We start from the raw sequence: 72,089 nt of genomic DNA on the forward strand, positions 1-72,089 counted from the left end.
TTCAAAATGTGGCTGTGAGTGCATTCATTTATCAGTGATATTGGGACTGTCTTTATAGACCACCTTCGTGATTTTTGGTCTGTAATGCCAATGTTTGAGTGACATATTCATGGCCAGTGACATCACGTTATATGACCCAATTACTTATCCAAGTTAAAACAAAGGTCAAAATTAATAACAAGATTTTCCATGTTGCTATGTTTTTTATTTGTTTTTTTTTTAAATACTGATCATTCTATGCACGGGATGACATTTATACACAAGATAAGAGGTATAGGAATGTTTGGAAATGCTGTTCTGTGATTGGCTGATTTCACACGTGTGGTTTATAATAATTGGGATAGCCTCTTTTTCTGGATATTTTTCCTTCTTGAGGCATCCCGATAAAGCGACGCAGACTGTATTAAATTAAGGTACATTTAAACCTACTTCCCTTTGGGGTAAAATGTCTTTGTCTATGTGTAATAAAACACTGCTCACATTGCAAGTGGTGTTCTGACTGATATGCAATCACAGAGTTTGTAAAATAGTCTAGGGAGCATTGTTACAGAATGCCCATCGCATCATCCTTGAAATTCAAATAGTCTAATAAAAGGCACAATAAAAACTATATTGTAGATTCATCTGGCTGTGGCTGATTTGCAATGTAAACGGTTTTTAAACGCAAAAAAGACACCAGGAAGAAATAATTGATGCACGGCCCTCCTGGTTTTAGAGGCAGCTAGAGGTGATGAATTGGATTCACTGGGCCCACTCTGGGTCTGGCTCTTCAGTCCTCAGCTCTCCCGCAGGGACAGTGTGTTTCAAATCAATACTCATTCATTACTAAAGTAAGCATGAGGCTCTGTCAAAACTCAGTAAATAGCTCTTATGCTTTTATACTGCAATGCCATAAACATTCAATGACACATTTCATATTCATGAACATTGTGACCATCAACATCATGAACTTTGCTTATGAACACATTATGCATTATTAATAGCTGCTCATGAAATCTCTTCTTCTTCGTAGATATTATTAATGTACATATTCATTATAATATATAATAACAAGTAAAAAATACTTTTCTGGGGTCATTCTGGGGGAACTAGTAGGCCCCAGAAATTATAGTGACAACTGCAGTTTTCAGTTGAATACATATATACCTAGGGCTTTTGATTTTTTGAGTTTTCCTCCAACTTTTCTGCTCTCCTTTAAAAATTCAATAGATACCTGTTAAGCCATTTATGTATTTCAATCACAACTGAGAAATGTGTTAATAGTAAAATTTATTTAATTTACAATGAAACAACTAAATGGGATAATTTCAAAGCAGATGCGACTCCTCTTTAGTCATGTAAATGCAGTCACGCAGAACAATTGTAATAAAGTGTGTCCAGCATAAAATAAAGAATAGTCGTTTATTAAAATGTTGTGATCCAGTTTGTACATTCTGCTTCTGTTTGTTAATCAAAAATTCAGGCTTGGCCAATTAAAAAGCCAATATAAATATATGAAATATTGCTTATTTAATAAATGCCACTAGATGTCAGCATAGTCTAAGTTCTTTAATGATGGTTCAGCCTCCAAACAAAATGAGAATCAGACAACTCAAGGGTAAAGAAACTATTAAATATAGTTAAATGCTTTCTAGCATAACACATTATACATTATTTATAAGTAATAATAATAATAATAATAATAATAATAATAATAATAATAATAAATAATAATCAAACTGTACTCAATAAAGCTGTAGAGATGGCATGCCCAGTCTTATTGCTGTAACTAACTAAAAGAAGCATTACATTGCCATAAAAGATCATTTGGTGAGGGTTAACACATCCAAAGTAGCCCATTAAACACCTTAACTATATAACTCATAAAAAAGACCACATACCCTATTTCACCTTCCTTGCAAAATGCAAAACTTACTACACGAAGACATACACAGGAGACACAAGACCTCAAAGTGATCAAGTACCAGGAGATAGAGTCATGTACTTTCTTTTTAATTCCTGTTCGAGAAAATACCTTCCTAGTTCCTGTGCCTAATCTGTACAGGACAAACTGTAAAAGAACCAAAGAAAAATGTGGTTTATTTTAACAATTTAAACAGATTTTAATACTGCCGCCATATCATTTATAAAGCTGATTTTTTAAAAATTTGACCTCTTTTCATTGGGTTTTTATTGTACATTATGTATGAGCTATTTAGATCTACTGCAGTTTTGATCATTACAGTAGGCTCCATGGTCTGCATTGTACCTCACTGAAGACTGGGGGCACTGTTTGGAAAGTGATGGTACTCATCAACACCAGAGACTAGGACTGTAGCGTTAAAGGTGCGAGGACGATCTGGGTCCTGTAAGAAAGAAAAAAAAAAAAAAAGGTTTTCAAACTGCTTTTAAAAAGATTGTGAATGTAGTGGGATTATTCATTGCCTTTTACATATGGATTTGAATCTTGTGTATTATTATTATTATTATTATGTATTTATTAGCCAGAGAGGGGAGAGCCGCCTTCCCGAGAGCCAGAGAGTGAGGAGGGGCGTCTAGGGAATGGGGCCCGGGCCGTACCTACATATAAAGAATTACAGTACAATTAGAAGCAAGATACAAAATACTATGACTTCAGTCCTAATAAGAGCAAATACAAAACACAGTATGATTTGATACCGGGGCAGTTCAAGAGCAGGTAACAGCGTTGATAGTTACATGAGGGCTAGATACGAGTGCAAATGAAATACAAAATACTACAGATTGGGTGAAGTGCGGAATTACATACAGTAAAATAGGGAACAGATAAGTGCAAGTTATAGGCAGACTGCTATATTGTCCAGAAGGGAAGAGTTGAGTTTCACAGGTGTTGTCTGAAAAGGTGTTTCTTAAGGAGGCGCCGGAAGGTGGTCAGGGACTGGGCAGTTCTGACATCCATAGGAAGGTCGTTCCACCACTGTGGGACGAGGGTGGAAAAGGAGCGGGCTCTGGAGGCAGGGGAGCGAAATGGAGGTACAGACAGTCTTTTAGTGCAGGCGGAACGGAGAGGTCAGGTGGGGGTGTAGGGAGAGATGAAGGTCTGGAGGTAGCTGGGTGCAGTCTGGTCAAGGCATCGGTAGGCGAGTACAAGAGTCTTGAACTGGATAAGAGCAGTGATCGGGAGCCGGTGGAGTGAACAGAGCAGTGGAGTAGTATGGGAAAAGTGAGGCAGAGAGAACACCAGACGAGCAGCAGAGTTCTGGATGAGTGGGTGGGTGGGTGGGTGAGTTGGAGAGTACCAGGGCCTGGACGAGGAGTTGCTTGGAGTAGTTAGTGAGGAAGGGTCGTATTCTTCGCATGTTGCTCAGGAAGAATCGGCAGGTGCGTGCGAGAGTGGAGATGTACCGGGAGTAGGAGAGACAGGGGCCCAGGGTTACTCCAAAGTTCTTGGCTGAGGAGGAGGGAGAGAGCATGGTAGAGATAGAGATATCAGATGTTGAAGATGAGGAGGGAAAGAAAAGGAGGTTAGATTTAGAGAGTTTGAGTTTGAGGTGATGCAAGTGCATCCAGGAGGAGATAGCAGACAGACAGGTAGAGATACAGTAGAGAATGGTGAGGTCAGAGGATGAGAAGGGGAGGAAAAGTTTGCGGATATCAGATTTTAGAGGAGAAGAAAGAGGCAAAGTCGTCAGAGGAGATAGAGGAGAGAGGAGGAGAGGGAGGAGAAGGTAGAAAATAGTTTCCAGGGGTTGTTAGTGGAGGATTATTTAATAGATTTGAAATAGGAGTGTTTAGCAGAGGAAAGAGTAGAGCAGAAGGAGGAGAAGAGGTAGCGGTAGAGGTCTAGGGCAGCAGGGAGCTTGGTTCTCTTCTATTTCTTTTCAGCTGAGCGCAGTTTGGTTCTTGCTGAGTGGAGCACAGAGGAGAGCCAGGGTTGGGGAAGGGAGGGGTGGGCAGGTTGGGAGGTGAGGGGAGGTGGAGGTAGCAGAGTACAGCGAGTTGGGAGAAGGAGTTGGTAGGAGGGAGATGAGAGAGAGCGGTGGAGGCAAGGACAGAGCGGTGGAGAGAGCGGAGGTTACAGTGGGAGGTGACAGTGGGGGTAGGTGGAGTAGGGAGAGGGGAGAGACAAAGAAAAATAGATGAAATAGTGATCAGAGAGGTCCAGAGGGGTGACAGTGAGGGTGGAGGGGCAGCACACCCTGGAGAAGCTGAGGTACAGTTGACGGCCAGCTTTGTGGGTAGGATTGGATGGAGAGAGAGAAACGTTGAAGGAGTGAAGGAGAGGAAGGAATCTGGCAGATTGGATGGGGTTGGAGAGATGGATATTAAAATCACCTAACAGAAAAGTTGGGATAGCTAGAGAGGGGAGGGAGGAGAGGAGATAGTCAAGTTCATCGGTAAAGTGAGTGAGAGGTCCAGGGGGACAGTACAGTGCAATTAGCAGAAGGTGGCAGGGAGAGGTTAGTTGGACAGCATGAAATTCAAAGGTGTTAACAGAGAGTGAGGATATATCAAAATGGATATGAAAAAGTAAGAAGGGAGAGAGAAGACCATTCCCACCTCCCCGTCCAATGAGATGCAGAGTATGGGACAGGACGTAGAGAGAGGACAGGTCAGCAGGAGTTACAGTGTTATCAGGAGAGAGACAGGTTTCAGTGAAAGCAAGGAAATTGAGAGAGGTGGAAGGAAAGGCAGAGATTAAATCTGCTTTGTTAGTAGAGGAGTGACAGTTCCTGAAGGCACCAGAGAGAGCGCGGGAACTAGATGGATAAAAACTATCTGCCTCTGACTCTGGTTACCTGTAGAGCGGTGTGGTGGTCTCACCCTTTTATTCTTTCATTAGTCCACATTGTAAAACCCAAGTTTGTTCATGAAGCCCATGCAGGACCTAAGGTATTCAGCACCGATGTAAGCGTGCAAGGTCATTTTGTTTCTTCCACAAATGTAGTAGTCCAAGCTAATGTGGCCTGTGAACTGCGATCTAACTGCACAGTATTGTATTTGCTCAGGTAAAAGGTTAGTTGATGCTATGAACATTCAGCTGCGATACCATAGAAATTAGGTCCATGCACTTATTTAGGGCTAGTGTGTTTGTATGTAGGACTATTTCAGAAAATTATATATATATATATATATATATATATACACACACACACACACACACACACACACACACACACACACATTCCCTAAATTAAACTAAAGCAGGGGAAACCAACATAAACAGCCTCACATGACTTAAATTAAGGAATTAAGGAAATCAATTTTGCTGACATATAATCTATGCGTTAACCGATTAAAAATGCGTTAACCTGTGCGTTAACCGATTAAAAATTAAGAACCACTCAATGATTGCAAAATTGCAAGGCAACAGAAAAGTTAAATTTACAGAACATGGAGCTTAAATATGTTTTACAATAAAATAAGTATGGAACAAGTATCACTAGATATGTCTCATCTTCAAGATATCTTAGTGCCACCCAACTTTTTAAACTCTACTTTCATAGCCTTGGGTCCACCTTCCGTCTCCCCTCTCAAAAGTGATGTGCTTACCTGAACAGGATAAGCAGAGGTTGGCACATAGCGGATAACGAACCCACAGCGCCTCCGAGTGGACAGGTTGGGCTCACTGGCATGGACTGTCAGACCATCGTGGATCTAGGGTATAGGGGATTAGTGTGAGCAGAGCGCCCTCTTGTGCCGACAGGAGCCATGGCAATGCTTAGAATTTCTTGTGAATGTAACTATTTTTTATTGAGTATCCAACACTTATAACATTTAAAAAATACATAAAAAAAAAAAAAGTTTAATAATCTTGAATGGTGGAGTTTGGGACATTATTTAGTGTATATGATCTCCTGTTTCAACATAGAACACTTTGAAATTTCTGAAAGATGTCCTTTTATGGTTGTGACAGCCCTTTTTGAAAGTGAAGGCCAAAATTACAAAGCATACATGTGTATTTGTTGTTCCTGAGACGTTAAGCTTTCTTTTGATACCACATGCATAAATATATACGAAAACTCAAATATTCAAAAGCACAACAACACTCTTCAAGTACAATTTCACTGAGCCAGCCCACTTCTCAGGGGTTATTGGGTACATAGAGGTTACTTACAGACATTTGTCCTGCCTGTAGAGGGCACTCCACAGCCTCACTCGTGTTGAGGAGGTGTTCTGGGATCTCCTGATTGGCTGTCAGCATGTTCCCTGGGTTGGATGAGGTGATGTGGGGGAGAAGACCTTGATGGTGACTTCCTAAAAGATATTATGGAATTAAGTTTCATTTAAAGGCATTGAAATTGCTTAAAATGAACACCAGTTTGTGTACCATTACAGTTGATCGGTTAGACTGCAGTTTAAGATTCAGTCATAAAATCTAAAAACATGCCATTCAAAATGTTGATGAAAAATATGTTTATTTTAATTTGTTAACCAGGAATTTAAAGACCCCGGCAGCTATAGAGATAAATAAATATAAGGAATGTTTAAATGTGAAATAGCAGCAAGATACATCTAAATAAGTAGCAATATACAATAAATGCAAGAAGGTGAGAGTTGCAGTACCTGGGATGACCTGCAGGACTCCATTCTCTTGGTCTACGTCGTCCAGGGCCAGCCACACCGAAGCCACTGAACCCCCCTCAAAACCCCAGTACCTGCCGTTCAAAATCACACTCAGGGTCAGTGATGATTTAAGCATCATCTCCACAACCACAAGACTCCCCCCCCAGCATCATTGCATTAACGAGCCCCCTTGAGGTCCAGTGCTTGTGTAATTAGTGCAGTCACTGAGTTTGTACTAAATTATCAACCTCTTATTTTCTTGTTTTACCTTTAAAAAGTATTAGATTAAGTCTAATGCCAGACAAACTTGCACTGTGAACTGTGATAAAAAAGACAAGATCAACACAATGAAAAAAAAAAGCTGTATAGTCTTACACAGGGACTTTTGTTTATGGAGACATTTAAGCAAAGGTGCAATAAACAGGATTGCTATAAAGAAACCCCTTAATGCTTTGTGGCCATAACTTTTAAAGTGAATTTGGAAAGAAGTTTGTGAAGGGAAGGGAAGTGGTTGCATTTGCCTTTATACATAATGTACAAAATCTCCCTCTGGTGGGCATGAAAAAACATTGTAGGCCAATTATTACTATACTTAATAAACTTCATTCCACGTTACTTTAAAAAATGATGGCCATAAAATAACCTTGTAGAGTATATATGTGTTTAAAATGAGGCATTTGCACCATAATAAATTTTATTAATATTTTTCTACACTACTGACCTGATGTCCTGGTGCCAGGCAACAAAAGGAAGCCCGTGATTATGCTGACCTCCACAGGGGGCGCTCTGATATTGCAATTCCCCACAGAGAGTGCTGCTGTTCTGTTTTTTTCCACAGGCAGCTGAGGGGCTCTTCTGTTTGGTCGGGTATTTGCATATGAAGCGTGAATCAAGGAGGATGACGTTGGGTCCCAGGATCCCCTTGATTAGCTCCAGCACCTTGGGATGGGTGGCCAGAGACATCACCCAGCGGTACTTTAAGTGCACGTTATGGAGACTGTACTGGGTATACTCCAACCCTACAGTGGACAGAGTAGGTAATAGAGGAGAGGACAGGCACTCAGCAGTGCATTGATACAAGCCATGGCAAATTAAGATCTATTCAAATTGTACAACAAAACAAACTAGGCATATACTCACCGAACTCCCTCTCCAGTCTACTGAAGCCCTCTGTAGCTCTCTCTAGCTCTTCGGTGTCTAGCACTGGCACTCCTGTTACGAAGCCACGGTCGCAGTAGGTGGCACACAGTTCAGTCAGGGAGGTGCGCATGGTTGAGTTGAATTGGAGGTACTTACAGTTCCAACCTCACTCCCTTGTTTCCCTCAAAGCTCGCTCTGTGTCCTTAGTTTACTCTTTGTTGTCTCAACTCACTCTCAGCACTTCCAGCTCACTCACCGAGCTCACTCTGTGCATGTCCAGCAACTTAGGAATTACTCTAACCTTGCTCACACTTCTCATTCATGCACACAGCTTATACTGTGCAATTTCAGTTCTCTCTGCTCACTTCAGAACAGATTCCCCTATCCTCAGAATACCACTCACATCGGCTTTATCTGATATCACCTTTTTCCCCAACAGCACACCCGCCACACTTTGTACACTCACACTTTGCAGGATTTCTGCTCACTCTTTAAGCCCTTAAAGTTCACTTGTCTAAATCTCCATTACTTATCTAAACTGGCTTTAAAAAAAAAAAAACTCCCTCTGTGCTCACTTAGTTTACGCAATACAATTTTAGTTTACAATCCAAGCCCTCTGTTCCCTCATTCACCATGCTCAGTTTTTTTTTTTTTTTTTTTTTGGTTAAATCTCAGATCACCCCACTCAATTTACTTTCTAGATCCCCTTGTGCACTACAGCTCTAGTGCAGTATATTACAATCACACTTAGCTCACCCTTTCACTTGTAGTGCACTCCATAAACTGGCCTATTCTCCACCCTCACAACTGTTGCTGTGCAACTGACAGCTCACTTCAGCTCTCTCCTCAAAGTCAGTCCCAGCAGATCCAGGGCTACTTTTTAAAGCCTGCTAGATTCTTTTCTGAATAAAGACCTGTTCAAGCAAATAAATACAGGGTGGAATTTCCTCTCCAGACTCTCTAAGCTCTCCTTGTTTGCCTTTTATTATTAACCCAAATGTACTTGCGACTGTTTACAAAGCCATAGGAATTTACAAGTACAGCCTGGCCACTTCAAACTAAACAACATCTTGTTAGAATAACTACTTCTGAATTGCTTTCATCCACAGGGACTTTATAAACAGTTAACACCAAAATAATATTTTCTTGATATCTTGCCCCAGTGGCAGATTGTTTATGTGCAAAACAAGACATTAAGAATCACATCTTGAAATATTACCTGTCATCTGGCAAGATATACACTGTACATAATAAGGCTGTAATATCCATTAAGTGTTTTATAAAAAATGAAAAGCCCAAACTGTCTGCTTAGTATTCAGTGGGGAATTGCCTCACATAGACACACTGGATATATTATTACATTGAAATCTGAATGGGGAGCCTAATTTAAAACAAGTAAAGGAATATAATTGCAGAACTTCAACATTACTTTTGAAACTCTCCCCACCATTAAGCATATCACAATCCATCCAATAATTTTAGTCAGTTTCAAATCAAATGTTACACTCAGACAGTTTTTTGTCATTCAGATTGATGTATTTGCACTATTTTGGAATTCCTGTTTTAAGCCAATAAAAACGTAAACTGTGAGGCAATAGAAAATAAAACAGCTGTTCCAAAATGGGCTATTTGATAGAAAACTATTCGGAATTCAAGTAAATTAACCATACAAACATCAAAAGTGCTGCCTTTAGCATCATTTAGAATTTTAGGATTGATTAAATAAATAAACAAACAAACAAACAAACAAACAAACAAACAAACAAACAAACACTATGTGAACATAATTTAGATCTTTTAATTATGTTATCAAATGATGCTGCAAAAGTCAACCGGAAGCCAAACTAGCAGTACAGTATTTCATAATAGCAGTGCATTATTTCATAATAGGGTTACAGTATTTCAGTATTTAGATTTTGAAATGTCACATTTTTCAATTTTTGTTAGTTTTTCGTTAAGTATACGGAAAACTACAAAGCCGTATGTAATTCATTATGATAACGAAACATTATTCCGCAGGTCTGTGACAGGGTCTTCCTCGAGTCACGCGTGTGGGTCGCCGCTGTTCAAGCATACAGAGAGACAGAGGTGGTGTTGAAACGCCGGCACAGGCGCGCAGGATTTATTAACAAAAACAGAAAACGAAAGTAAAATAAAGGCGGTCATGTGACGTTACCAGCGATGGTAACGCACAGAGGACAAATACAGCGAACTGTACAAAAAGTGCAAAATAAAACACAATACCCCAAACTATAACTCAAAAGGTGCCGTGAAAACGGCAGGCCTTGCAGCAGCCCCGATCACAGCGATCGCCATGCTGACGCTCCGTTGAGACACGCCCACCTGCCTGCTGGAACAGCTGATTGCTTTCAGCTGCTGCTACACGCAGACGTGTAATCGTCCCCAGCGGAGCGCCACAGCAGCTAAACAATTAAATCAATATTAACAATTAACACAAAAACATACAATAAACTACATATTTCATTGTGCAAGGCTTACGCTTTGCCACAAGGTCTTATTCGACTTTACAAAGCAAAATATGTTAATTCTGTAGAGGGATGCAAAACTTTTGGCTCTAACTGTAGATTATTACTTGTCATGTGCCTGGCTTCATTGTGTATCTTGAAACACTCAGCATGAGTATTTAAAATAAGAATTGTAAAGATGAGGTTGGTTTTGTAAAGTGCTTTGGGATTATTGCATATATTGTAGTTTATAAACTACAGCTGGGGAGCAATGGATGCCCAGGATATTTTGAAATTGAAATGTCTAATGTAATAAAAACAAATAAGAATGTCTATAATAGGGAATGAGGCTTACCGGAATATGTTGCCACATAGTAAATGTATTATGTATAAACTTCTTTAGTAAAGAGAGATAGATACCAGGCAGACTGACAATTGAGTTGTCCTGCTGACAAGTGTGTACAAACATACTGATGATTACAGTACTCTGCACCCCCCCCCCCCCCCCCCCCCCCCCTCAAAAAAAAAAAAAAAAAAAAGCTTGTATTGCCTTATTTAGTTCAAAAGCTTTTGTAATTACAAAGTACAGATATACTCATAGCTTACAAGTGGAGAACAAAAATTACAGTCAGGCTGACCTAACATTTCGTTTGGGATGTACATTGCTAATGCTGTCAGAATTTGTAATACAAATAATATTAACAATAGTTATAATTATAAAAATATCTCCTTTCAAATATGACAATAAGAAAACTCTTCCACTCCCACACAGAATATTTACACTCACTACAGAAGGCATCACATTTATAATGAAACACACAAGCTTGTTACTCACTGTCAGTTTTAACAGTGCCAGTAATTAAAATAATTAGTACAGCTGGCTGATTAATTGCCTAAAGTTCCAGAGAAATAAGATCCTGTGTTTTCTGTAAAACACTGGATTACATGGAAATTGACCAGTGCGTTTATCCACTAACTGTCCTCAGACAGCATAACTAATAACTCACAGAATATAACATAACCAAATACACTGCCCCCCAAATAGTATTGGATGAATACAGGCAGAACAAGACTGTGGTTCGGGAATTTGTTTCACAACAATTAGCCAGACTCCTAAGTGCAGTTGAAGCCCAAATATTATAAGAACATAAGAAAGTTTACAAACGAGAGGAGGCCATTCGGCCCATCTTGCTCGTTTGGTTGTTAGTAGCTTATTGATCCCAGAATCTCATCAAGCAGCTACTTGAAGGATCCCAGGGTGTCAGCTTCAACAACATTACTGGGGAGTTGATTCCAGACCCTCACAATTCTCTGTGTAAAAAAGTGCCTCCTATTTTCTGTTCTGAATGCCCCTTTGTCTAATCTCCATTTGTGACCCCTGGTCCTTGTTTCTTTTTTCAGGTTGAAAAAGTCCCTTGGGTCGACATTGACAATACCTTTTAGAATTTTGAATGCTTGAATTAGGTCGCCGCATAGTCTTCTTTGTTCAAGACTGAACAGATTCAATTCTTTTAGCCTGTCTGCATATGACATGCCTTTTAAGCCCGGAATAATTCTGGTCGCTCTTCTTTGCACTCTTTCTAGAGCAACAATATCTTTTTTATAGCGAGGTGACCAGAATTGAACACAATATTCAAGATGAGGTCTTACTAGTGCATTGTACAGTTTTAACATTACTTCCCTTGATTTAAATTCAACACATTTCACAATGTATCCGAGCATCTTGTTTTGTTGCCTTTTTTATAGCTTCTACATATTGTCTATTGTCTGAGTCAACAAAAACTCCTAGGTCTTTTTCCATTATCCATTCACAACCAATGCAACATTGCTACGACTTCATTTTACCCTTAAATTGATTTTTGTAATGGAGACTGCGGTTTTGCCATTTTGGAGACTGCCATAACAGGTATATATATTATATATATATATATATATATATATATATATATATATATATATATATATATATATATATATATATATATATATATAAAAGCCTTAACTAGCACATAAGGCAGAATCGAGTTAGCTTTTTAAAATAAAACAATGTCTCACTCAGAATAAAGATATTTGTCACAAGTACACACAGGATCCTTTCAGAACTCATCCGTAAGAAAGGACCTTCAAAGATTACAGTTCCCTTTCCATATTCCATTTTGAGCATGAAAACTGAAAAAGCATGCATGCCAATTTCTATTGATGTCCAACAATCTCAGTATCAGTATCTCCTCCTGGGTGCTGGCTCTGGTTAGTGGTAGTCGACAGAGAAAGGGGAGGCCTGCACCTCTGCAGCCTGGTGTTGGTGTGGCCGCTGCGCTCGGGGGCACTCGCTGACCTTGTTCCCGTGCCGCTCACAGTGCTTGGCACAGCCGCTGCTGCGGGCTGAGCCCTGCCTCCCCCCGGGCGAGCGCTCATGCACGTTGTTGCACCGGTGGACCAGGACAGGGTCAGTCGGGCCTGCCTTCTTTAACAGGAGCCTCTGCAAGACTTGTTTATCAGAGCGCTCCTTTCGGAAATCATCTTCATACACTTTCAGCTGCGGGAACAGGCAGGCACCAGGGGGTTAGTCATTTACACAAAGTTACCGATGTGCAGACAGGGTAGGAAAACAGATCCTATACAAAATATATTGATAAATGTGACTTTCATATCTTTAAACACTAAACCGGGAACTTGGTTCATTTCATGTTTTGCAGACATAGAGAAATACATTTTTGTTAAAACATTTTGTGCCTTGGGATCACTTATGTAAGGGTACGTTTCCTTATTATTACAGCCGGTTTCACAGACCCTGATTAGCACTACATGGAATAACTTACATAAGAGAGACAGGTAAAAATAATAGCAAAACTAGATATGCAGGGTGATAATAAAGTAACTTGGTCACAAAATCCCAGTATATGCTAGCACATCACATGGGTTGTAATGCATGCAGACACTAGAACAGTTCAATGCAGGGAACAGCACTGTCTCTAGCAATTACCAATGGGAGATTGCTACTGCAGCATTCCTTCCATTTCACTAGAAGTCTTCCACTAGGGCAACACGCTGTTCCATGATAAGCATGGTGACTGTCAGCAGCTGGGTTACCAGAATGTCCTCATCAAATTGAAATTAGATTTAAACTGCAGGGAGCTTGCCTAGTTAAACATTTCTATTTAATGTCATAGATGAAATCTGGCATGCCTGATGTCTGGTTCCAACACCACATGTTTTTTAAATGCACAGAGAAATCGCTTTCTTTCTTACAGACTCCACGTTGGGCTCTGACTGACCTGCTCTTGTTGCAGCGCCATCTGCTGGCGCAACTCCTCTTCCTTCCGCCGCAGCTTGCTGTTCTCATTCTTCATGCGCTCTCTGTGCTTGTGTTCTGTCTTGTAGTCAGCTTCGTAGATCTGTGTCTGCAAACAGAAAAAAACAGTCACAGGCTGCTGATAGGAGCCACCCAAAAGTGTTATTTACAAGCAGGTCCTCCTTCAACATGGGAGATATAGAGGGGTCTATTCATAAAGGGAGAACGCCTGTTGAAATGAGAAAACAGGAGCACAAGATCGGATTCCGTCCACAGCCGCCTATTTAACGACAGTTGCTATTCATAAGAGAGAATTCAGATGTGTCGTTAAGCCCCAACGATTTTCGTTGAATTGAGAGAAAGGTTAACGATTACCTCATTAGCATAACATTTTCATCGGTCCTGAGCGTCAGCCTGCTATTCATAAGAGTGAACGACAGCAAAATGCTGCTGACAACTAGGAGTTATTGAACACTTTCTGCAGTCAAGTCTAAACTAACTACTTTTTTTATTACCACACTTGCTCTGTTATATCGTTTGACATACCTGTGATTAACACTGCCTGTTTTAAAAATAAATAAATAAAATCTTTAGCTTTATATGAAGGAAAATGTGTAATATAAATATATACTCACACAAGAACATATTCTCTGCATTAATCATTTTGAAACAGCGCTGTGAAGCGGAGAGCAAGTCATTTTACTATTATTATTATTTTTATTTCTTTGCTGTGCTCCGCGGCTGACAGCGGTCCATTTCTTTATATTTCTTTTCCCTGTGTTCACAATAAACAGTTTGGATGGATACTGCCTGTGTGAACCTGTTTATTTTCATGGAGCATCACAATATACAGTATAGCAGTGCTGCAGATGCTGTCGGTGGGAAATTTGGGCTTGCTTGGTATTACAAAAAAACACTGATAAAGCCTCAGCGTGAGGCTTGATCAGTGTTAGAAAGGGTCTTTTTTTTTTGCGCACCATATATATATATATATATATATATATATATATATATATATATATATATATATATATATATATATATATATATATATATATATATATATATATATATTGGTCTGGCTGGCAGTTAAGAATGGAAATCATATATGTGCGTATGGAAATGTGTAATGTGTTTACCAGTGTTGCCCGTGACTGGCAGCTGCAGACTTGGGTTTCGGTAGTAATGACGGTGAATTCCATTTTTCTTTTTGCAACAGCTACACACCGCCCAGGGAACATTAATAATGCTGATGATGTCATTAAAAAGAGGCGTATCTGTGTTCTTGAGCGACTGTATAACCATTCATAATGTGCTTTGCGACAGTCGCCCATATTCTCTATATTCTCATATTTTATGAACAGCAATATGGATGAATTTCATTAGTTTAAATATAGTAATACATTTGTTTTATTACGGCAGTCGGCAAGTGCTTTTATGAATAGAGCCCATACAGTCCACTCCATCATCATTCAGAGTACTGTAGTTATTCCAAGAATGAGGATACCTGATATATACTTTTTTTTTTGCATTAAAAAACTAACAAAAAAAAAAAAACTAGTAAATTAAATTTTCTTCAAAAAGAAACCACGAATGAAGAAAATAAATGAAATTACACAATGTGCTTGAAGAAACTAAAATGGTGTTGTACTGTAGGACACACTGACCCCGTTTTACAGCTGGCATTTAATTAGTTTCAGTTTTAGTACACTGCATGAAGAAGGTGGCAATCTACTTTAATGCAGGGAGAGAGAACTTTATTATTCAGCTTAAAGAATTATTTGACAACCAGGACTTGTAACACTGTTCTAGGCTACTTGCTTTCAACCGTATAAAACTCTCAAAACTGTTCTGAAGCCCATTCATTTCAAGGTTATTAACTTTTAAAACCGCACAATTTATAACTGCAAGGCTGCCTTGCTGGATTTTCGGTATGAACATGCAATAGGGTCTTTGAAAGGTGTATTGCTATTGTACATTTATTATGGGTTATCTAGAAGCTTTTATGTTAGCTCTCATTACATTTTCAGTTACTTCCTCTGTGTGTTAGCATGCAGTATTGAGCTGTTTTATACAATTTAACTGATTACATTACAATATATAAAACAACAGAAATTCAATCATAGGGTACATGTATGCATAATTGTGAGCAAAACAGTAAAGGTCATGTGTGACTATCAAGACATCTTTATTTTACTGTCTGGTTCACTGTGATCATGTCAATACTGTGTGCTGCAGGCTTCTGTGATTTATATCTTTGGGTATTTTAGTTAATGTCTGCAAGTTGCACTCAATAACATTATAATTTCATTGCATTGTTTACGATTACCTCCCAAAACCAAAACTGATTCCCCGGGTAGACATTGAGGAGCAACCAAGTGAAACACTAGAAGTGTTCATCAACATGCTTAACTACGAAGAACAGTTAAAAAAAAACTGTGCAATGACTGTGCAAATTGACCCTTTCTCACTGTTCACCAGCCTGCCCTGAGCAACACAGAACAGATTAGATTTCATATGGAAGACGACAGATTTTAGGATAGGACTGAAGTGAAGGAAAGTAGCAAAGTTCACTAATGGCTTTTCGGAAATAGCCTTTTTATATATATATATATATATATATATATATATATATATATATATATATATATATATATATATATATATATATATAATATAACTTCCTGTGCAACAGGCATTAGGACCCTACCTGACAAAACTAAACTGTGATCAACAATTAACATAGAGTAGTGTAGATAGGAGGCTTATTAACCTTACACCCTGTCAACCACAATTCAGCTGCATACATTACTTAGAAAACATTAATCAAAGGGATGTGGTTATCTCATGCAAACTTGATTAGCTATTCAGTAACACTGTGATCAGCTCAGAGTTAAACAGGCCTGTACATGCAGAAAGCAGCAGACACCGCTGTCTAGTCATTGGCTCGTAACATTTCTATTAAGAATCGACCATGCCTCCTTTACCCACTCACCTGGCATTTAAGAGTTTCCAGCTGGTCCTTCAGCTCCTGCACCTCCTTCAGCATGTCAGGCTGTCCCTTAAATGACCTCAAGGTGGAGCTGTCCTGCTTTGATCTGCCCTGTCTGGGGTGGCCCTGCTTCCTGTCGCCATTTCCTGGGGGTTCGAGTGGGGGAGGCGAGTGACTGGAGCTGTTGTACTGCTGCTGGGAGGGTAACTCACATAAACCCTCGCAAACCTCCACGCCATTCTGAAACACCGAACAATGAAAATGAAAAGGTCAGAATAACCAAACGTTTGAAACATTTGCTTGTCTCTCGATAGCATACAAACCGCCATTTCCAGACTTTACTGACCCTTTGACTTGGCTGAAGCTGCAGAATGAAAAACATGTACCGAAAACCTGCAGCCTATTCTCTTTGAAAAAGTGGACGTTGTTTGGCTTCCATTTCAAATATTATACAACAGCACATTGTGTCATCAATGAAGATATACTAGCCTTTTAACTATTTGCAAATACGGTCTTTCTGGTTTCATTCCAATCCAGCATGGAAAGAGTTAAAGCCGCAATAAGAAACTAGGATTGGTTTGGGTGTCTCTGGGGCTGCTACAAGCTGGCCACAGAGCATATGCTGTGTACAGTGGAGAAACTGGAGTGAGAACAGGATGCCAGGTTACCTTGGGTCTGTACACAGCTAAGCAGATCCCACCACACTAAGCAGATTGAATTTCAACATGTCTTATTTCCATGCAGATCAAGTAACACAATCCCAACCTACAATGCATACTCTAAATAACAAAACTAAAGGTTTCTATCTGATAAACTGTCAAATGAACCTGGGTGCTGGACTAGTGCGAGTTTTTAAAGCTGGTTAAATAGAGAAGAACAAAGTAGCTGATAAAAACAGAATTCTTTGAACCCCCATCCTCACTACTCTTAATAATTGAGAACGTTTCTTATATCTCACCAGTACCCCTGCTGGCCGCTCACTTGCAGTGCTGCTACTGTTGCTGCTGCTGCGGTGGATCTTGCCCTCTAGGTGGCGCACATACTCCTGAAGGTGCTGGTTCTTCCTGAGCTCCTGCAGCAGGGTCTGCTCATAGTACTCACGTTTACTCTGAAAGAAGGACCAGAGCAGAGGGTCATACCCAGACATAATCCCCTCAGATACTGTCTCTGAACCTTGTGTTTTTCCTTATTAAAATAGAAGGGTATACATTCATATTGTTTTCCAATGTGTTAATGCCCCCTAATTAAATCTGAATTCTACAAATGCATAGACAGACTCTGTAGCAATATGTATGACTGTATCGGTCAATGAAGAACTTGGACTATGTTTGCAGTTGTTTAGGATGGAAAGGCTTCCATGTTTACTGTCCACTATTACGGCGATCAGATGCATATGTTATTTACTGTACTGTATTGCATGCATTACATAAAATCAAAGATGTTTTTTTTTGGGGGGGGGGGTTTGGCCATTGTATTCCAAATGTAATATACAAGTTGTTTAAGATAAATGTGTGGGTTCTGCACATGTCTTTCATTTTTACCAATCAAGAAAAGACTAAATGCAGGATGGTTAGGAGGTGGCTGGTTTGTGGGTAAGTTATAATTAGGGCTTCTGATTGTCAGTTTCAACCAATGAAAACCAATAAAATCAATACAAAAAAAATGAACTCGGTGTGTAGACAATAAACAATGGAAAACACTGAAATGTTACTCAATTCACGCTGACTTCCCTTTCCAATTTAATAATAATAATTAAAAAAAAAAACTACAACAAAAAAATTTAAATAAACTACCTTTCCGTGCAGTTGGGCAATTTTCCTCCTTCCTGACTCGTATCTATCATTGATGTGATCTGAATACTTTTAACCCGCACCAAGTACTGAGTGACAGCACATTCCTACATTTCTATTGAATTGCAAATTGTGGCGAAATGTAAAAAAAATACAACAAAACCCAGAAGAATGTGCCTGTGATCATAAGGATTTCGTACAACTAAAGAAGGTACAACTAAGTGTGCAAGTACTGTCGAGTTACTACTATTGCAACAGAAAAGAAAAAAAAAAAAACAAGTATTTTGGAAAGTAACATTATGTAAAAAGCAAAAGCCTCGATTTACATGAAACTCAAAATAGCTCAAAATATGAAAAATGAAATGAATAAAAACAGAAAAACAGAAACCCTAGTTACTGTTCAAATAGTTTATCATTTATATAGACTAAACTGAGTTCAATACTGTTTTAATAACTATGCACATTATACATAAACACTAGCAAATGCCGCATCAAGCAATTCATTAAATTAATTTGTTTGCAGTGTTGTGAACTCATGCTGCAGCAACACACACACACACACATTCAGCAGCTGAAATGCATTAAAAATGGCAATAAGATTCAGAGAATATACACTATTACACAGAGTGTGTGTGTGGGGATATATAATGGTTATATTATATATATATATATATAATATATATGTATATATTATATATATATATAAGTCCAGGGTACTAAGAATCTTCTGTGTAGTTGTACGTAACAAGCATTAGTGAAAACCTTTTTCCGAATTATATTTGTTCTACCCAAGAAAAACCCTTCCCGAGGTTTCAAGATAAACGCACAGGGTTCTTTTGGCTGGCTTTCCAGAATGTATAGGTGGAGTTTTTGGGGTGTTAAACTTTATCAGCTTGTTGACAGATATAGTTCCTGAGTGCTAGACTTAGAAAGTCCCTTGAGAGATCAAATGGAAACCAAAAATAACATGTTTGACACAAAAGCAGACTTAAAATATTAGAACAAAAGTGACCTCAGTGAACACAATACAAGCTTAATAAAATACTGAGAAAATACTGAGAAACGTAGGTCTCCCTCTCAATATCTGATTTCAATATATTCAGTACAATCTGAAGATTTAAACAGTGGCATTTCTAATAAACCCCTCCCTCTACTTCAAATCAATCCCACTGGGGTTTCCCCTCAGTGATTTATATGGTAACGAAAAGCAAAACAAACACAGATGGTTTTAAATTGTAGGGCTCTGATCATTAATGTTGACTTTTATATGATGTTGACATTTTAGACTGATAAAATGCTATAAAATGAAAGACTGATTTCCAGTTTTTGACCTTTCTAAACATCCATTACCAGTAATAAACTTAAAGTAAAATGAATGCCATCTACCTCGTCCTACTCTCAGTAAAGAAAATAAGGATATTTATTATTTATAAAGTAATTATAAACATCAACATAAAGTAATCATTTCAATAGGGTTATTGGGGATTTTCCTGATGTATCACACTTTAAAGGGTACATAAGGACCTTTTTTATTTTATTTTATTGTGTTCCATGTTCCCATGTGCTGCTATAACTGTGTACATAAGGTTTGTGTATTTAATTTTTTTTTACATTTTGACCACTGTTTTAAACTTTTAAATTGCATTCCCTGTCTCAAGATGGCATCACGTGTAACCACATGGACCTCTCAGAACTACATTTCCCATCATCCTCCAGCTCACATATGTAACTGAGATGGATCTACCAGTGAGCAGCAGGATGATGGGAAATGTAGTTCTGAGAGGTCCATGTGGATACATGTGAAGCCATCTTGAGACAGGGAATGCAATTTAAAAGTTTAAAAGAAGTAGTAAAAATGTACTAATAAATAAAAATATTAAGGTAGAATAACGTTCTGTATAATCAGAATGCAATAGTTTTCTATGTGGCCGTCAATGTGACTGCTCCCGGGGCTTTTAGGTATAATGTAATATATCTCCTTTATTTCTTCACTCCCACGTTTCATGCTTTGTAAGAATATTTAATACATACGGACAGAAAGGTACATGAACGCGCATGAACCGCCAAAATGACCACTACGGGGCTTCTAGTGTTAAACCGTTTCCTAACAATCCCCACAGTTGTGCTGAGGGAGCTGTTAGTGGCTGGTGAGTATGTAAGGCTGTCCCCTGTGGCAGGAGGCTGCATACCCCTCTGTACCTGCTCGTGCTCCAGTTTCATTAGGAGCCTCTCGTTGTGCTGGTTCAGCCTGACCACCTCCTGCTGCAGGGAGTTGATCTTCTCCTGCAGCCCCATCGTGGTGCTGCGGTAGATGTGATCCCACTCCTCATTCAGCTTCATCAGCTACCAGAAGGAAAAATAAGGTAAATACAGTCTCATGGAAGACTTGGGAGAGCCACCAGGTGCATTCATGATAGCTGCAAGACAGATAGGCATTGCATAGATCACATATGTATAGATTCCCTAAGCCTCTTAGAGCATCTGTTGTAGCTCCCCATTAGAATTTATAGCACTCAACAGGATTCTGATCTAGATACTGTCCAAGCAATTGAGAGTTTTAGGCTTTATGCGTTCTATGGTGTAAATCCAATAAAGCAGTTTTTTGTTTCGAAATGGAGTTCATTTTGGGTATCAGTGCAAGATGCACAAGACAACTGCCGCTTTTATTTTCATAAATACTTCCACACTGCAGAATAATGCTGATGATCTGACATTGAGTGTTCATGTAATTTACATAAGCAAACTAGCAACACAATCACAATCAAACACTATTTCGGCTTTAGCAGCTAAAACTTAACCAGAGGTAAATGCCAGCTTGGTCAGTTTATCATTTATGCATTCAACAAAATAAATGGGAGATGTTAATCCTGACATTCCTCTGCCAAAGCATCTGTGAACATGAAGTGCTGTGTGATTGGACATCATGGTAGTCTATATGTCCCCGCCCTCACCTCCTTGTTGAGTCTCCTCAGATCTGTGTTCCTGTTCAGCAGCAGGAGTTTTTCTTCGTCAGCTGACGTCACTGTCATGCTCTCCGAGATGATGGTCACGTTTTCTTCAGTGTCATTTCCGCTAGAGATCAAACGCCTGCCGTGACCCTCTGTCTCTTCCCCATGGTCATCAGGTTCTGCCTCGCTGTAAACCAGTCAAGATAAATCACTGTCCAGAGAGCATATTATAACCTTTCATGAGCTGAGGCTATCATAAAAACACCCCAACACGTTTTGACTATTGGCACATAATTGAATTGGGATGGTTTACTTTGCTAGTAAAACAAACTAGGAGGACATTCCTGCGATGAATACCCCTGAGATAGAAAAAAATAAACTATTCTGTTAACATTGGATCCTCACACACCTGTATATATCCATGCCTTTGGAGAATAACGCAGGTTAGAAATAACTTCATTAAATCACATCTGACTATTGCAATAATAATAATTATTAAAATATTGTTGTGCTGCTTTAACGTAACAGAGATTAACACTAGGATATGCCATTATTGCTGTATTTGATAAAGTCAATCATGTTTTGACCCCTAGCATCGATACAAGTGGGTTAAAAGGAACCCTTTTAAGTTATTTTAAGTATAACGCTTTAGTAAATTCTAGATTTACTGCAAAACATAGCACCACATAAAACAATTACAATACTAGCAAACTAAATGGGTAATGACATGAGTGACAGTATCTGCATACACCATACATAAGCATAGTGTATAGAATCCCATATCCTATCATTACGTCAGCTTTTTGTTTATCTTCTCTGCTAACATGACACACCCTTGCAATATGAGTTAACACAAAACCGTTATTTTACATAATGTAGATGTCAGTACACACAGATTAAATAATGATCTGTGGGTAAACTTCAAAATGTGGAAAGGAACAGAGCCAGCTGCATAAAATCTCACTGCAGCAGAAAATTATTATTTGAAATATTGGTGTGGAAAGTACAAGGACAGAAATTATCACACACCCCCCTGGTTGACATCACGGAGCCTACCATCAAGCCGGGGTGTTTTACTGTGGGGTTTTTGATTGAGCTCAGTGACCCCACGGTAAATTTAGAACCACAGAGAAATGTGGTTTGTGGTTAAAGCATTTGTAAAGTAGTCACTAAAGGTTACAGCTTAACTGCTATGGCTGACATCTGTTAAGCATCTATACAGGTTTGATACAACATTTAAATAGCATGTAGCTGCTTCAGATTATTCAGAGTGGTTCTCATTGCAATAACTCAAATATTGTGTTTTATAGAAAGACAATGTAAGTATGTCACACAGATGCACAGATGAACGGGCAGACAGATACCCCCTATAGCCCCAGGATCTGATATTCTCAATAACTTTGATAATGTTGATACCAAGTGTCATGACAGCACTCCCCTTGGATACACTGCTGTTTTGTCTGGTGTATATAGTAACAAGATGATCAGCTGGTTATGATGGGGAGTGGTGTTTCCAAATGACTGTCTCACAGGAATGCACTCTTCCCCTAATTGGCCAGCACTTCTCTGCTGAGTACTGTTCCGCTGTTTCAATATCATGTAACATTTATCCCAGATGAGTCATTCCTGTTTTCACTTATTAAAAGCTGCAGCACAGTAGCCTTACCAGAAAGCACTGGCTAGCATGTGTGCATCTCTGGACTGTGCGGCTGTGGGGCTTGATTGTTTGATAATGCTTTCTTGACCTTTAGTGGTCATTATTAATACATTGCATCATTTTGTGCTTTCCGTGAATAACATTTTCCTCCACCAGAAGTGTTGTTACTACTGTATACCCCGATGAAAAACCAAGCAGCAAATACTGATAAACTGATTACCAGCTCAGAGCTTGGAATTGGAAATGTTTTTTGCCCTTTTACTGACCAGTCAGCAGGTATAATCAAAAGTTTAACAGCAAATAGAAGACAAATTTAAGAGTGTTGACAACAAACAGTTGACTTCAAATTCAACACTGAAGGGATTTTTTATGGACTTTTTTTTAAATCAGTTTAACCAGCTCCTCTCCAGGCACAGCTCCTTGCACCAGCACAACCAGCTGAAAACTAACAAACTACAGGCACTGACCAGCATATACCAGGACTAGTCATACAGTATATAGGTCTCCACCACAGTTTATACTTTGTTCTACATTGCCACTAGCACTCAAGCAAAGCTACATTTCTCAATTAAACTACTTGTGATACTAGTACAATAAAGATGAAAGAGACTTCTAAATATATGACTAACTTTATTTTATAACATACTACCAGACCCTACATTTAATTAAAAGGCTACTTTCAGTAAATGATACTGCATATGCCACCACAGCCAAAACACCACAATGTACACGCCTGATATAAATTTACTGTAAATGATTTTACATAGTCATGTAACTGATGCAACCCTCTTTAGCATTTACACTATATAAATAAGCCACAGGAAGACGTGCTGATAACTTTCATGGTATGCTTTTTACCTTACCATCTGTGGCTATAGCCTATGACATATTTATGCTGGCAGGTACTGGTGCACTGGTCACCATGTATTCAGTATAAATATTCAGAAAGCTGTCTTCATGCATTTAGAAAGTTTAAAATGATGTTTTAATATCACACATATTTGAAAAAAAGCATAATAGGTGCAGACCGACATGGATGAAATAACTGCTGTACAGAACTGTCCGTTTAGAGATTTTTAAAATAAATATACTGGAGAGAAAAAAAGAAAAAGAAAAACACTGGACCGGAGAAAACTTTGCAAAAAATTAGTATAACACCACTGTTAAAATAACAGCCGAGACCCAGCTGAAATGGCAGAAATGTGTTATGCAGAAAATAGGAATAGTTTAATTGGTTTTTAAAACCTGTTGGCTAAAAAAAGTTTAATTAAATCTCTCTTTCAGACTCCTACCCCAGACAAGAGCAGGCTTTGCAAGGCTACTGTGCTAGAGTTGTTACGTTTCCATTGTGCTGTAACCCTGAAACCTAGCAACCCCAGGCAAGGAGACAGTCTTTTATCGTTTGGTTAACACAATGAGCCTGCCCATTTGCAGGCTGAATGCAACGCTTCCACTTCCTGTTTGAGTGAAAATAGCAGCAGCAGTCTATAACCAAAGGGCAAACAAAGACGCCTCTGAAAGCAGCAATCTCCCTTTCGATCTCTGTATTGCACTGAATATAAGGACACCTTGGTTTTATTCTCTTATAAAGAGAATACATTACAATATATATATATATATATATATATATATATATATATATATATATATATATATATATATATATATATATATATATAGAGAGAGAGAGAGAGAGAGAGAGAGAGAGAGAGAGAGAGAGAGAGAGAGAGAGAGAGAGAGAGAGAGAGAGAGTACATTGTCCTGTGATTAATGATGTGATTTTATGCATTTGATAAAATAAAAATACAAGGTTTAAAAACTGCTTCAAGGTCGAAACTTTGAGCAATGAACATTCCATCTCTATACCAGGGAACATGCACTGTCTCATAAGAATTCAAAATTTAATATGCATGCAAAAATTATATGTAAGCACATGTGTGCTGTGACAGAGTAGACTGAGCGGTAGCTGTCATGCAAGCAACACAAAACAATTTTTGCACACTTAACTAAACTATTTGCCAAGAACAATGGGCTGAACATCGTCCAGACCCTGCTGTAATCCTCTGATCATCGTGAAAGTGACCCGGAACATAAAGAAACCAAAACCGCCGACGGCCATGCATTAGAAAGAACCCATATTTTGCCTTGTGTATGTCGGGCCATATGTCCCACATGGTAGCGTCATTGCTGGTAGCGTCACGTGGGGTTCCTGTATGTTCTGTCTGTGTTTATTTAAATAAAACCTGCACACCTGATAGGGCGTGTCAACTGAAACCTCCGTCTAGGTCTCCTGTCTGTCACTCAGCAGTGAATGTACACACCCACATGGCAGATGCCTGTCACACAGAACTTGTACATCAGAAAATGACAAGAGTGATAGGGTTTATATTAGTATCCAACAGTCTTCAGTCTATGGAACTAAGCATGCAAGTTCATAGGATGTACGTAGAAAAAAATATCTTCCCCCAGCCAGAATAGAGACTGTTAAAATGAGCTAATCTGCTATAAATTATTAATTTAATTCGCTAATGCATTGAAATCTGGGCTAATGTTAAGCATGTGTGCCAAAGTTGTTACGTAGCCTGTAGCAATACTGTCAAATTGCTTTGATATTTTTTTAGGAGGTCGATCGCAAATAGATCCAGCCTAAAAGCTCAACTGGCTCAGGCTTTTTATCCAGCTGAACTGCAGAAGTAATAATCTTCTTCACCGCAACAAACATGCAAAAGCACCTTCCTGCACAATTACGCATATGTTGTAAACATATCTCAACTGAGAAACTGACTGGGGTTAGGCCACCTGCCAAAAGAAACTGGTTAAAAGGCAACCAAAAACTAAATACAAACAAATTCAGCTAAACAAAACTGCTTTGTAATAGAAATGGTATTGTTTGAATCATTGATCCCAAGATTTTTTGTGTTGAGAATAAAAACTAATTTTGTACATACCAGTAGTCTCCAGGTGAAATGACACAGGAAGTGCAAGACAATATGAAAGCATGACTTACAAACTAAGATTTATTTACCCTAGCATAGTAAAAAATAATGTATTTCCTTCAAAACTGCATATTTTAGGCCAATAAAGTGAACAGATGTGCACAGTGTGGGGAGATGTATGGATTATTTTGTTAGCTACACTTTAATAATAGTAATAATATTTAATAGGTCCTCAAGGTACATCATGGTAAGGACTAGAGCCACCTGGTTAGACACCAGCTTATTCTACAAGATGATTGTATAGTGTCACAATCAACCAACTGGGACTTCGACTTTGGCGTTTAGGATAGATCCATCATCACAAAAAATATCATTCTAATATCAATGTAACAAATGTGCTACATAGCTGCTTTTGTGCTACCACTGCTGCTTTGTACAGAAGAATGACATAGTTATTGTAGAGCATTTAGTAAGGGTATGAGTCTGTGGCAGTGTGGGGAATACTAGGTTGGCAGGAATGGGGTTAAATTTCTCCCTGTCAAATCACGTGAGAATGTGGCTGGAGACGACAAGTGAATAAATGATTAAGTGATTAATTAGGCTTCAGCCACAGGTGTTTAAAGTAGGTATTCACAGGTGGAAATTAGAATTAGATTAGAGTTAATGTTGCTGTGTACATGTTGAGTCGCTGTGGTGCTTTGCTGTTTTTACATCCGTGTCTGTGTTTCTTTACGTTCATGAGTTTTGTGTAAACCTTTTGTTTTGGCCCGTGTGCCTTTTGTTTTGTTAAATGTGTTTTGTTTAAAGATTCTGTCTGTGTCATTTTTGTTTATTTCTTAATTAAACATGTGCACTAGCATTTAACCTGCAGCTTCTGTGTCTGAGTCCTCTTCTTGGTCATAACAGCCTTGCCAGTAATTCTGTACTGTTCACATGTGGTTTTAGATGGGGGACAGCACCCCTAGAGAATCAGACCAAGAACTGCAGGTTAAATAAAAAAAAAAAAAAAAAAAAAAGAAGGAAAAGAAAGAAAATGAACAGGAAGGAAAACCGGCGGGAGCAGCAGCGCTGGTTAAAGGCAGAAGAGGCTCTATGGTACCCTGCTTCCGAGGAGTTTAGGGACCGGCAGGACAAGGGCCCAGACAAAGACCCCCTCTAGCAGGAAGGCTACAATCAGGGTGAGGACAGCATGGCAGATGGATAGCTCCTTCGGGGGATCCAACTCCAGCCACCTGCCCAAAAGAGCCAGACAGAGGACATGGATCCATGGTACCTCATCTGTGCCGAGCCCAGGCACTACACCAAGTGCTTCCCCTTTCAGGGGGAAGTGGTTTCCACCTGCCCCAAAGACAAAGACGGGGAGGAGTGGCCGGTCTCAGAGGCAAGCGAGGGAGGTGTTGCTGGCCTGAGGGCACAATAAGAGGGAGCCATCTCCAGCGATATATCAGGAGAGCAGCTGGGACGCCTATCTCAGCCCTCTCGAGGCCTTGTATTGGTGCCCCGCCTGCGGGGAGTGGGGGGCACTTTGCAGTCAACTGCCCCCTGCAGGAGGAGGAGAAGCTGCCTGCCCAAAGGCCAGAGAAGGAGGAGTTGCCTGCATAAGAGCCAGAGGGGGAGGGGCTGCCATCCTGCGTGCCAAAAATGGAGGAGCTTCCATCCTGTGTGCTGACGCCAATGCCGCGCGACTGTCGGGTGTGCACTGCACAGTTATAAGCATTGCCGCTGCCAGCGCCACCACTACCACAGTGGCCACTGCTGGAGTGCCCCACACTGCCCCGCATTGCCGCTGCCAGTGTTGCCACTAGCAGCATTTCCACTGCTGGAGTGCACCGCAAAGCTGGCAGCATTTACGTTGCTAGCATCAAGGACCACTGTGTCATTAACTCTTTCATCACTGCAGACCAGTGTACCGGTCTAACGCCAATTAAAAGTGTAGGCTACCAAACTAATCTTAAAAACCAATACTGATATCTATGTCAGTTTATCTTCAGTATAAGTCACTTTCTGTGACATCAGTAAAGGCATCAGTCAATATGCACAACAACCCAAACATTAGAAGATAGGCAGTGACAAGCAGTATCAACCAGAACAGCACACAATGAGTTACACAGGATAATCATTCTATTAAGAACATAACTAAAGGACAACTAAAGTATCACAAGCTGAACAGGGTTGAGAATCAGTGTCAAAGACCCTCAACTATAAACACCAGTACCACATTTACTTGGTAACACTGTAGTCAGTTCTAACTACCGCCTTCCAGTCCTTTGTTCTAAAGCCACCCTGTCTTGTTAATACATGTCATTGAGTGTAACTCAGTAAGACTAATACAATATTACCCTCCTGCAATTTGTTCTTAATAAGAAAGGAAAGTATTTGAAAAATGGCCTGCTCATTAACTGTTGCCATAGCTGTCCCTGAAACAGTAGGTTTGGCTTTTAAGCAAAGTAACACAGTAGTAATATATACACTTTTAAAATAACTGAATCCTGAGTAATTAAAGAAACGTATCAAAGTATAATACACACCTAACAATAAATTATACAGAGAATGAAAACATACTTGTACGCATTGAAATTGATACAGCTGTTGATGTAAGTAAACACAGGATGCCCTTACCCGTTCAAAGACATGCTGCTCTGCTGGGTCAAAGACTGGCTGTACTGGTCCTGGTGGACGATAGAAGTGTTGTCCACAGCTTGGGAGTCTAACGTCGAACTCGCCGGTAAAGATTTTAAGAAAGAATTTCCATCCATCATTTAAATTACAGGTCCTGTCTTCTATACTATATCGTACAAAAATAAATAAATAAATAACAAACAGAAATATGTTGTTGTTGTTGTTTTAAATAGATTTATTTATCAGTGAAATTATCTTTATAGTCTCTTCAAACCCACACCGCAAACACAAACAGAATCGTGAAGTTATTTATTGACAAAGACTAAGAGGAACTGTAAAAATACCACATGCATAGTTTCAATGAGTCACAATCAGCAGGTGCCGTGTTGTCAGCAGGCTGGATTTTTACCTTTACTGTGCTACGCTGGCGCTTTCCTAAATAGATTTGCTACGCGACTGTATTTGTAACATTATTTCAAAAAATAATAATAACACATAATTGTATATTAGTTATGAGCTATATCTGGTCGCTGGAACCGTTTAAAATTATTTTGCGTAACTTATCAAATATTCGCACACACCACACAAAATGAAAGCGTCCGTTTTACATAACAGAACACCAACTATGTGTTACTATAAAACGATTTACCTGAAAAACAAATGAAATCTGCGTGGCTTTACCTTGGTCTTCTTATTATAGCAGGCAGTGCATTTAATAAAGAAGTTTCTAACATTGAGGAAGTTGGAGGGTGGATAATAAATTGTGTTCTCAAGAAGGGAAATTCCAGCATAGTGCTGAGACAAAACCAGAAGTAAAACAGAGTGATCTCAGCGAAAGCCAGGGACTAACCTGTTTTGTGTGTGATGCCCAAGGCCATACATTCCCATATAGGTCACAGGTAGGACACCAAGATAAAAAAAGAATCGTAATCTGTTCCTTCCCATTGGTTTGTAGTGAGTAAAAAGCCAGAAGGATAGTGAATGTGTATTCTTACAGAAAATCGTGAGTGTTGTGTTTTTGATTGTAGGTAATTGTATGGTCTTGTCTTGTACATTATCAGACAGTTAACACAGTTCCGGAGCTGTTGCCAGTGGCCAGCACAAAACCGGACAACACTGAACCTTTGTCACAGATATAAACCTGGAAATACAATAAAAACATTTCTATACTGGATTACAATTATCTCTGTCTGCTTCTTTCATGCACTGCATCACCGCTGCACCTGTCTTCAATAAATCACTTTGCCACACATGCCTATTGCATTGGTACTGCAAGACCATTTGTTTTAGAACTACTGAACAATAGGAACACCAGTTTATTCGCAAAGACCCACAACAAATGCTGGTAAAAAATTGTACTATGTTAATAGTCAAGGTCTGATTTGTTTTAGATGTGCATATGGTGTTTGGGCATGTGTGTTTGAGTGTGTGTGTGTGTGTGTGTGTGTGTGTGTGTGTGTGTGTGTGTGTGTAACAGAGCTTGTTTACTGATATCTGACTGAGATGCAGCCTAATGTCTTTATTGACCGCAGATGTGCTGTCTGGCCCAAGGACAAATTGTTAATTTCTCAACCGGCAAGTGGAAAAAAAAGATGAACTCAGAGAAAGACAGGGCAGGACAGGGCAGTATATGTGTCAGCCCACCCCATACACTGAGGTGCCTGGCAGAAAGCCCCTGTGGTGAACAGAGATTCATTTAGAGAACTGCCCACTGTTCTACCCCATATCATATCCTCTATATTACTTGACCACTCTATTAAACACACCCTATAACTCCATCTAAACAGTGTGCCTTATGTATATACATCCCATTCCTTACTTTACTCTTTGTCTCCTACAGTAGATGCCTCGTGTAATATATATATATATATATATATATATATATATATATATATATATATATATATATATATATATATATATTCATTTGTAATGTATTCTCTTTATAAGAGAATAAAACCAAGGTGTCCTTATATTCAATGCAATACAGAGATCGAAAGGGAGATTGCTGCTTTCAGAGGCGTCTTTGTTTGCCCTTTGGTTATAGACTGCTGCTGCTATTTTCACTCAAACAGGAAGTGGAAGTGTTGCATTCAACCTGCAAATGGGCAGGCTCATTGTGTTAACCAAATGATAAAAGACTGTCCCCTTGCCTGGGGTTGCTAGGTTTCAGGGTTACAGTACCATGGAAACGCAACAACTCTAGCACAGTAGCCTTGCAAAGCCTGCTCTTGACTGGGGTAGGAGTCTGAAAGAGAGATTTCATTAAACGGTTTTTAGCCAACAGGTTTTAAAAACCAAAGAAACTATTCCTATTTTCTGCATAACACATTTCTACCATTTCAGCTGAGTCTCGGCTGTTATTTTAACAGTGGTGTTATACCAATTTAATGCAAAGTTTTCTCCGGTCCAATATTTCTCTTTTTCTTTTTTTCTCTCCAGTATATTTATTTTAAAAATGTCTAAATGGACAGTTCTGTACAGCAGTTATTTCATCCATGTCGGTCTGCACCTATTATGCTTTCTTTCAAATATGTGTGATATTAAAACATCATTTTAAATACAATAACTTTCTAAATGCATGAAGACAGCTGTACTGTAGCCTACCTTCCAATCAAAAAATAAGCTTTCTATCCCTACTATAGCTTTATATATCCCTCACCTATATAATGCCCTGTATATGCTCTTATACTCTGTTCTGTCTCCAATATAATGTACCTATTACATACAGTACACTCCATCCTCACCTGCTCACTCTCTCCTCCTCTACATCCCTGGGGTCCCTGCCATTTATATCTGTCTCAGCAGAACTGTGATGCTCCACTTCATTCAGCTCTGCAGTAATTTATCTCAAGTTATTTTCTGCATCTTATTGGTAAGCATGTGTAGGTCAGCAAGGTGCCTCACTCATCAATAACAACTCAATAAAAACCTATTATCGGGGGTGATTTAGTGTCTGACCGCTAAGGGCTGGTCTCCCTGCGCCTATAAAACTCTGACAGGGCCTGAAATATTGCAGTCATAAAAAGCTATGTTTTCAGAGTTTAGAGTAACGTGCAGGATTATGTAAATCCTGCAGGTCTACATCTATATCAATGTTCAATGTATCTACCTGTGCGGGAGTATGTGTACAGTGTGTGTGAATATTCATTTTAATATGTCTGGGTATCAAACCATTAACCTTTTTATTGGTTCAAAGTGGCACCTGATGATGGACTAACTGTCTTATAAATTCCTTATTTAAAAAAAGAATAAAAACATGTGAATACAGATAAAAGATGTATGAGCATGTTTTCAGTGATACAGTTTTAATAGGATCCGCTCATACATGTTTAAAAAAGATATATAATGGCTTTCGAGACCAAGCAAGAAGTGGAAAGTGAAGGCAAAGTAAAGTACTCTCACAGACTTCAGAAATTAAAGATCAACTTTTCTTTGCATAAATTCCTTCAGTGTATACCTAGCTGGCAATATGAATAGCAAGATGCTTTCGATAAAATGTTGTAAACCCTACATCCCATTATGTTGTCTAACCACAAGGCACATCGATTCCTCTGTACAGGCTCTTAATTTGTAGTTATCTTATATTTTTTTCTTTGAGGATCCCAGCCCCTTGCCCCCCCCCCCCCCCCCCCCCCCCCCCAACACACACACATAAAAATCCACATTCTAACTTGACGCCTCCTTTTCATTCTACGCCTGCATGCCAGTTCAAAGAGATTCAGCGCATCACATTTAATATCAAGCCCAAGGAGGTTTATACAGTGATCTCTGAGTGAAGGTTCCTGTTTTTTAAATATACTTTAAAGCATACAACCCTTAAAACAGCTTCTGTTCCAAGTGTCCCGACTGACAACAATCCATGATTGAACAATATGAATAATGACAACTGAGGAATGAAATTCACATCAGTAATGAATGGAAAGGGGGTCAATTTAACTGAGAATAGAAAACAAGTTAGAATGTATGCTCCTTAAATGGTGGTCATTACAGGACGAATCATACAAATGCTTTCAGACAGGCTTGTTTAACTCTTTCGTAACCCCGGCTTTGACATTGAGGAACTAACCCTTTGAAATACCAATTCTTACCCTGGAGAAACCACAACATTACCAGCTAAGGCAACCCAATGTGGAACTAATATGTGGTATGCTCTTATTGTACTGCAATGAGTATTGGTTAATACTTGGTACTTTATGTCAAAGTATGAAAATGTTACCACTGTGGTACCATTCTACTAACTGCTGATACCAGTGTAGCTGCCCTGTCATTTCTCCTGAATCCAGAACCAGTGCATTCTTTTGCAATGCCACTGAATTGCAATTGAGGATCTTTTAGTAAAGTGAATGCATGAATTAATTAATCCTTTTTTGTTTACACGCACGTAACATTATGATTGCATTTGTTTTATTGGTTTTGGGCATGCTGTAGTGTAGATGTGGTATTCAGAAAACATATTATAAATACCTGTATTGCAACACCCCTGCAAAACAGAAAAAAAAAGCTGTATATATAATGTGTATACACTTCCCAGCTTGTCTGTAATAGAAAAGATTGAAAGTACATGAGTAGAGTGGCATCGGAAACAATTAAATATGCCTTGATACTCTCTCAACGCTAGCACGCCTTCCTCTGCTACTCTGAGCACCTCTGGTGTGCCTTGGTTTCATACGGCTCTCCAGCAGCGAACTGTACTTAACTGTACTTAATGCTAATGTCTGCAAATGATATACTAAATATCGTGTGTCCCACAATGCTACACTGATCACCTTTTACCATCAGAATTAATTGTGGCAGTGCCTACAGAGGAGCAGCCAGTTCTCTCACTTGTAATTAAGCATTTCATGAAGAAATGTCTTGTCGGCACCATCATGCTGAGAATATCCATCATCTTTTCTTTCTCTCTTGAGGAATTTTCCAGATAATGCTTCGCCACCTGGTATCACTTGAATCCATATCTAACTCAATAGCTAGAACAGGGACTGCTATGTGATAGAGTGGGTACATGATTTCATCAGTGCAACTGCATAATATCGATAGCAAACGTAAACAAACATGTACATTCACACTCCATCACTTCCTGGTTTTGTTATTACTTACTACGATGCATTGTAGGAGATTATAATTGCCACATGCTCCAGTTCGCCAGTATGAAATCAATTGGTTCATGGTACATAATGATGTGCAACTCTAATGTGTACTTCATTTCAATTCTGTTCAGCATGCCGCTGGAGAATCAGTTTGAAAAGGGAGTTATTTAGTTTAGTAAATTCAAACTATGATAATATAATCCCACTTTTTGTAATTACACCGGTTTTATATTCTCCCTTTTAACACTTCGAGAATAGTGTCAAAATTATTTAGAAAAGGACTAGAATGTAATTGTTAATTGCAACCCAGTTGAGTTTGAGCACAGATCTCCCTAATACATTCCTCTTAGGGCTTTACAGTTGAACAGCTGTCCATCCTCTCACCTCTGACTCCATTCTAATGGACCCTTTGAATGTAATAAAGCGTCAATGTCACCATGCAGCAGTCTCTCCTTTCGCTTGCTGTAATCCCTCACCTTGACAGGTGCCACAATTCATTTACTGTTCCCTCCCTGCAGCTCACTGTTCTGACCTCTCTACCCTGGTCTTGCTCGATTTCCTTTTCAAATACTCTCTCACTTTAATAGATTCTAATGTCACATTTTTTGTAACATTCCCTAAGTTGATGATCTCCCATTTGAGAGCTGACAAACTTTGGAGAAAAGTATGTTTCAGCATAATTCAGTCTGGACACACAGAGAGAGTGCTCCCTTTCTCCCTCCATGGCTGTGGCTGTACATGGGCTATGCTTCAAGAAATCCATAGGTTCATGACCCAGAGCTGCTTGTCAAGACTTTAACTGGACCTCAGTTGCAGTCTGTTGGAGAAAGGCAATTTAGCAGATGTTCTACCCAATTTAAATATTTAAATATAAAACACACTTTGGACCCTAACAGTACAACTGTTTTTTTGTTTTTTTTGTTTTTTTAATGAGCTCTCTGAAACACTAACAGACAAGAGCCTTCTTTAACTTAAAATGGTACCATGTGTTATTTATTAAAAATAGTATCAAGCGCTTCTTTTCCAGAACTTCACCTGTGACATCAATATATCGAATGGCAGTGCTGATTGATTTCTGGAATTATCACGTTAGCTGTGAACCTTTTAAAGTAATCTTAGATAAATGCTTTTTAAATGTATAATTTGGACTACACCTGCACATCTATCTGTATTTTTTTGACATTAGGGTATGTGAAAGGGTGGCTTTGCAGGGGTGACATCAAACTAGAAACACACAATCAAAATAATGAATGGCAGGTGAAATTGAGGCACAGTGGCTTTATTAAATAATATAAACAAAAAGATTTAAACAACCTCAAAACTACACAAAAAACAAAATAACAAATAAGTATCATGCTGGTGCTGAACCCAGCACGCTTAGCAATTGTTATAATTTATTTAATTTACCTCCCCGCTCCCGTTCTCTACTCCTAGACACTTTCTTCCCCGAACAAGGAAAGCTGCAGGCTTTTATATTCTGGCCGAGGGGTTAACTATTAGCTACTAGCTATTAATTATCTTATTACCTCTCGGCCATAGTCTGCACGAGTTTAATAAGGATGCATGACTGTCAGCTAGTTAATAGTTAATAGTTAATAAAAGCCTATTGTAGCAAAGGCAATTCAGTACTATCAGTGATGGAAAACACAATGGATTTCGATTAGGTACAATTCCATGACCATTGTGGAACAGTACCTACGTTCTCACATAAGTATAAGCATTTTATACTTTGCTGTGAAACCAACAGGAACAACAAACAGCTCAGCAGGCCTTTTCGGGACCTTTCTTATTTTTTTGTTCTGCTAAATTGGAAATGCTTTCCGCGTTCAACTGGTTGTCGGGGAGATTGTGTTTCACAAAAGTAAAAAAAAAAAAACATATCAGGACTCTTTCCCACTCAGTGTTTCAATTCAGCCAGACTTGTAATATCACGGCAGGTTATGTTTGAGAGAATTTCATTTTATTCATCATTCGGCACTTTAATCAGAGACAGAAAGAAGAAATACTGCAGCATGGGGGCAATTTGTTGCAGTGGAAATAGATGCAGTGCTTCATATGTTTTAAAGGTGCCCTTGAAGAGAAAAACTGAAATCCAATTCACCTGTTTGGTGCTGTGGAATAGAGTTACGTTCAAGGAAAGGAAGGAAACAACTTTAGAAATAAGAACATAAGAAATATTAAGGAGTAGAAAAGTCAAGTCATTTCATTATACATGCAGGGTTCCTAGTTGCTTGATGGCCCTTGGATCTATGATATGCATAACATGTAATTAGCAGTTTATCAAATGCAACTAACCTCAGTTGTGCAACATGTTGTATAACCATTGAAGGTTCAGAACTTACCTTTATAGACTTTATGGTATAGGCTGCTGTTGGTATTATGTTACTACAGTGTTAGGATTTTCATTATCAAATTAAAAGAAATACTTTTTTTTTTCCTGTGACAGGGCTGTCCAATGGATGGCTGTTGAGCCACAAGTGTCTCATTGAGCTCCACATATTGCTCTTTTGAAGTATCACATGTAATGCTTTTAATGGGTACAGTCAAAATGCAGATACATATAAACATTCTATCGTTAATGAAAATGACGGAAGCTGTGTCGTAGTATAGTTGCCACTATTTAGTCAGCTTTATAGTAAACTAAACTTTTTATTTTCTTTTGGGGAATCCAACCCTTTTAGCTAAAATGGTTGGACAGCTGTGCCCTATGAAGTACTAATGCATCATGTTCTATTGGCATTGACATGGTAAAGTGAAAAGGTACTGGGCAGGTATACCGTGGTATGCAATGTTCTACAGTCTCCAGCTTCTGAGTACGATCTGTGATAAATAAACATGCTCTGAATCTCTGGAGAACATCTTTATTCCTCTGATGTGTTTTGTGTAGCACAGAACACCTCTCTATCCTGACACTGAATAGCCCTTGAGTGAATCGCATTGCAATCTATCTGTCAGCTGGAGTGGTCATAGAATTCATCAGCTGTCAGAGCAACAGATACAGACCAGAAGAGGAATTCTGTACAGTTCTAGAAACCACACCATGGCAGGACAAATATGAGACAGGGGTACCATGCTTTTCTCATGCTTATACTTTGCATAGTATGTTTAACAAAGGTTAATCATGACTACATTCCCCAGAATGCCATGGGCTGAAAAGTCTTAATTGTGATCATTTTCTGGTTAATTATGTGAACTGTTAAACTATTTTGGCTGTTGGCCTAATCACCATGATTAGTAGGGTATAAAAACCCCACAGTTTATGCATTCTGGGCTGCAGAGTGAAAAGCCTGGTTGTGAAGGTAAACAGCTGAAAAAAGAATAAAAGGTAGTCTGGAACACCTTTCTGTTTAATATGTTTTGTGTTACGAATGTTCTTTTTATTATCGGTAGGCAGAGTAGCTGCTCGGTTACTGAGTCAGGTTAAAAGAATAAAAAGTGTTTAGTCATTACTCTGAACACAGTTAGGTTTTGTTTTCTTTTAAAAATAAAATAAAAGCTCAATTGCGCTTTGAAAAAAAGCTCTTTCTGTGTTTGGGTTAATAAAGTGCTGGGAAAAGAACCAGAGAGAACCAGAATCTCTCTACTATATATATATATATATATATATATATATATATATATATATATATATATATATATATATATATATACACATACACACACACACACACACACACACACACACACACACACACACACACACACACACACACACACACACACACAGACAATAAACTAGAGATTCAGCTTCATAATAAAACAACAATTTATTACATAACATGCATAAAATGAAAAATAACATGCAAAATCTAATTTCATACTTTGACAAACGTATTTGGGACATCAACATATTTTGTATGAAACCCATTCGTTGGTAATTATTGACAAGTATCATGATTGAAAACCAGCACCTGATGATAACTATAGAATAAATAAATACATAATCATCAAGTGCTGAAAAATAAATTGGAAATTTGTGATAAAAATACAACAAAAATGGTTAAATCTAAAGAGAACAGCAACATTCTCAAAATGATACAACTAAATAAAAAAAAAGAGATACCAGAAAAGTATTCTGTGGGCAATTATTTTGACCAACACAGGAGAATGGGAACTACTGCAACTAGCTCCAAGTGTGGAAGACATGAGTGATTATTGCAAAGATGGTCAAGAAATTCACGAACGAACAATTCAATACCTTAGCAAGATGAATGTCCATGGGCGAAAAGAAAGATGTAAACCTTTGTTAAAAACAATACACACAATAAACAATCGGAGTTTTCCATTGAATGCTTGAAGAAGCCTGTTTTCAAAATACAAAAAAAAGACTGCAAGCTGTAAAGGAAGCAAAGGGTGGCACACAAAAGAGTGCCCAAATACTTTCGTCAAAGTTTTTGCATGTTATTTTTCATTTTATGCATATTATGTAATAATCTTTTTCTGGTTGCTATGCTTTTAACATGGGGAACTGCAGTTGTTTTGTTGTAGCATAGAATAATACCATATCAGTAACTTATTCATATGTTGACATATGTGAAATGAAGCACACTAATTTGTAATCCAGTGCAGCATCATGGTACCATATCACTACTAGTCTTTACCATATCTGGACCTCTGTGTACTTATTTGTACCAATTCCATTGTGGTTCCTTTGCTGATTATTTTCTTCAAACTAGGTATCTTCTGGGATATACACTCGGTATGGCATCTTAATTGTATTATTAATAGCCTTTTTCAGTAAGGCTGGTGTCTTCCCATAGTTTTTAATAGCAGCTGTTTAATTCAGCTGAAATTATCACATTCCCTCAGTTACTGTCTAGGCTGCAGAGGTGGATTAAAATGTTGTGGCAGACAGATTTGTCTTTTATTACAGAGACTGCTTAGTTTTATTCCAGAGACTTCTAACTGTGTTCCCACTTCCTCTTGCCATCATGTTTGTGAAAGAGCTACTAACCTGCGACAAAGTAAACTGAGGTAAGCCCTAATGAACAACTGAACATCCTGTTCAAACAGAATGCTGCAGTGAACATTGTGGTGAACTTTCATTTCACAAGTTTCCATTTAAAACACAAGAACTCAAGGGAAGAGAATAAGACCCCCGACAACACTGCAATATTCAAATTCTGCATACCGTATAATCACAATTAGGAATAACGTGACTTGTGGCCTTTTTTGGCAATATTACATACCATAATTCGTAATTGCTGGTAATTGCCTCTGTGTCAGATTTTATTACTTGCAATGTAATTATGCAGTGAATAATTTAGATGCTGTTTCCTTTCAGTGATGTTTCATTATCAGACAACCTGACATTGTATAAATTAATAAATACATTGAGATGAAGTATAGAGTGACTAAAGATGAATATACATAAACATCTTGCTACAAAAGTGATATCATTGGCATGGCATCAAAGGGACCAGCTGACCCACAGTATTGCCTAGCACAGCCATTCTTCAGCCATTCTTCAGCCAGGCACAGAGCAGTGAGTTTTATCGCCCCTGTCAACCAAAGGCAGGAAACTGTCTCTCAGCAGCCATTATTGCCCTCCGCTGAGTGATAATTCAGAAGAATGAGAGTGCGGATCCTGATATTCATTGGAACATACATTATCATTAACTTATTAATATTAACAAGCGCCAAAAACATCTGCATAACTACCATCTCCTGGTATTGAGAATGGACCAGTTAAAGAAACTCCCAAGGAGAGGCAACCTAATGATCCAGGGTCAGGGAATCTTGATTGTATATTGCAAGTTAATGTGTGTGTGTGTGTGTGTGTGTGTGTGTGTGTGTGTGTGTGTGTGTGTGTGTGTGTGTGTGTGTGTGTGTGTGTGTGTGTGTGTGTGAGTGTGGGTGGCTGTTATCGGTGTGTGCAACATACAGGGCATGACATGTTTTTAATCAAAGACATGTTTGTTATTTGCTATAGATTTTGATGGAGTGTCATAATGGAGTCTTTTTAACAATGCCAGGATGCAGCTAACAAAATAATTCTATAAATTTTACCTGTTATGCACTTCCATTTGTTATATAGGTCTCAAATGTGCAGTTTTGAAAGAAACACAAGTTATAGCGAACATGCATTTTAATTTAAAAACACATGGTTATACAGTAGGTACAATAAAGTTATCAGTTTATATTCCTTATTCACAGGATATATGTTACACTTGCACTTCATTTCACATCAGCAGTTTATTCTGGATCAAAACATGTTACTGATAAGTCAGTCAATAGGGGGAACAGATGGTAGGTTAATAAAAGCAATGCCATACTATTTTTTGATAATTCATAACATAATGCTGCTACAGTCCCTATTTCATGTGTGTATTGTGCAGACTCTTTATACAAACACTAGTGGACACACTTTCTGATTGGACAAACTTTGACATGCCACACCAGCTTCAAATGAAATCAGTGAGTCGGAGAGGGGACTGAATCCAGGAGTCGGTCTTGTTCTCTCAATGCTTTATCTGGGTAGAACCAAACACAGTGAATAGCAAAAACGAAGACCACTTGCTCGTACTCTGTCTGGCTTGCCCAGAGTTAATCAGCTTGTGATATTTAGTTAAAAAACAAATTCTTCCTTCAGCTTAGCAGAAATTACATTTTCCTTTATTCTTTTGTTATTGCCTTGTTTCAATTATTTTACATCAACAGCTGTTTTCTTATCCAGGATCGACATAAAATAAATCGCTGTGACAAAACTCAATAGGACACTTGAGTAGATGTCTTTGTAGGTATTGCATTTTTGTATGGAGAGTTATTTTTTTTTCCCTCTTTGATAACATTCTTTATATTGGGTTGTCCACAGGTACTATTACTGAGGAGCAGGGTAGTAGAAAATAGTGTTTGCTTTTGCATGCAATAGCTTAAACTGTAGCCCTAGTGTTACACAAGCCAAAGAGATTGTGATATAGATAGAATGAGTCACTGGAAAAAGAAGAAAAAAACAGATTTTTTTTTCTTCAATACAGAGTGCTACTTTTACATTCTGTGCCTTTCATACCAGCTTTAGTTAGTATGTTCCAGAAGGTCAGAGAAAGAGATCAGAGTTCAAAGTTGTTATGTGTTCTAAATGTACACCACTTTGAGGTGTCTTGACACAAAAATCAGTTTAGAAATAAAAATGTGTGTTGTTTTGTTGAGATGATATATTGGTCTCGCACCTTCTATGTGGAAGTTATTTGTAGTTATTCCCTAGCTGAAAACAACAGCTATATGAACTACAGTAACCTAATTTACATCTAAAAGATGCTTCTGTTATTAATGGAAAACCATCAGGTTTCAGACCTACAGAAGTAAGCTACAGAATCAATCACGCCAGCTGTGCTGTTAGAGTACTAATCAAGAAGGCTGTCACCTTTAAACGTAGAAATGCCTATGTTTAGTTTACTAGTGATAAATGTTTAGAAAATCCAGCTTCACCAATAAAATAGGGGGTATAAACAAGTACACATAACGAAATAAAAATGAAGAGAGTGCATATTGTTTGTGAGCCTGCATGTAAAACTCACGTGTTCCTTTTAAATCTGCATAATTGGCAGACATTTTCAGCTAATAGGATCTGCCGCATCCTTATAATTGCACTCCAGGGCTAATTCGGCTGTAATTAACAATTAATGAATTGTCAATTAATTAATTATTATAATTAATATTAAGAAAAAAGGGCTTGCTACAATGCTTGCAGTCAGCCCTCTATAATGGGCTCTTGGGCTGTCTATTCAAACAAGTTTTGTAAACTCAGATTGTGATTTTTTTTATAGTCCCCTGGGACAACACATCAGAGCATTCAGACATGCGCTGATGAACTCATGCATTTGTTTTAAAGAATAAAATGTAATTTAGAAATATTACTCACCTTGATAACCTTATACGGTGCAGCATTATTTTCTAAAGGGCCTCGGGGTGGGGGGGGGGTGGATGGTCGGAGGTGGGGAACGACAGAAGGTACTTGTTTAATTGTTACACCAAGCATATCAGCATTAACACAATACATATTCAAAGATAAAATATGACAGTACATTTTTGTAATAATCATTTAGACTTGTTAATAATCATTTAGTCTTTCAAGTAGGCAAAGTAACTGTATTTTAAAATTATTCACAATAGGTCTGAGACAAGTAAAAGTGTGTCTGGAACAAGTGAAAACACTTCAGTTGGTACCCTGTAGTTTAGGGTTCCTGCAGAGTGGAGAAGCGAATGTACAGTAATTAGACAGCAGATACCCATTTACACAGAAAGCCAATGCTACCCTATTTTTCAACTCATGGACCTGTTCTAGACTAGTGTTGGCTCCTTAAGAATATGAATATAAAAAGTATTTTACTCAAAAACCAAAATAACATTGCTGGAAATGCATTTAAAATAAATAAATACAATTCTGGAAATTGAAAACGTTTGCAGTGAAAACCTGAATTTTGGACAACCTTAACTAAGGTAGGATTAGTTTTTTTTTTTTTTTAAATGCTAATTGGGGTCTGTGAAACCAGCAGTTAGGCTCCCAGTGTATTTTTCTTACCTGAGAACATCTCTTCATGGATAACAAAATTTTTAGTCAGTCAAGTCCAGGATTATTCCATTGGAAGTGCTCCATGTAAAGCAGTATAAATCCTTTCAAGTATCTTGTGACAGATTGTTTAAGGCAGAATTTGCAAGATTTTAAATGATTTTGTTCGGGGTGCTTTTGTGTTTTACAGAGGCAATAGCACTGAGCTTCCCACCGCCCCCGACGTGCCTCTTTGAATGACAGGAATCGTCCCAGCGGGATAAGCCTGCTAGAATCGCTAAATAAACAGTGCTTTTGAAGATCATTAAACAGAAAGGGGTTATTATACAGTGAATTGGATAAAAAAAAAAAAAAAAAAAAAAAAAAAACTTGTAAAAGTGGTGGCATTAAAAAAAAAATCACTTCTAACAAATGCCGATTTGAATGTCGCTTCACCGGTTCACATTGATCAGACTGAAGATCTACAGGTAACTTCTTTTTTCGTTATCAAGCCATTCTCATCCTAACCCCAACCAAACCTATAGATCGGATGGTTGAAGCAACTGAACTCAAGTTGTGATGAGTAGCCTTTAAATAAAGCACCTTATGTGCATAAAACACCTCCAACACCATACTATAATAATGACATGAATAATATTAGCCACCAATTTGAACCTTATTAAATTATTTTATTAGTCCATATATAATGTGGAGCATGAACCTCTTTTATTCTTTAAACTGCAGACTGCAATCCCTCAACTATTTAAAAATAAGTATTCTGAACTCCAGGAGAACATACAGTGATTGAATGCTGGCCTCAAATTGCATTAGACCAGGACACTGAACACTGGGAAGATGTTTTATTTGCTGTTATGAGCTTCCAAAATAAAACTGTCAGCATGGTGGTACATTCAATTTACTGTATCATTCTGCAGACCCAAAAGGCATATGCAGCAATATTGATTTAATAACAGATATTGTATTAATTACAAGTCAGTATTTGATGTTTTGTATCTTCATGTAGCAAGACCAGAGCCTGTATCAGGGTGGGATGCTACAATCTACATTTTTCTTCAGTTTGCTGGTCAAATGAAAAACTTGCTTTAGAATAACTATAATTGTAACTAATTAAATCATTCTGTGAATCCATGCACTAGGTACGGTAGATTTCACACGGACGGTCTGGTAAGAAACTATCTCAAACAGTGTTTGATGTTTAAAAATATAGAGATTTGGTGCTTTATTAGGTAGAAGAAAGTACTCAAGGTGTTGAAGGGGTACAAAAAGAAGGGATTCTTTCCCTTACTGTAGTGCCAGCTATTTTATTTCAAATGAAAATACGTTTGTTATAATACAATTTTCTTTAAAAACCGCACAAGATACACACATAGCAAATGGAAGTGCACAACAGGTAAGATTGAATTATTTTCATTTTCTATAAACACTTTCGGAGTGACATACTACTTTAAATAAGTTGCATATTTACAGTACCTAACTCATTTTAGAGTGTATGGTATATATTTATGTTTATTATGAATCCCATTTCAGAAATCAGTCGATCACAGCGAAGTATTTGCCAACATTCCAGTACATATCATCCTGTGCTTACGTCATTCTGTGCATAGGACACCACACCTAATTCCAATGTTAAAAAATCAAAACCAAAGATTAAAAAACACACACATTGCTCTTATACAATAAGAGACACCATACACAGGACATATTAACTTGGAACAAAAGTGTGTATTTAGCTGTTTATCCACCCCCTAAAAAAGATCTCTTTGCTTGAATGTGACAGCAAACTTAGACTTCAGAACAAACTATTATATATAAAGCCAATTGAAAATCCTTAAGATGAATGCTTCAATTAAGTTTAAAACAAAAAATATACCTTACACAAGTACTAAGGGCATAGAATCTGTAGATGATGATCTTCAACTATATAGCATAATATACTATCAGATCTATATATAATTGGCTTAATACTATCCAGAATTGTATACCCATAACAAAGGTCTAGTGAACCTGTATGAAATGTGATTTAACTGGTTCTTGTTATGCTCTGTTGTTGTGTCTTACTCAGCTGTTCTGGATTGTTTCAGATCCCTTTGCTGCATTGCTGCGCAGACAACTAGAGCCCCTTTGCTCAGAACAAACTTAATTTCATGGGTCAGGTTTAAATTGTGTTGGATTGCTTTGTCCATTTTCACTATGCTAAATCTCTTTGACTTGAGCTGCAGGGTGTGTTTTCTCTTTGATGAACTGCTGATGCTATTTTTAACTTGCCACCTCTCTTGTAAAGCACAGAGGGTTCATATATATTTTTTAGAGCTGTTGCAACAAGTAGATTTCACAACAGTATTTTATTAGTCAGTGTTATCAGCAGTTTGTTTATTCACGCATCTTCTGCATTTTGCATCATTTGCCTTTTACTGTACCAGTACATGTAATTGAAGAAAGCTACATTGTTTGTATCCCAGGGGCTCACAAATACACCTAATAAATAATTCACCTTGTAGAGAATACATTTAACTGGGGCTCTTCATTGGAAAACCATGGGAACTGTCAACTACACAAAAGAAGGTGCACAATAACTTCATAATTTCATTATGTTTACATAAAGAACCTGAAATAAATACATTACAGTATTTTGTGAGCCCCTGAAAAATAAACATCAAAAAGCAGCATGCCTACTTATAAATTATTTATGTATGAACCATAATACTTTGTGTCTTGGTATTTCTATTGAAATATCTCGCCGTTTCCAAAGATTTTCTTTAAAGGTATACTAATAACGCAAAAATTAACTTTTTATTTTCCTGTAAATAAAAAGCTGGAGCAAAAGAGCATTAACACATATTTGTTTCCTTCAAAAGAATATTGAAATATATAGTCAAGCAGATTGCTACACATACTATCCTTTAATTTCACAAAGCTATCTTAACAAATGAGCACAATTTCAAAATGCTTAATTGCTGGCTTAGATTTCTCCCTGGTACAAATTTACTGTAATAATAACGCATATTTTACAGGTCAACTGGATTTTGCTTAATTCCTGAAGTCATTTTTTAGTTCAGTTGCCCAGGTTTTATTTACTTTGCTTGATTGAGTTAGTGTGTTGTGTGCAATACAGTATATGTTAATACATTGCACACTGTCCAACATACCCATGAATACTCAAATCCATTCTTGTTGGGTCCACATTTATAATTAATGGTTTCCACCTCTCACGTAATGTATGTCTGTTTTTAAATATACATCAGGGCTCAGGGGAGCATTGTCAGTGAAGTAATGAGCACAGAACATTCACCGACAGTGCTAGTGAGGACACTGGCCTGCCATGACATCTTTTCATCTTTCCTCTATTAGCGAATACCATTTCTGGCTGAGATCTGGATTATGTTGCTTGCAGATAGAGGGAAGGGCTTTCTCCCACGCAACACTACAGCACACTTTATTCTTATATTGAATTTCATTGATGTAATCCTATCAACAATGATGTTGTAATAGTGTATTCATGTTATGCTCAGGGCTGGTCATTTAAGTGTCTGTTTAAGCCCGCTCTGAGCCCCACATAACTGCTTGTGCCATATGGCTCTCTGGAGCTATTTCTGACAGAGGCATAAACTTGTCATAGAACTGTATTAAGATGTTCTATTGTGACAGTTTTCAGGTATATATTTGTGTTACTCTCACTCACCCAGTCATAAAAAAAACCTGACTGCCCAGTTGGTTTGTCGTTTCATGGATGCTTCATTTCGGTCAGATTCTATCTTGTCTAGTCCTTCAGAGTCGTTCTCCAAGAGTCTTTTTTTTTAAATGTTTTGCAAGGCTGACCAATCAGATCTCAAGGATTTTTCTTGCAATTGTATAATGGTTCATACCATATGGTCTCTTCCAATTGTTTCAGCCCTTGTGCTACCATTTTGTATATAAGTATTGCATTGCCAAGTTGTACACAGTATTAAGTCATGTGTTAAAAGTATGTTCTAATTTCTGCTTTGCTGCATTGCTGATACTTTCTTCGAAATGAACAATGTCCCTTTGAGTAGCTTAAACTATCATTGATTCCTGAGGTACAGGAAAGCTTTAAATTCTAGTTCAATTCTGTGAGAGGTATTGATTGGGTGTAAATTGTCACCCAGTGCAGGCTGATTAAATGGTTCAGTAGTTGAATTTCTGTTATTAGTTTTCAATTGCATCTGTTACATTCAATATGTTATTGCACCATTCTGGAATATTGCTTTGAAATGCTCTGAATTATTCTAATAGTTTGCTGACACTTACTCATTCTGATTTGCAAGTGCCACCACCCAAATAAAGGTCATTCTAAGTTTATCATAACTTTTAAATGAATAAAATCTAACAACATTGCCGTTGCAATTTAGCTACACAACAGTATTCAGTAATGTGCATAGCAATTATGTAGCCGCATATTGCCATTTTCAATTTGAATGGTACAGTACATGGAAAAAATCCTTCAAAGCCATAGTGTTTCCATGCTATTCCTTCCAGACAATTTGCCGAGCCTTTGCACTTGCTTCCAACAGGCCCCATCGAGTTTGGGATTTCAGGATTTTAGCTGTTAGTGCGCAAATCTAATTTGACAGGCTGCAGACACGGAGATAATTCTGCAAGCTTGGCTAGCCCACTGAAATGGTAGGTCTCTGACAGTAGGATGTTGGTGGTGGTTTAACTGATCCATATTACTATAAGCACTTGGTCTGTTGCATGAAAGCTAATGATTGCAGTTGCTCGTTTTTTTTTTTTTTTTGCATTGCACCAAGATAGAGACCCGATCATCCCCAGACTTTCTTTTCCTGTTGACTACAACCCTCTGGGCAATCAGAAACATTTACATCCCAAAAGATGACAAAATACGACTGTATACCAGGTTCAAAACCTATACACATAGATACTCTGTCTATTTCTGTCTCTGACGCATGAATTGGCAATGATAAGCTACCAGGCAGAAACACTTACCTTTACATGCATATCCGTATTTCAGTGATTTGGGTTTTTTAGCGATTGTGACTCATGACATCACTGCACCATTGTCTGACCTTTTACATGTGTGTGTAAAAAACAAAGCTCGAAAAATCCTCATTGATAATATTGCTAAAGCTAATTAGAAAGCATCAGATTTAGTATTGCTTCTTAACAGGGGTAACGTTTAACTGAATTTAGTGTCAGAGTCATGGTCTCTGAGTCATGATGCTTCACTGATGGGATTGTTATTTGTTAAAGGAACACCTGATTTTTTCAGCCATGCACTGAAGGTACTGCAGGTAGCTTCACTTCACCTTCTGTGGGCACAACAGGAATATTGTAGCCACACAAGGGGATAGCTGGAATAAAAAAAAAAAAAAAAAAAAAAAAAAAACTGAATACTGTACTCTAGTGGACAACCCAAGTCATAACACAACTGTTTTATTAATATTTGATTACTATATTGATTGATTGACAGGACCATTTTTCTTTAATGAAAACTCTTGAGACAGTGCAAAGGTACCTAACAAGACGAATTTCTGATAAAAGTAGCTTAATCTTTGGTCCCTAGTGAAAGGCGTTATATCATGAATATATTCAGCATTCAAGGGCTATGGGTAGTTCTCAGCTAATTAATAAGGAAGGAGATGTGCGGATTTATGCAGTGTTATGGTAATAGAGTACAGTAGGGGGAGTGCTATTGAAAATGGTAAGGTCATTTAACTTTAAAGTTTTAAGAGATAATAAACCCCTTACTTACTGGTTCTACTTTCTGTTGTGTACTTTGTAGCTTTCTGTTAAAGCATGGAATATATGTTTAAATTTTGTATTAAAAAAGCCTTGGCGGTTGCAAAGGATTGGACACTTCCTCTAAATAAGATCACGATCATATCAAAGCACTGCCTTAGTTAAAAAAAAAAGGCCTTCCTGATGAAAGTGGAAGTGTTGATGCGTAGAAAGGTGTGCTCATCTATGGCAATTTCCACATAAATACCGTATTTACGAAGAGTAGATTTATTTTCAAAGGAAACTTGGCCTCAGAAGTATGCAGACACCTGAGTTGTGAGACGCATGCATTACCTTGTCTCAAACTCTCACACACACCTCAATAATAAGTGGGAAACTAAAGGTTCCTCAGGAAGAACTATATTTACCACCAGAGGGATATATATATATATATATATATATATATATATATATATATATATATATATATATCTTGAACTGAGACCTGTCTTGTGGTACTTACAAGCCACATACATTAAATAATGACTTTAATATGAATACATAATTGCCATGCTAGTAGATGCATGGGACTGGAATACCAAAGTTTAATTAAAACAGCCTTGTGTTGAAACAGATTTTTCCCATTGTAAATGCTCCTGCTAAAGGAAAAAGGAACTGATAGTGATTTGTTCACAATGGATACAGTACTGTTTTGCAAACTGATAATCATCAAACTTAAATTAAAATGGTTTATTCAGTCTTTTCAAAAGCGACTAGTCATCACAAGAGTGTTTTGCGAAACACAGGTTTATTAAATCCTTCCTTGTTTTACTGATTTCTTCGAGTGCACCTCATCACAACAAAATGGCATGTAAACAAATGGCGAAATGCGCCGCTGTTTCTCTTGCTACAAAAAGTTGAAAATTGTTCGAGCTCTTGAAAAGAACCTGAATCAGACACAAGTCGCAGAGCAGTTTGGTGTTTTCCATTCTTTTGAGTTGCTTCACCATTCTGTCAAATACTGTGTATGTATATTGCTGCTGCATTTTTTAACGTGTGTAGGGGTAATGTGTTAATTTAGTTGGATAGTTAGTTTATTAAAGTCAGTTTGTCTGCTACTTTATTATGGCTATTCAGTTCATTTCATATGTTGATGCACATGTGTCATGACAAGTAATACATATTTATTTATTTATTGAGTTAGAGTGTGTCTGGTGGCTAACTTCGTCTTAGAGAACACTTTGCTTGCTTTCCGAGGAGTGTTCTCTCTCAGACTACCGTACCACTGTAAACACTGCCATTTTGTTCTTCATTATTTAGGCGCTAATGATATAATGTGTGTATGAAGGGTTTTATTTCAGTTTCTGCTCACTGTTGAATTCCAAAGAAGGTTATTACTTACACCTTATCCTGACCAAGAATATTCCAGGTGGCTATTGTTGCATTATATTATCTGTGAAGGACAGCCTGTTCTTATCAGCAGTGCTGCACTTCTGAATCTGATTCCCAGCTGTGCACTAACAGCTCCTGACACTCTGCCATTCTTATAAATCTTATTTTCCCAGACTTCATTTTAACTTTATGCAAATAGACAGAACTGCAACTTTTAGCCCATGTTGCTGCTGCTTCCAAACTGGGGCTCTATTGAAAAAAAAATCCCTCTGTAAATCCAAAGCGGCACTAACAATGAAATGAGTGCACAAGAAATATACCAGATCCACGCAAATACATTCCTCATCGTCCCAAGAGTTGCTGAATTATATGCAGACGTTAATTTTCTGTCATATATATATGCTTTGGACTGATGAGAGCCTTCCCCTCACAGATCTGCTTGAGCACCTTAATCCTGGCAGAGGTTATGGTTCAAATGGAGCTCAGGTACCTGCAGTTTATTTACACACAAATGGGTTTTGAAACACATAAACAAACCATTGCTTTAACAAAAGGAAGTAGCTGTGCTACCACCAACGGGAATCGCAACACGTTGGCGTTCTACACGAACGTGACTTTTACAAAACACACAAAAAACACTTCCAACACTGAACAAACAAGAAAAAAGGTTGCTGTGCACAGGCTCTGCACCGTCCCGCAGCAATCTTCTTGAGACTCGTTCCTACACAGTAAGCAGGTTCTACAAAACCCAATGCTTTCTTTTTCACTAGTCTGTTATTGTTTTTTTCTCTCTTTTTTTATTTGGCTCCAGAAAATTCAGGCCTTTCGGCTTAACTAACCCCACTCATCCTGGCAAGATTCTGATGCACAAGAACAAAATTGTGAATCATTTTAATTTAATTTACCCTTTTACTTTTAAAAGCTGTCTTCACTGCCAAGCTGAGCACACCAGCTGATTGAACACACCAATCTGCAGCAGTCATTTCCCACTTATCCATGCAGCTAGCCAGCCAGGCTCAAACCCAACTAACATCTCAATGACTCTTGGCGTTGATTCCTCACACTCCCTTCATTAGGGCCTCGCTGAAATTGGGACGGACAATTGTGCAGAATGGTGAGGAGGTTTTGTTATTTCCAATAATGTCAGAGTTATCTCTAATCCCCATAAATGTTTTTTTTTGTCAATAACCTACTCTGCAGACAGCACAATTCATTCATTTTTTAATGATATCTAGGCTGAGCTAAACTTGGCTGAGAATGTAACCCTCCAATACTAAGACACATTCAACTTTTCATTTCTAGTCAATTTGAATATAAATAGGTCTATGTATTATGCAACAGCAGTGCTGACTAAAGCCAGACAGTACAATTTTGCTTAGTGTTATCATCCATTGCCTTTGGCAATGCTAAGATAAAACTGTTTTTTTTTTTAATCAATTAAGTATTTTTTGATATTGTTTTTAGCCCTACAAAGCACAGTTGACTTTTGTGATGTAATGCCAGGTCTTATCTGTTTTGATCAGGTTTATAACTAAACACATTACCTACCTTTGCGACCTGTCTTTGTATGCATATTCCTGCACTACCTTTTTCATCATAATCACAGTTATTGTGACATATATTCACATTTCCTTCGTCACAAATCAGTTTTGGACTCCTGTGTCTTTGTTTCATGCAGGGTCCTTTCCATTACAATGTCTTTAAGCATCAAAACATCCACAGTTTGCACATAGTCTGAAGCACGATAGTTGCTCCCCACTTGACGGCCATCTTTGCCAGGTTCCTTACATTTATTTGGGGCCTGTTGTTTTATTCTCCGGTTGCACCGGTCATCAGCCTGTCTGCCACTCTCTACACGGTGAACTGCCCAGACTTACACCAAACCTTAATCATACACTCCCAGCTTATCTACAGATGCTCCAGATAGCATTTGGCCATACTTTTATACAAATGTGACTAGGAAGATCCTCTGAATGTGCCTGAATTTGCTTAGTAATAACCCTGGACAAGATGGCCTATTCCTGGTAGTTAGTGACCGATTTGTCAGTGAATACCATGAGACATGGTCAGTCAAAGTCAAATAACATTGTACAAAATATCAGCTTTTTTATTTTTCCAAAGCAATTTAAATGTAGTTAATTTATTTATTATTATTTATTTATTAGTACATGCCCTTATCCAGGGCGACTTACAATTGTTATAAAATATCACATTATTTTTTCTTACAATTACCCATTTATTTAGGTGGGTTTTTACTGCAACAATCAAGTACCTTGCTCAAGGATACAGCAGCAGTATCCCCTACCAACCTAGGATTGAACCAACAACTATGCGGTCAAGAGTCCATAGCCTAGAGCCCTAATCACTACTCCACACTATCTTATTGTCAAACCACATGTCTGTAGTTTAACACAAACCTCTACTGACACCCATTGTATTGGAATTGTGACCATTGTGTCTAATGGATTAAAAAAGCTTACTTATCAGTAGAGTCTTTGCACAATAAGCTCTGCTAACAATTGCTCTATATACCTACCAGCATTGGGAGAAAATGTATTACAATGACAGAATTGCATTGCTGTATTACAGTAAACATAGTTTCTGTTTGATTCAGAGAGAATACAAACTAGATGGTCCTTTCTTGGCAGTTAAGAATGATAAGTCTCAGATAAATTACAGACAATCCTTTGTTCATAGCTCTCAAGAGAGTTGTGGTTGCATTTTTGTGATTGCTAAATAAATATTCTGGCGCTTCCCTACAGTTTTACATCTATCACTATGTAGATCAGTTATAAAAAATTGAAAATAAAACCAGTGTCTGTGATCAGGTTTAGCTGCTTCTTTTGAATGTCGTGTATAGTTGGAATGACTATGTGACATTCAGTTGTAACTGAGTTTTCCAAACTGGTTTGCCCAAACCCAATTTCATCCATAACTAGTATTTAGAGAAAATTAATCAAATTAACCTCCTGAGTATTAATTTGGAAGAGGGCTTTTTTTTTTTTTGTATAAAATAAACAGTTAGAATAATGTGTTAATTTTCAGATGAGAGTTAGTTAGTTAGTCAGTCAGTTACTTCAACTCTCAGTACCACACATTGCAGGAATGCAACACCGAAAGTGAAGACCAAGCCAATCTGTGACCTGGGCTGTGGAACCGTGTGTGGCACAGTTAACATGATGTTTAAACAATGAGTTTTATGAAGTTTCAATGAAGAGTCTCAGTCTGCGGTGGCCAAAGTTGACTCTTCCACTCTGTTTATGTTCTAACTCTGCTCTACCTTGTTTAACTAAATCAGTCTAGACCCTGAAGTAGTTAATTATATCATTTAACCTGTTAAACCTGGAGTGGAATTGCCCTCCAGAACTTTGATTGGACACACCTGCTCTAAAAGGTGTGTGATTTTATGCAGTATACACAGAAAAGATCACGCTGTAATTAAAAATAAAAAAATAAAAAGAGAGTAAACTTATGAATGCAGGTGCTTCTTTACTTCCTTCACAAGATCATGAGTGGCGCTGTGCAACTAAATACATTTCTACTGTTGCTTCAATTTATTCTGGGCAACCTTCAAACCCAATCAGTGACTGGAGGAGAGGAGGGATGGGGGGAGAGTTGCAGGTAAAACTAATGAATCATGCTTATCCTGTTCGAGTTTTCCTATTGAATCAATAGTCATTTTTATAAATGGAATGCAGTTGAAAAATAAAGTGTTCATTAAAAGTTATGATGTCAAGTGCAGGGCCATTCAATTAATCTCTCCTATAGCATCAGAAAACTACTCCCTGTGAGGATGCTGAGGGAGGATTTATGTTTGCAGTTCTGTTAAAAATGATGACAGGAATGTCATTTTCTTGTTATAAACAGAACCTGTGACAGGTAAGGGTACTTTTATAAAAGTAAATGGGGAATAAAATGTTGTTGTTTTTTAAAGGCATCCCGATTAGACTGAAAAGGGATGCAAGTACCCTGTCAAAATGTATTCAAATGACATGATTTATACACTCCTTCATTACCAAAAGATACACAGTGGCACTAGTGGTCTGCTAATGGTTTTGCAAGGATTCCTCTCAGGTAATACACAGATATTTTTCTATTGGTAACCACAATAATTTTTGGAAATATAAATACCTCAAAATTCAGAAACACTGCAGTTGTATTATGTACCATGTGACCCTCTTCCCTCATTAACAGTGTATTACCATAGAAACACAGGAAGAACTTTTAGCAAACCACTATACCAGTATCAGTAGGAATCCAGGGTAGTTCTATTTCATTTCATTGGCTCATGCAATTGACGCTGTCTTTTCTTTCCCATGGTATTTTCACGGTAGGTCATCTGGTTACTGTTGCCGATTTTCATTAACATTATTATTTGGTAATTTGACTTTTACAGATCTGTTCAGTCAATAAATAAAGTACTGCCTTTAAGGAACCTGGTAATCTCTGGTAATGCATCTTCATTGGCACTGGCTGGATCCCGAACACACAAGCCCAAAACTATGCAGCTTCCAGCAGCGGCGCTTAAGCTTGGCACCCATACGCTGCCAGCGTTGCTTCACAAAGGTGCCACACAGGCATTGTGAGGTAAAGAGGAACAGACAGAGAGAGAGAGAGAGAGAGAGAGAGAGAGAGAGAGAGAGAGAGAGAGAGAGAGAGAGAGAGAGAGAGAGAGAGAGAGAGAGAGAGAGAGAGGTTAACATACAGTACTCAGAAGTGGGCAAGATTAAAATCGGCAGCGCCATACAAACTCATATTTGGCACCCAGAAAGTATTCTTTAACACAATTTGACACTTTGAAGGCCAAGTGTGTATTTTTACTACCTGAAAATCAGAATGTGCCTTATAAAGAGGATAAGTCAGAAGATATAAGATGTAAGACATACTTTGACCCTTATCTAAATCGTTTCTAAAAACCTTGAAATATATAATATAATATTCAAGTAATTGTAGTTAAGGAAATAGTTCTATAACATTTCTCCACCATGCACATCTATTCATTATATAGGCAGAGCAAAGCTCTGTCCTTTTTAAATTGGCAGGGATGGGGTTCATTTCCACTACCTGCCTGGGTTTATTATGTTCAGGTGGCTGGGGTTGATTAGTTGATTAGGTTGATTAACGATCAATCAGCGCCCAGCCACCTGACATAAAAGGAGGCCTCTGCTTCTCATTGAGGAGAAGGGAGTTGAGGAAGTAGGTTGGTGTTTGTGATTTTTTAATTTTTCTAAATCTGGTGAAGGTATTGCCTGGAAACCTTATTTTTGTAAGTTCTGTTGTCTTTCTTTTTGTGTTTAAAGATTTTTATTTTGCCCTTGTGCACGTTTATTTTGTGTTATTTATAATAAAATTAGTATTTTTTTTGAACTGCAGTCTGTCTCTGGGCCTCTTTCCACTTGCCAGCCTGCCACAAGGTCTCAAATGTGCAGTTATGACAAGAACCCAAGTTATAGCAAACATGTATTTTTGTTTCAAGACATGATATTTGGTACTACATTACAGTAGTTTTAAAGAAAACTCAGTTTGGATACCATGTACTTTCTGGGTCATTTCACCGAGAGAGTGTCCCTATCCCTTCACTGGCTTCTTTCTTGTCAATAACAGATGATCTGCTTCCCCTATTGACTGAAATGCCTTCTCCCAGCAATATGCTTTTACCCAGAAGATACTGATGAGTTGAATAAAAATGCAAACAGATAACTGAAGAATAAGTCATAGAAACTAACATAATACCTGACATTGTGTTTTTGGATTATTTTGTAAAATAAAATTACTTTAAATGCTGCTTTATTGATAAATGGTTAGGGGTGGTCAGTCTGGAGCCTTAACCTCTCACAGTGGATTTAGGTACAGACTTCACACAGAAAAGTAGAGGTCTGCGATGCTTGGGTGAATGATTACAATCTGCAAACTGGTTTAGAAAGAGAAGGTTATATCTTTAATAAAAGCTGGAGTCGTCCCTGCAGCTCTGCTTTGATATAATCAGGAGGTTTGTATGCACAGACAGCTTCCACTAAGAAGCTAGCCTGAAGGTGCATTTGATATAAATATGTGAAAGGTGAGGCAGTGTGTGTGTATTTTCGACCGCAAACTTGGGTGTGAGCGTATCCATGGGTGCACATCATTTTACCTAAACATTTTAAAATGGGTATTTTTAGGTCAGAAAAAAATATCCTTCTTTGTTCTAGGCTAAATCGATTCTCAATGGGCGTTGAGCGGAGAAGCCAGATTTAATGTGATATGAACCAGTTATAAAGCGTCTAAACATTCTGTCTAGCAAGTTCAGTTTTACAGGAGATGTATTAAAATCAAGAACAAGAAGGCAAGAAGTAATTTTACAGTCCAAGACCACTATGTCCTTTTTGTGGGATCTCACCAGCGCATTACCCAACCTCATATTAACCTCCTTTGGTTTGTACTCTACACTTTTGACCAGTAGTAGATGCTGGCTTGGCAGGAACTTCTTTACCCAATACTGCAATAATTACACACAGAAGTCAAATGTGATGAATCACCCTTTGAAGAATGATTATTTATCCTTCAAGAAAATTTGTTTCTATTTACGTGGATGTGTTCCTTAGAGGAAGCACTTGGGATTTGGGGTACAGCCGTTTGCTTGACAGTCAGGTGTTTACAGGCTGAATCAGATCAATGAACAGAGAGTTTGTATATGGTAGATTTTTAAATGTCAGGCCAATGTGAATGATCAGGATCTCTGAAAAGTGCACTCAGTAATGAATGGGATTTATCGACATCTGTTCTTGCTAGAAAAATTCTTGCCGGTCACTGATCTCTCACGGCTTGATTGAATTTCACTGGAAATGTTAATGCCAGGTTTGCACATCTCGCTCCCAGAGGTTTGTCTTATTCCCCAGTTGTACCAAAGATCATGCTTTTGAAAAGTAAACTATATTTCTGTAGATTTCAGATTGCAGCTATAACTGTATCCGGTTATATATTAATACTGGGTGTATATATTAATCCTGAACTAATTATTTTTAGTTCCTCTAAAATGGTTTAAATTAGGCTATTGGAAGACTATAGACAAAAGTGAATCCAGTGAAAAAATACAAAATGTACAAAAAAAAAAAAAAAATACTATTAAGACACTTTAGATGAGCCATTAGCAGAACAAAGCATCAGCAGCAACACAATGAATTTGGAACTGCAGTATAAATGTTGTAGAGTGGTACTCATACAGTAGAACACTGGTTCTAATCATCGTATTGGGTTACCGGAATGCATTAGTTCATACTATTGTGATTACACTGTTAAGTCAAAACAGTACAATGTTCTACTGTGGTTCCATTCTACCAATAGCTCATACTCTCATAGTTGCCCTTGTGCTGTTACATTGACATTAAATACATTTTGGTTTGGGAACATTTCCAATATGATCTATACAATCCTCTGTTGAACATTTGTATTACCTATGAAGCTTCATACGGTAACTACCTGAGTGCTAGTAAGTTTTTGTATCTCAGACTTGTGACAGGGAAGTCAAGGACTGCTCTGGCACATGGCTTGTGTCATTGGTCCCAGAATGATAGGTCTATGTGACAAAAGCAACACAGCGAATTGGGAGATCTGAAGTTTGTCAACTAAAATACAAAATAACTCATAGAAACTGAATACAGGAAAATATCAAGCTGTATCAGTATGCTGTAACAGTATGAAAGAAGTCAAGCAGTGTGAATTTTCATCATCCTGAGGATGTTAGCGGTTTATTAATTATATTATCCCGACCAGGTTTGTGGTGCTGTGTTTAGTAGATGAATATCCCCTCTCTCTCAACAGGACACACATTGTCTGACTCTCCAGGCAGACTATTATTCTGGCAGAACTGAAAACAATTAAATTAAAAAATGTGTACAAGGCTGGAGATTAAAGTGAGATGTATTCCGTACTCTTGCCAAGGAACTATAGCTGGTCAGGAATCTCTTCAAATTGCACTATTATGGCTTTCAAACCACTTGGAGCTTTGTTTACTACAGGTGAATAGTTGCAAACTCCAGCGTTGCACTGCCATCTAGAAGGTATTCGTTTCAAGGCTCACTAGCTCTTCGCACTGGCTTGTGAGTAGTCTTTGAACATTTTAATGTGTATATATAATATAACTGAAACCTTCAGTGCCAGCACAAGGAGCCATGTTGCTTAAATGTTTTATTTTTATTTGTCACAATACTGTATCAAGAGTATTTATTGTAGAGCTAGAACCTGTTCATTCTGATTATTACTGATTATTAATGTTCAGTTCCAAAATAAGACATATTAAGTACTTTCACTGATATTTTTATTTATTATATTCTGATAAGTAAATATTGTATATAAAATACTACAAAATGTCCCTCTCTTCATTGAGATTATACTGTAATTACTGCACGTCAATTTTTTTTTCCTTTACAAATATCTTTTGAGCACAGTGTCTGCTAATTTCCAGTCTCATTCAGTTGCACTGAAGATGCTAAAGCTGATATGTCAGTCATTTTACCAGTCACACCTGGGGTGGTCCCCCATTTACCCAACATCTGTCTCCTAGTCTCCTTTGAGATCCAGCAGCTTGATTCAGTCCTACAGCTCAGTGCCGATCCCCATCCTGCACTGATCTAACAGCCTGTAATGCAATTTGCCTCTGGAGCCTAACACTTTCTTTAATTACTCTGCCAATTCTCCTTTTCTTCTTCCTGTCGAATATTCATTTGGCCTCAAACGCAGCCGCTTCAGCAGACTCCCTGAATCTGTGGTAGGCTCCCATCTTGGATTGGCTTCCCGTATCCCGTTCTTTAATCTAATTCCATGTCTCCATGTGATGGAACGCTACGTTTAATTTCCTTCTTCGTACTTGGCTTCCCACTGTGCCATTCCTGTAATGAGGGTTGTGTTTCCAATTTAACAGTTACACACAGTCTTGCTTGCATGACTTGCTCACCTCATATATGCTCTTCAGTGTCCCAATCACATGTCTGTTCAGACGAGCTATATATATATATATATATATATATATTTTTTTTTTTTAATGTGGTGTTGTGGGGACCAAATACTCCACAGATACATTTTTAGCCCACAAATTTATTAAAATGTATGAAAGCTTTGGTCCCTTTCCTGCAGAAAGACAGACAGGCACACATTTTGCTTAACCCTTGGGCTTTTAATATTTACGTGCATAATAACAATATATAGTGATACAGACCAATTGTATTCTGTCTATATTGTTCAGGGAGTTGCCTTCAAGGCAAGAGGTTCTTTCAATGGGATTTGTTCCTCTTTTATTCAGCAATGCTGTTATGTTTCTGTATTTTCTTTCAATCCAATCTAATGCATACACACATCTAGCACAGCCAGAGCTTTCTTTCTGAATACCCACATTAGATCATTTATTTCAGTAATACAATGTAATAAGTATTCAGGCACAACAGACCATTTCTAAATCAGAACAATCAACAATAGTTCAAACCCTCATTGAACTTACTGCCCCCTGGTGGCTTAACAACGGGTTCTGTTTTCACACTGTTCTCCAGTGCATTATCCATGTGCCCTCCTTTCATTTAGTGGTTCACTCCTTGCCCCAAAGTTGTCTTCCTGTCCTTTCAGATATCCCATGAGCCTCTATTTATAACTCCTCCCCTCAGTCAAATGACGGCACAATCCCACACTAAAAACATTTTTTCACCAAAAATGGTCAGAGCCAGGAAGCAATCCTAATGGTATCTTAATAGTATTTGGCTGATTGTGCATAGCGTGAGTCTGATTTATTTTATTTCACAAAGATTATTTCCAATCGAAATCTTTCATACCAATGCAGTGATGCTGTAACAGGCATACTTTGGTCAATGATAGCACAAGGTCAGCTGCAATGGTATGAGACATTGGAAGAAGGGTATCAAACTGGTAACATTTTCATATTCATACAAGTACCATATCAGTAGTGGTAGTGTGCTACCATTTCAGTACTGTGCAATATTTGTTCCAAATCCCCTGTGTTGCCATTGCTGGTGCTCTGCTAAATTTTCTGATAGGATTTTTCATGATGATGTTTTACTATGGTATGTTTCTAAGGTTAGTTGAGATTCTTACAGTCACATTTTCACAGCCATGCACACCTGTCATCACAGTGAAGGGTAATGCTTTCATTTCACAAAACAGATTTCATACAGGTGTCCTGTTTTTACATGATGGAAATGACAAATAATGCACACCTGTCAGAATCAATTTCTGAGTGACCCTGTAAGTTGTCCACTTACATAGGGTAGGTTTACATAAAAATATACATAAACATATACCTGCAAAGAATATAAAGACATTATTAAAAATGAATAACCTTGAATTTGTGGTAAAGAATATATATATATATATATATATATATATATATATATATATATATATATATATATATATATATATACACACACACACACACACACACACACACACACATATATATATATATATATATATAATATATATATATATATATATATATATATATATATATATAAAATATATATATATATATATATATATATATATATATATATATATATATATATATATATATATACACACACACACAAAAATAAAGAAGGACTGACACTGACCATGACCTGCGTTCACAGGATGTGGATTTACATTCTTGTAACAACAAGTTTCATTAAACGTATATCACGTGCCAATATGCATTGAATTGGTCAAGAGACAACCAGGTGACTAACGAAGGAAATCCGAACAGCTTGGCTCTTAATTTCAATTTTTATCTCTCTCATGCTGTCTCATCACAACTGGAGGACTGGTTCTCTAGATGTAACAAAAAATGATACAAGGATATGCATCCTCATGGAAGAAAGGTAAACAAGGTCTCGGTTTTGACCCCTCACTCGGAAATTTCTGCTGCTGTTTTTAATTGTATTTTCTAAATACCTCCTGAAGTGGATTTATCAAAATTATCATGAGGTAGATGGTGTGAAACCCACGATGTGCACAAGAAGCCAGCTGTTTACTTCAGGTTGGCAAACCAAAGACAGGCTCTGACTGCCAATGGTGTTTTCAGGCTGGAGGAGACTAAAGCAAGCAAAACGCTGATACTGGCAGTGCTGACAACAGAAATGCAGGCTGATTTGTGTGAATCTCAAAAACTCACTTGTAAATTCCTTGCTTTATCGTCAGAGGGGGGGTGAAAGCATCTGCTCAGTGAAAGAGGTCCTTTGTAATGGATCACACTGTGGATTCCGCTTATCTTATTGGTTCTAGTCCAGGTCATGGTTTATTACCAAGCCCCATCATAATTCTTACACCGTGCCAGTAAGGACGACACGTTTCGGTTGAATTACCTATACATTTGGCAAAGTGATAAATATATAGACCCCGGGAGCCAGAAACAATGCCCTATCTTCTACTATACCGTACTGTAGTACTTCCAAAACGTTTCTAGTTTATATTAGGCTATACTTTTGGAAACTATAATGTTTTTTTCAGAAGTACTGCAATATTTTTCTTTAAGGGAGTATGTAAGTATTCGCATTGGGTTAGGTACCACAAGTGGCCTTTTCGCAAGAGACACATTTTCATACGTGTTACATTCATATTACTTCCCTGTACTACCTTCAGAGAAAGTTCCAAGTGATGGAAAGTGGTAGCCGTATAGTGCCGAAGAGGAAAAACTAAACATAATCTTCCACATATGGTGATCATTCATTTAGTTGTTTTGATATTTATTTGCATGTTATTGGGTAAAATGCAGTTTGATTAGTGGCTCCAATCTCATTTTACAACTTTAGAATTAGTTTGCAAGGACACTCACTGAATAAAGGTCACATTAACGTTACAACTTATGTAGATATTCTCTATAATAAAATATAAAACAGTAAAATACACTTTGTATCACTCCAGGTAATGTCACCCTCTGCTTATTATCACCAGACTGAGATACAGGCAGAACGTAATGGGAGTCAATCGGGGACCAGCACCTGATAAAATCAGTCAGCTCATTTCCACTACACTCAATATCACATTTGTATGTAGGTAAGGTGGTCTACAGTATTGAAATATCCTGGTTTTAATTGCTACAGTGTTTTGTACATTGTAAACTGTACTGCTTGAAAATACATTTAGTTAATTAGCACCATTGTAACCAGTGCATTGCAAACCTGTACTGTAGTTTGAGTTCTGCTGGAAAAAAAAGGCACGTTGGTGGTGGCAGCACGTCCTCTATGTGTTAATACTTATTTTGCCAGGTTTTTGGTGAATGTTTTTTGTCATCATTTGTGCTCTGTGACTGTAATAAAATAACATCCACGTATGTCTGTCTTCAACTAGATTGTTTAAACTAGTCAAAACTCAGACAGCATCAACTTGATTTGCTGAAACAATATAAGGTAACCCTTAACATTTTGTCTCTAATTACAATGTTATTATGTACAGTTACAATGTACTTAATGTGTAAATCTTTGTGCAGGATATAACTCTAAACTTAACTGTATCCCTAACCCTCACCCTAACTCTAACCCTAACCATAGCCCTTTTTTGATACAATATGTACTTACATATATCATGCAAAATGATGTACATATTAAGTAAATTTTAACTATGCATAATAACATTGTAACAATGTGTACACGCATGTATTTACTAAGTGACTACTGTACACAGTAATTAGAGACACAATGTAAAGTAGTATCCAATATGAGAAGTTTATAATATATATATATATATATATATATATATATATTTATATATACTCGAAATTGCAGCACTCAGTATTCCTAGGTGGTCTCCCATCCAAGTACTAACCAAGCCCAACATTGCTTTGCTTAAGCATTGCATGGTAAGTTCGATTTGAAGAGCTTTTTGCCATCAAACGTTGTCCCAGGGTCACTACAAGGAAGTAGCTCTTCTTGACCCCCTTTATAATATAATAGCAGTGCTTAAAATGTTTCAGGCAATGTTGTTACAATCTGAACTACTATCTGAAACGATCTGGCCAAATACAACTGTTAAATATATAAATATATGGGTTTGATTGAGTCTGTTGAGTACGTTGACTGATATCAAGCCAGCTTTCCAGACCACCTATCCAATTCCCCAGTGTTTAATCACAGCACTGATTAATCAGGCAGTGACACAGGGGTGTGGGCTGGTCGGAGACAAAGATGAATGGTTTGATTCCTCCTATAGGGTAAAGGAGTGCAATGCAATGGGAAATTTTATTGTGCACAATAGGCAAGCTATTAGACACCATTAACCTGGAGCAGTTTGCAGGCTCCATGGGAATTAGACAAAAAATGTAATCTTTATCTAAAGGCATCCTCCAATTAAAGAATCTGTATCACTTTTATTCAGTCTCAGCATTTAATAACTGCATCCTTGCAATGTCCCTTTTCATTGAGATAAAGAGTCTGTAATATTGGTCACATGGAACACATGTTTTGTTTTGTATATTGGTAAATGCTTCATGCCAATTACATTAACAAGAACAGCAAGTAATTTGCATCAAACATCAACTAAATACCTTCAGTTAAAACAAAACAGAGAAGATCCTCTAAAATGTAGATATCTTTGTCATTGTTATTATACTGGCTAATCACAATGCAGCAGGTGACAAGGAGCCTAGCAACATCTCCAGTGGCACACTGTACCACAATGATTCAGCCTCATCGGCACCTCGGCACATCGGCAAAGAATTTAACAGGCCTAATTCTGGCATTGAGCTCCATAATTGGTCTCTGTGTACAAAAACAAAAACAGATACAACAGAATGGACTGGACTTCCATCCATATCACCACCCATGCCCATTACCACCATACCCACGGCAACAGCGCCAACCACCACAAACATAATCACAATAAGCTACATATTAAGGGCTCTTTTCCTTCTACTCCATGTCACTATAAAGTTGTGCTTTTCCTTTAAAGTTTACATAGTTGCATAATTAACAATTGAAACATTTTGCTAAGCAATACAATTTCCATAAGTGGAATGCTTTTTAAAATAAACACAAATAAGTGTCAGCAATTGCAAATGATATATGCATTTTGAAGAGGAATCTCTCACATAAAAGCAGGTTTGTCAGTAATGGAATTGTCAATTTGGAAATGCCTGCCTTAACAGGTGAATTGTATAAAAATGTAGGAAGTGCATTACCGTTTCGGTGTTTGTGTTAAATATTTAAGTTATTGTTTTTTGCATTAAGCAAAACTACAAAAAATTAATATTACTTTTCAGTGGCTACAGTTCCCTACAGCTGCTTCCTTCTTGTGTTAATGACCAGTTGCTTATACCCATTTTTTAGCACTCAACTGCTGGAGCCCAGCATTTCACAAACATAGCAAAGCCAAGCCTGCTCATTGCTTGGATGGGGGAACCTCATGTCTTGAGTCAACTGGTTTCCCTGCATGGTGATTAGAGTACAATGTGGTGCAGAAGGTTCTGTTAAGGATCCCATTGACATCTAACCTGTAAAAGAATACTGAGATGTCATTTTCAATGTCATGGACAAATTCTATACAAAACCTTAAAAGATCATTATGACTGGTCTTATAATCTCACTGTGTTTATATTATGACAATATATATTATATATATATATTATATATATATACTATATCTATATATCTATTATATATATATCTATCTAGATCTATTATCTAAGATAGATAGATAGATAGATAGATAGATAGATAGATAGATAGATAGATAGATAGTGGTTTGCAGAATTTGTTAGCTGTAGTGGTTAAATTGAACACTGTTATATGAGGAGGAGGTTAAATGTCAGCAAAACTTGCAAAGAAACTGTACAAAATGAAATGTACTGGTTGCATAAGTATCAAGCCCCTTGAGTCAGTACTTGGTAAAGCACCTTTTGCAGCAATTACTGCTATGAGTCTTTTTGGATAGGTCTTTACTAGCTTTGCACAGTGGAATGGTGAAAATTTTGCCCATTCTTCAGAGGAAAATTTCTCCAGTTCTGATAAGTTTGTTGGGGATCGTCGATAAAACATGAATTCTTTTCTTGTTCAACCACTCCAGTGTGGCTTTGGCTTTGTGCTTCAGGTCATTGTCCTGCTGAAATGTAAGTTTCCTTCCCAGTTTCAGAGTCTTGGCTGACTCACACAGGTTTTCCTGAAGGAATAGCCTGCACTTTGCACCATCCATTCTCTCCTCTATCCTGAAAAGCTTCCATGTCCCTGTTGAAGAGAAGCATCCCCATAACATGATACTGCCAGTTTTCTGCTTGCCCGGCTGCTCAGTTTGAGAGGGCAACTTGATTTGGGTAGTGTCTGGGTCATACGATGTATCTTCCACTTCATAGTGATGGACTTCACTGTGCTGAGAGGGACAATCAGTGCCTTTGAAATTTTCTTGCATCCTTCTCCTGCTCTGTGTCTCTCTATCACTTTATCCCTGACTTGTTTCGAAAGCTCCTTGGTCTTCTTGGTTGCTTTGTTGGATCACTATGTGAGTTGCAGCTTGAAAGTCTTTATATACCTGAGGGAAATTATCTACAAGTTAAACCACTTTGAGTACACACAGGCTGAACCATTTCATTAATTTTGTGACCTTTCAAACAAATCATTTGCACCTGAACTGATTTAGGACTGCAGTAGCAAAGGGGTTGAATACTTAAGCAACTGAGATTAATCTGTTTTTCTCTGTAAATCTTACTTATTTATATTCTATATGCATTTTTTAACTTTTTCAATTTGGAATAGTTTGTGTAGATTTTACATGTAAAGTCTAATTTGAAAGCATCGTGGAGTACGCTCAGGTGCCAACAAAATGTAAAAACTTTGTAGAGGGGTGAATACTTCTGCTAACCTCCCTATATATAGCTTTGTAAAATTAATCTTCCAGGCACATTTTTAATTCCTGTGTCAGATTCACATGTTTGTCCTTTTATCCTCATGATAAGGGGACCAGGGATATATTTATTTCTGATCTGCTAATGAAGTGAGATAATTATCTTAGTTTCCTGATATTTTTGTTGTTGTTGTTGTTGTTTTTTTAAAGGTAATAGCAGACCCCTTCTGGTTTTAATGCTAATGAAAATCTATGTGATAGATTTCATGCTGGTATCTGAAATTATGTTGTGTAGAATCTACCAGAGACTTTCATTTACTGTTGTGAAACACTAAAAAAAAAATTAAAAATGACATGCTGCTGTAGAATTACATTGCCGTTCACCCTCCGTTTTTTTTATTTAAAAATTGTGATGGAATGAAAAATGGCGCAGGGTTTATATCAATGTTTTGTCTCGATATAAAATTAATATTTAGCTGTCTTCATTTGCTTGGCTGCACTAAATTGAATCAATTTCATCTCCCTTAAACAACAGAGAGAGAGACATGTGAGTTTAAGCACCTATTGTTATGTGAGCCACGCAGTGCCTGTCCTTGGTGACTAATATTCCATTAGAAGAAATAATAATAATAGCAACCATGAGCGTAACCAACATGAGGCCCTCCAGCCACAACTGTACAGTTGTTTTCCACTTGATTAAAAAAAAAAAACTCTTTGAAAATAGTCAAACTCTGCCATAAGGTCAAATCTCAGAACTCCAGGTCTTGTGGAAAGGATCTGCAAGGTTTTAGATGCAATTTAAAATCCTGTCCAAAGCTCAATTGTTTTATTTTATTTGTATGCTATTGATGTATAGCTCAGCAAGAATATAGCAGGTTTTTGATTTTTCTGCTGAAAAATAATCCAGAAACGGAAGCTCTCTGTATAACCATCTACATACAGATTGAAGAATTTAAACTACTGAACCATGCTCCTGGACTATCTTCAATTTGAACTGTTTCCTGTTCTCTAAACTTAAGGACATGTATTTAAATGTCTTCAGCCCTGCTGTTAATTAATTAGCCAAACTAAAACATTCTTGCCAAACTACAAAGATAATAAAATTCATTGCCATGGTTGTTATCCCTGTAAACAGATGCTTTCCATCACATCTCGATGCTTTACCATGCTTTCAATATGTTTTTCTGCTTTTACCCAGATATTCTGCTCCAGAGTTTTATAAGAAAACTCAATACAGTGTGCACAAGCAGTACTGAGGAGTTCCTTTATCCATTTGGAATAGACTAACTGGCCCAAAAATTAGAGTGACCTGTTACCAAAACCAGCCATGCATATCTCCCAGTGCTTTGGAGACAGGTTTGCATCATCCAGTGTTTGAGGCATCAGTGATTTGGGCCACTGTTGCATGTCTGTTGCTGGTCACAGTACTTTGCGAACATCTACAAACATGCAGATGACATACTTTGAACATGAGTTGTATTTTCCAGTAATGGTTTTCTGCAAACACTACCATTCCAAGACCACACAGGAGTCTTGATGGGCATGTTGGCCAATTGAATAAAGGAAAGAGCCAGTAACATGGGTACCCAGTATCATGCCGCTAGGGAAGTTACTTCAGATTTCCCATGATTGTTTCTGATTAATTGCACACAGCTTGTATAGCTCATGTGACTGCATAAATATACATACATTGAAGGATTGAGGTTTTTTCTAATTGTACACACAATGTTTTGTCCTGTCAGTGTGCAGCTTTAGGTGCTCTGATGCTATTTGGAAGTATTCCAGTTAGGTAATGTTGTACTGGGAGGTGTCAGTAAAGCAAATTGTTATTATATAATAACAAAACAGCAGGGTGCCCAGAAATATCTCTAGAGAAGATCTGCCATTACCTGCTGTGACCCATTTACCTTAATAGCAAAGGCTTTTACAATACTTTGAGAAGGTATAGTGGAGCCTGATGCTATATAAGAGATTGTTATTTCTTCTCATGTTAAAATGGAAAACCTTATGAATTTCACTTCATATCTCATAGTATCAATATTAATGGAGCCAGAAGTCCAGTCTTGCTTTTTATTTGCCTGCAGTTAACCACATATAACTTCAAAACACTCAATCTAAAATATAAGGTTACACTCATAAGAAACTATGTCAAGTAGACAAACATTTCAGCTAGTGTCAGCTGCTAGCATTGAAACACACAGAAAAATGCATACATATAGGGTCTATCACTTTTCTTTGTAATATAAATCCCTCACATTTAATGTGTAATTTATAAAAGCTGAATTTTCCTGTTGCTAGTCAGTTTCAGTCACAAAAGTCAAAACAACAGATCTGACAGGAGTATTATATGAGGCACTAAGTTCATTTTGAAAGTGCTTTTGTATCCATGACTGAACATTATTGACGTTTATGAGGAAATATTTTAAAAGTGATGTTGCAAATGTCAGTTTATCTAAGGTTAACACACACACACACACACACACACACACACACACACACACACACACACACACACACACACACACACACACACACCTAAAACAAAATAACCCTGGCCTCAGCTGGCCATCTTGCTTAGAAATACATTTTCTTTCTTGTTTTTGAGAGAAAACATTCATCACAAAAGATTTTGAAAGATATGATCCATATACCTCATCAAAAAAATTCAATCTACCCAGGGGCCTGCAGATAAAAGCAAACAAAGTGATATCCGAGGAACATGGTCTCGATATGACCCATTTGTCATCTCTACCACCCATTGTAACTCTTATTGTTTTAGCCATTGGCTCTCCCTTTGTTCTGATGAGCCTGTTGTCAAACCCAGATCTTTGTTGATAAATATCATGCAATTATTGTAAGCCCAACAAACAAAAATAAACGTGTTTCTAAAAGCAATATGATACCCTTTAATAGCCTTGGCATTTACATTGAGATACATGGGGCATTTTATGTCCTATGTTGCCAAAGTCCAACAGTGGATATCATGTTGAGCATGTGACTAATTGATCACGTGAAGATCAAAGATGGCAATAAGTGTGGTTCTGACAGCTGCTTAAATGGACAATGACCATGTGGTGCTCAAAAACTGTATCATGAAAAAAAAAAAAGAATATTTCCTTGTCTATCCCAAAAAGGCCATAATAGTACTAATTGCAAACCATGAAATACAGTGGACATGGTACTGGGGTACAGCAGCTTTGGTGGCCTGCCCTCACTCTCTTTTTTTTCTGTAAAGCAGCAACTGGACCTGTTTCTTGACAATACAATTGGCATAGCAAAAAAAGTAAGGTATGGAAGCAACACATCAAAGGGAATTAAATAATCAAGGGAAGGACTTTAAAAACTGTTCCTGTGTTTTTTGTTACTGTTGGATAAAGAGAGGGAAGTTATGCCTTTACCTATGGGTGACAATTAGAGCATAGCAGTGTCTACACTGGAGGATACAATGGCATGGCAGTCACAGCAGGATAAGATTCCTTTAGTGCTGCAGAAATGTTTCAGTCTCTACAGAAAGCATGATGACAGGAAGTCTGTTTTTTGAGTGCATAAGAGACCCTGATATTCCAAACTTGGTAAATTACTCAGAGTAAGGGTGAGTATCCTACATACCTTGTTTGGTATTCTGTTATTTTCCACTGTTGAGCAGTGGGACATTAAATAAGAACCTACTACTTTAACATCTGTGACAATGCCCTTTAATTAGTATACATTTTTGGGTGGGTAAAACACTTTTTTGAGGTTGTATGTTGTTGAAATTAATGTCAGCACTCAACAGAGAGGATATAACAGAATAATAAAAAGTAAGAAAGGCTATATTAGGATAGTCATTCCAAAAGCGACTGAATTGGCCAGTGCTAAAGTTTTGTACTGGATTTATTTTATGATTTCCTTGGTGAAGAGATGGCTGACACTGAACACAGTGCTGGGAAACATGCTCTGGATTAACCAGCCTCAAGACTGCTGCCCTTCAGACATCCCTGAAGATTGTCAGATCCATTTCCCAGCTTAATCTGCTCAAATACTCACATCAGCAACACAATATGTTTGATTTTATAAATCAGTAATATCTGGTTTTGCCACAAGAAATGCTCACATTTAAATCTTCCAAATCCCAAAAGATCTATTAAGCAATCATATTTGAATAAACAGTAGGAAAGTGAAGTTGACAAGCATTTCAACAAAAAGATTATTTTGTGTTTTTGCAAAACTGAATGTAATAATTTTTTGTATATTGCAATTAACAGTGCTGTGTGTAATGTTATTTGTATTGAAGAATAAACAGAGTATTCACACACTTACTTTTAACTCCATTATTGGCTTTCATTAAAACAGACATGTTGATGGAGCATTAATGTGAGTGCTATGTTATGATTATCTATTCTATTCCTTCCAGGTTTCTCTGTTTTGAATGCAATGTTATCAGTTGAGCGTGTTGCGAATGCATTCCTCACGTATTAACCAAAGTTCTGTAAAACCCTTCAAGTCAACAGATTAGCAGATTTTAGTTTGCAGCTATGAAGAAAGCCAGGTCCTCACATACAGTAGACTTGTTAATATGAATAGAATGTGCTGTTTTAAGACAGCATCAGCAGCTGACAAACAGGTCTGCTGACAGCCCATTTCAAGCAAGCACGTTACAGGGAACAATATTAAAACAGTTTTACTCTTCATACACTCAGATGACATCCAGACAAAAGCCAACCAACTAGAACATTGACCAAAACAGCTTTCACTCTTGGATAAAAAAACAGCATATATACAGTAACCATTTTTGGGTAACACCGTAATTGAATTGGACACCATATAGCATTTGTAACACCTTCAAAAAGCTAGATAACAGTGTATGACTACATTGCATAATAAATGCATATATTTACAATATTTTGTCAAATGTGGAGTCTTATTTGTTTTGGTAACACTTATAACAAGGGTCTATAATTCAAAATGTTTTTCATTGTGAGCACAAAAACAAAGGCTTAATTTTTCAAGTTCCTTTCATTACTGCATCTTCACAAAGCACAGTAATAAAGAAAAAATCTCCTGAACCTGCCCATTTAACACATACATCTTATAAGACATCTGGCAACCCATTCCAATAGCTGGATCACTCAATCTTTCATATATAATGGTGTGTATCAATTTTGTCAGCTTGGCTCATGGTCAACTTGCTAAGGTCTTACAAAGACCTTTTCCTATCACTGCTTTAATTAAAAAAAAAATTAAAAAGAGAGATTACTTCCCTGCAGTATAAACCTTGATGAAAATTCATTCAATCTTTCAAGCAGAACATGTTTGCACTTCCAATTTGTAAATGTGAACAAACAGGCTGAAAACTTGTCTGATGTAAACAGATTGCATGCTTTGGTTGCTATCCCAGTAAAATGCTTCTGTCTGCTATTTCTCCCATAACCCTACGTCCAAGTTAAATAATGTAAGGACCAATGCAAACCCAACTGTAGATAATAATGCTGCAATTCCTTTGATTTCAAGTAATTCAGCAATGTCATCAAAAACCTAAGATCTAAAACAGAGATAAAACTGGACTAATTTTATTCATTTTAACTTCTTGGTAACACAGATATAAGTGATTACAAACAATCTATACACATGTTATTAATTATGCTATTAACAATTATAGAATACAATTCGAAATAATATGACTATTATTCATGTTTGTCATTTTTCTTGCGATTGGTTATAATTGCTTATAACGGATATAGTCTGTCTGTCTGTCTTTCAAGGTCTGTTTGTCTTTCTATACCTGTGTCCGTCTGTCTCAGCAATTGTATGGAGTTGCTTGGTTTTTGCAAAACAGTTGGTATACACTTTTACATGTTTAGAATCATTTATAACAGATCCCTAAACTAAAGTGTTACCAACTTCCCTCCCTCTTATTCAGCCAGTGGTTGGTTTAGGATGCAGATTTTATTATGCACATATTTATACTCTACAGCATTACAGCATGATTTCCCACTAGGATTCTGGGAAGGACAAGTAACTTCCTCTTACTCATTCGGGATGAGGGACAGAAAAAATTAATACAGTAACTTTTAAGAATATAGTATGCACCATGTACATTGCATGCACCCTTTGCATTGTGTACATGGTAGTGCAGTTTCATTTAACATCTGTTGTATAATGCTCACCTTTTATAAAACACACACAGGGATATGGCAAAGTGGTGAGTGGATACAGGTGAGTGCAGCGCAGAGCAGATACAAATCACACAGACAATTATTTTCAGGTGCAAGGGTGTCTACTGAATAATGACAATGTCCAGAGCCTTATGGCAAACACCTGTAAATAATACATGGCGGAGTGATACAGTGGTGTGTAATTATAATCCTCGGGTTTGACCCGCAACCAAAAGTCCAGGTTTTACAAACACCCACATGATACACACAACACAAACACAAGACAGTGAGTGATATTAGGTGCTAGTGGTGTAATTACAGTTCTCTGTGAAATGCTGGGGTGAAAGTGATGTCCAGGTTGATGCCTGCTTGCGTTACAGCTTCAGATCGTGTTATTAGTAGTCTGTTGAGACAAACAACAGTTTTCAGCAATACGCTATTCCTTCAAGGTTAAACCATTTACACAGGAGCAGATTACTTAGCTACGCTTTTATTTTATACCCTCCCTCATGACCCCTTGGTTAATGAGCGCATCCGCTCCTCCAATGCGCGGATGCCACACCATTTCCCGTTCGGGTCATTGAGTTCGGGTACCGTAGCTCCGCCCCTTTTTTAGCCAGCCAACTTCCACTTACCCATGGGAATAAATTGTCATGTCTTTTAGTCCAGGGTACTCTGTTCCCTTTACATAGCGTCCTCACAGGTCAGGATGGAGATCTAACACCAAGCTTCATTCGATCTCTATCACAAGGGGGTAAAACAAAGAATGTTACTTATTGTAGTAGGATCAGCCATATCTGATACTGTGCTTTATATATTATATACTATATATTAATGTATCTGTGTATTTTTTTCTGGATTATAACCAGCTCTAGCTGGCTGCTGCAAGAAAATGTGTTAAGATTCATTTAGGTTGTGACTTATGATACAATGCACTGAAGTATACTGTGTGTCTTGTATATGATGTGCCTCCTGTACCACAATCCCTATAAAATGTGTAAAGGATATAGCAGATATACAGATAGGATATATACAATTTACAAGAGACTTTCCCTTTAATAAAATACAAAGCTCTATACTGTATAGGAGAGACCGTGGTTGGTTGTCACACGGGTTG

At 37.7% G+C, this 72,089-nt stretch overlaps 2 protein-coding genes across 5 annotated transcripts; both read right to left on the bottom strand.

The window, feature by feature from the left end:
* Positions 1-1,716: 1,716 nt before the first annotated feature.
* LOC121318736 (probable alpha-ketoglutarate-dependent hypophosphite dioxygenase) lies at positions 1,717-8,887 on the bottom strand. 2 transcript variants are annotated; one of them, XM_041255741.1, is made up of 6 exons: positions 7,666-8,887; positions 7,247-7,544; positions 6,526-6,617; positions 6,077-6,216; positions 5,512-5,616; positions 1,717-2,345 (listed from the first exon to the last, which is right to left on the bottom strand). In XM_041255741.1, exons 1-6 carry the CDS (start codon positions 7,793-7,795, stop codon positions 2,250-2,252), a joined length of 861 nt encoding a protein of 286 aa, XP_041111675.1. In that variant the 5' UTR covers positions 7,796-8,887; the 3' UTR covers positions 1,717-2,249. The 2 variants fall into 2 exon arrangements, with proteins under 2 accessions (XP_041111675.1, XP_041111676.1); XM_041255742.1 differs by lacking the exon at positions 1,717-2,345 and adding an exon at positions 3,239-3,409 and having other exon boundaries at positions 7,666-8,885.
* Positions 8,888-12,135: 3,248 nt separating this feature from the next.
* Positions 12,136-29,156, bottom strand: LOC121317908. 3 transcript variants are annotated; one of them, XM_041254001.1, is made up of 8 exons: positions 29,046-29,156; positions 28,365-28,530; positions 21,156-21,339; positions 20,404-20,547; positions 17,373-17,522; positions 16,418-16,654; positions 13,406-13,531; positions 12,136-12,666 (listed from the first exon to the last, which is right to left on the bottom strand). In XM_041254001.1, the coding sequence occupies exons 2-8, from the start codon at positions 28,502-28,504 to the stop codon at positions 12,379-12,381; spliced, it is 1,269 nt and encodes a 422-aa protein (XP_041109935.1). In that variant the 5' UTR covers positions 28,505-28,530; positions 29,046-29,156; the 3' UTR covers positions 12,136-12,378. The 3 variants fall into 3 exon arrangements, with proteins under 3 accessions (XP_041109935.1, XP_041109936.1, XP_041109934.1); XM_041254002.1 differs by having other exon boundaries at positions 17,379-17,522; positions 29,014-29,156; XM_041254000.1 differs by having other exon boundaries at positions 29,014-29,156.
* Positions 29,157-72,089: the final 42,933 nt, after the last annotated feature.

This window comes from Polyodon spathula, chromosome 7 (genome assembly GCF_017654505.1).
Source record: "Polyodon spathula isolate WHYD16114869_AA chromosome 7, ASM1765450v1, whole genome shotgun sequence".
NCBI classification, from domain to species: Eukaryota; Metazoa; Chordata; class Actinopteri; order Acipenseriformes; family Polyodontidae; genus Polyodon; species Polyodon spathula.

Excerpts from the sequence above, each read along its gene's own strand:
- LOC121318736 (XM_041255741.1), bottom strand. The coding sequence starts at position 7,795 with ATGCGCACCTCCCTGACTGAACTGTGTGCCACCTACTGCGACCGTGGC. Across the intron at positions 6,618-7,246 it reads GCCTGGCACCAGGACATCAG|GTACTGGGGTTTTGAGGGGG; the intron begins GTCAGTAGTGTA and ends TTTGAACGGCAG. Across the intron at positions 6,217-6,525 it reads AGTCCTGCAGGTCATCCCAG|GAAGTCACCATCAAGGTCTT; the intron begins GTACTGCAACTC and ends AATATCTTTTAG.
- LOC121317908 (XM_041254001.1), bottom strand. The coding sequence starts at position 28,504 with ATGATGGATGGAAATTCTTTCTTAAAATCTTTACCGGCGAGTTCGACG. Across the intron at positions 21,340-28,364 it reads AGCAGCATGTCTTTGAACGG|CGAGGCAGAACCTGATGACC; the intron begins GTAAGGGCATCC and ends ACTGGTTTACAG. Across the intron at positions 20,548-21,155 it reads TGAGGAGACTCAACAAGGAG|CTGATGAAGCTGAATGAGGA; the intron begins GTGAGGGCGGGG and ends TCCTTCTGGTAG.